Source organism: Schistocerca nitens, chromosome 9 (assembly GCF_023898315.1).
Source record: "Schistocerca nitens isolate TAMUIC-IGC-003100 chromosome 9, iqSchNite1.1, whole genome shotgun sequence".
In the NCBI taxonomy this organism is placed as follows: domain Eukaryota; kingdom Metazoa; phylum Arthropoda; class Insecta; order Orthoptera; family Acrididae; genus Schistocerca; species Schistocerca nitens.
The window spans coordinates 535,987,864-536,059,952 of record NC_064622.1 but is presented as its reverse complement, the minus strand read 5'-3'; positions in this window follow the sequence as shown (position 1 = coordinate 536,059,952).

The window sequence follows — 72,089 nt, the reverse complement described above, 5'->3', positions numbered from 1 at the left end:
CCTCTGCAGGTTTACTGTATCCATCGGACCTTCCCATTGACGACGAATCACAGAAATTGCACCGGAATTAAATATAAGAGACACAATGCCGACTTAAGTACAGGAAGATTGAGTCTTCCTACTGTCTATTTTTTGAGCGTTTCCTGCGTCACCAGTTTTACATTCCGATGCACCTCTGCAGGTTTACTGTATCCATCGGACCTTCCCATTGACGATGAAACACAGAAATTACATCGGAATTAAATATTAGAGACACAACGCCGACTTAAGTACAGGAAGACTGAGTCTTCCTACTCTCTACGTTTTGAGCGTTTCCTGTGTCATCAGTTCTACATTCCGATGCACCTCTGCAGGTTTACTGGATCCATTGAACCCCCCCTTTGACGATGAAACACGGAAATTGCATCGGAATTAAATATACAAGATACAATGCCGACTTAAGTACAGGAAGACTGAGTCTTTCTACTGTCTATGTTTTGAGCGTTTCCTGTGTCACCAGTTTTACATTCCGATGCACCTCTGCAGGTTCACTGTATCCACTGGACCTTCACAGTGACGATGAAACTCAGAAATTGCATCGGAATGACATAAGAGAGACACAATGTCGACTTAAGTACAGGAAGAGTGTGTCTTTCTATTGTCTATGCTTTGAGCGTTTCCTCTGTCACCAGTTTTCCATTCCGATGCACCTCTGCTGGTTTACTGTATCCATTGGACCTTCCCATTGACGATGAAACACAGAAAATGCATCGGAATTAAATGTAAGAGACACAATGCCGACTTAAGTACAGGAAGACTGAGTATTCCTACTGTCTATGATTTGATCGTTTCCTGTGTCACCAGATTTTCATTCCGATGCACCTCTGCACGTTTACTGTATCCACTGGACCTTCCCATTGACGATGAAACACAGAAATTGCATCGGAATTAAATATAAGAGACACAATGCCGACATAAGAACACGTATGCTGAGTCTTCCTACTGGCTATGTTTTGAGCATTTCCTGTGTCACCAGTTTTGCATTCCGATGCACTTCTGCAGGTTTACTGTATCCCTTGGATCTTCCAATTGACGTTGAAACACAGAAATTGCATCGGAATTAAATATAAGAGACACAATGTCGACTTAAGTACAGGAACATTGAGTCTTCCTACTGTCTATGCTTTGAGCGTTTCCTGCGTCACCAATTTTACATTCCGATTCACCTCTGGAGGTTTACTGTATCCATTGCACCTTCCCATTGACGATGAAACACAGAAATAGCATCGGAATTAAATATAAGAGACACAATGCCGACTTAAGGACAGGAAGGCTGAATCTTCCTACTGTCTATGTTTTGAGCGTTTCCTGTGTCACCAGTTTTACATTCCGATGCACCTCTGCAGGTTTACTGTATCCCTTGGATCTTCCCATTGACGATGAAACACAGAAATTTTATCGGAATTAAATATAAGAGACACAATGCCGACTTAAGTACAGGAACATTGAGTCTTCCTACTGTCAATGTTTTGAGCGTTTCCTGTGTCCCCAGTATTACATTCCGATGCACCTCTGCAGGTTTACTGTGTCCCTTGGACCTTCCCATTTGCGATGAAACACAGTAATTGCATCGGATTTAAATATAATAGACACAATGACGTCTTAAGTACAAGAAGACAGAGTCTTCCAACTGTCTATGTTTTGAGCGTTTCCTGTGTCATCAGTTTTACATTCCGATGCACCTCTGCAGGTATACTGTTTCCCTTCGACTTTCCCATTGACGATCAAACACAGAAATTGCATCGGAATTAAATATAAGAGACCCAATGCCGACGTAAGTACAGGAAGACTGAGTCTTCCTACTGTCTATGTTTTGAGCGTTCCCTGTGTCATCAGTTCTACATTCCGATGCACCTCTGCAGGTTTACTGTATCCATTGGACCCCCCCATTGACGATGAAACACAGAAATTGCATCGGAATTAAATATAAAAGACACAATGCCGACTTAAGTACAGGAAGACTGAGTCTTTCTACTGTCTATGTTTTGAGCGTTTCCTGTGTCACCAGTTTTACTTTCCGATGCACCTCTGCAGGTTTACTGTATCCATTGGACCTTCCCATTGACGATGAAACACAGAAAATGTATCGGAATTAAATGTATGAGACTCAATGCCGACTTAAGTACAGGAAGACTGAGTCTTCCTACTGTCTATGTTTTGAGCGTTTCCTGTGTCACCAGTTTTACATTCCGATCCACCTCTGCAGGTTTACTGTATCCATTGGACCTTCCCTTTGACGACGAAGCACAGAAATTGGATCGGAATTAAATGTAAGGTACACAACGCCGACTTAAGTACAAGAAAACTGAGTCTTCGAACGGTCTATGATTTGAGCGCTTCCTGTGTCACCATTTTTACATTCCAATGCACCGCTGCATGTTTACTACATACCTTGGTTCTTCCCATTGACGAAAAAACACAGAAATTGCATCGGAATTAAGTATAAGAGATACAGTGCCGACTTAGGTACAGGAAGTCTGAGTCTTCCTACTGTCTATGATTTGAGCGTTTCCTGCGTCACCAATTTTACATACCGATGCACCTCTTCAGGTTTACTGTATCCATTGGACCTTCCCATTGACGATGAAACACAGAAATAGCACGGAATTAAATATAAGAGACACAATGCCGACTTAAGAACAGGAAGGCTGGGTCTTCCTACTGTCTATGTTTTGAGCCTTTCCCGTGTCACCAGTTTTACATTCCGATGCACCACTGCAGGTTTACTGTATCCCTTGGATCTTCCCATTGACGATGAAACACAGAAAGTGTATCGGAATTAAATATAAGAGACACAATGCCGACTTAAGTACAGGAACATTGAGTCTTCCTACTGTCTATGTTTTGAGCGTTTCCTGCGTCACCAGTTTTACATTCCGATGCACCTCTGCAGGTTTACTGTATCCATCGGACCTTCCCATTGACGATGAAACACAGAAATTACATCGGAATTAAATATAAAAGACACAATGCCGACTTAGGTACAGGAATACTAAGTCTTTCTACTGTCTATGGTTTGAACGTTTCCTGTGTCACCAGTTTTACATTCCGATGCACCTATGCAGGTTTACTGTATCCACTGGACCTTCACAGTGACGATGAAACACAGAAATTGCATCGGAATGAAATATAAGAGACACAATGTCGACTTCAGTACAGGAAGAGTGTGTCTTTCAATTGCATATGCTTTGAGCGTTTCCTGTGTCACCAGTTTTACATTCCGATGCACCTCTGCAGGTTTACTGTATCCATTGGACCTTCCCATTGACGATGAAACACAGAAATTGCATCGGAATTAAATATAACAGACACAATGCCGACTTAGGTACAGGAAGGCTGAGTCTTCCTACTGTCTATGTTTTGAGCGTTTCCTGTGTTACCAGTTTTACTTTCCGATGCACCTCTGCAGGTTTACTGTATCCATTGGACCTTCCCATTGACGATGAAACACAGAAAATGTATCGGAATTGAATGTAAGAGACTCAATGCCGACTTAAGTACAGGAAGACTGAGAACAGGAAGGCTGGGTCTTCCTACTGTCTATGTTTTGAGCGTTTCCTGTGTCACCAGTTTTACATTCCGATCCACTTCTGCAGGTTTACTGTATCCATTGGACCTTCCCTTTGACGACGAAGCACAGAAATTGGATCGGAATTAAATGTAAGGTACACAACGCCGACTTAAGTACAAGAAAACTGAGTCTTCGTACGGTCTATGATTTGAGCGCTTCCTGTGTCACCATTTTTACATTCCAATGCACCGCTGCAGGTTTACTACATACCTTGGTTCTTCCCATTGACGGAAAAACACAGAAATTGCATCGGAATTAAGTATAAGAGATACAATGCCGACTTAGGTACAGGAAGTCTGAGTCTTCCTACTGTCTATGATTTGAGCGTTTCCTGCGTCACCAATTTTACATTCCGATGCACCTCTTCAGGTTTACTGTATCCATTGGACCTTCCCATTGACGATGAAACACAGAAATAGCACGGAATTAAATATAAGAGACACAATGCCGACTTAAGAACAGGAAGGCTGGGTCTTCCTACTGTCTATGTTTTGAGCGTTTCCCGTGTCACCAGTTTTACATTCCCATGCACCTCTGCAGGTTTACTGTATCCCTTGGACCTTCCCATTGACGATGAAACACAGAAAGTGTATCGGAATTAAATATAAGAGACACAATGCCGACTTAAGTACAGGAACATTGAGTCTTCCTACTGTCTATGTTTTGAGCGTTTCCTGCGTCACCAGTTTTACATTCCGATGCACCTCTGCAGGTTTACTGTATCCATCGGACCTTCCCATTGACGATGAAACACAGAAATTACATCGGAATTAAATATAAAAGACACAATGCCGACTTAGGTACAGGAATACTAAGTCTTTCTACTGTCTATGGTTTGAACGTTTCCTGTGTCACCAGTTTTACATTCCGATTCACCTATGCAGGTTTACTGTATCCACTGGACCTTCACAGTGACGATGAAACACAGAAATTGCATCGGAATGAAATATAAGAGACACAATGTCGACTTCAGTACAGGAAGAGTGTGTCTTTCAATTGCATATGCTTTGAGCGTTTCCTGTGTCACCAGTTTTACATACCGATGCACCTCTGCAGGTTTACTGTATCCATTGGACCTTCCCATTGACGATGAAACACAGAAATTGCATCGGAATTAAATATAACAGACACAATGCCGACTTAGGTACAGGAACATTGAGTCTTCCTACTGTCTATGTTTTGAGCGTTTCCTGCGTCACCAGTTTTACATTCCGATGCACCTCTGCAGGTTTACTGTATCCATCGGACCTTCCCATTGACGATGAAACACAGAAATTACATCGGAATTAAATATAAAAGACACAATGCCGACTTAGGTACAGGAATACTAAGTCTTTCTACTGTCTATGGTTTGAACGTTTCCTGTGTCACCAGTTTTACATTCCGATGCACCTATGCAGGTTTACTGTATCCATTGGACCTTCCCATTGACGATGAAACACAGAAAATGTATCGGAATTAAATGTAAGAGACTCAATGCCGACTTAAGTACAGGAAGACTGAGTCTTCCTACTGTCTATGTTTTGAGCATTTCCTGTGTCACCAGTTTTACATTCCGATCCACTTCTGCAGGTTTACTGTATCCATTGGACCTTCCCTTTGACGACGAAGCACAGAAATTGGATCGGAATTAAATGTAAGGTACACAACGCCGACTTAAGTACAAGAAAACTGAGTCTTCGTACGGTCTATGATTTGAGCGCTTCCTGTGTCACCATTTTTACATTCCAATGCACCGCTGCAGGTTTACTACACACCTTGGTTCTTCCCATTGACGGAAAAACACAGAAATTGCATCGGAATTAAGTATAAGAGATACAATGCCGACTTAGGTACAGGAAGTCTGAGTCTTCCTACTGTCTATGATTTGAGCGTTTCCTGCGTCACCAATTTTACATTCCGATGCACCTCTTCAGGTTTACTGTATCCATTGGACCTTCCCATTGACGAGGAAACACAGAAATAGCACGGAATTAAATATAAGAGACACAATGCCGACTTAAGAACAGGAAGGCTGGGTCTTCCTACTGTCTATGATTTGAGCGTTTCCCGTGTCACCAGTTTTACATTCCCATGCACCTCTGAAGGTTTACTGTATCCCTAGGATCTTCCCATTGACGATGAAACACAGAAAGTGTATCGGAATTAAATATAAGAGACACAATGCCGACTTAAGTACAGGAACATTGAGTCTTCCTACTGTCTATGTTTTGAGCGTTTCCTGCGTCACCAGTTTTACATTCCGATGCACCTCTGCAGGTTTACTGTATCCATCGGACCTTCCCATTGACGATGAAACACAGAAATTACATCGGAATTAAATATAAAAGACACAATGCCGACTTGGTACAGGAATACTAAGTCTTTCTACTGTCTATGGTTTGAACGTTTCCTGTGTCACCAGTTTTACATTCCGATGCACCTATGCAGGTTTACTGTATCCACTGGACCTTCACAGTGACGATGAAACACAGAAATTGCATCGGAATGAAATATAAGAGACACAATGTCGACTTCAGTACAGGAAGAGTGTGTCTTTCAATTGCATATGCTTTGAGCGTTTCCTGTGTCACCAGTTTTACATTCCGATGCACCTCTGTAGGTTTACTGTATCCATTGGACCTTCCCATTGACGATGAAACACAGAAATTGCATCGGAATTAAATATAACAGACACAATGCCGACTTAGGTACAGGAAGGCTGAGTCTTCCTACTGTCTATGTTTTGAGCGTTTCCTGTTTCACCAGTTTTACATTCCGATGCACCGCTGCAGGTTTACTGTATCCCTTGGATCTTCCCATTAACGATGAAACACAGAAATTGCATCGGAATTAAATATAAGAGACACAATGCCGACTTAAGTACAGGAACATTAAGTCTTCCTACTGTCTATGTTTTGAGCGTTTCCTGTGTCTCCAGTTTTACATTCCGATGCACCTATGCAGGTCTACAGTATCCCTTGGACCTTCATAGTGACGATGAAACACAGAAATTGCATCGGAATTAAATATAAGAGACACAATGCCGACTTAACTACAGGAAGACTGAATCTCCCTACTGTCTATGTTTTGAGCGTCTCCTGTGTCACCAGTCTTACATTCCGATGCACCTCTGCAGGTTTACTGTACCCCTTGGACCTTTTCCATTGACCATGAAACAAAGAAATACCATCGGAGTTAAATATAAGAAACACACTGCCGACTTAAGTACAGAAGGACTGAGTCTTCCTACTGTCTATGATTTGAGCGCTTCCTGTGTCACCATTTTTACATTCCAATGCACCGCTGCAGGTTTACTACATACCTTGGTTCTTCCCATTGACGGAAAAACACAGAAATTGCATCGGAATTAAGTATAAGAGATACAATGCCGACTTAGGTACAGGAAGTCTGAGTCCTCCTACTGTCAATGATTTGAGCGTTTCCTGCGTTACCAATTTTACATTCCGATGCACCTCTTCAGGTTTACTGTATCCATTGGACCTTCCCATTGACGATGAAACACAGAAATAGCACGGAATTAAATATAAGAGACACAATGCCGACTTAAGAACAGGAAGGCTGGGTCTTCCTACTGTCTATGTTTTGAGCGTTTCCCGTGTCACCAGTTTTACATTCCCATGCACCTCTGCAGGTTTACTGTATCCCTTGGATCTTCCCATTGACGATGAAACACAGAAAGTGCATCGGAATTAAATATAAGAGACACAATGCCGACTTAAGTACAGGAACATTGAGTCTTCCTACTGTCTATGTTTTGAGCGTTTCCTGTGTCATCAGTTTTACATTCCGATGCACCTCTGCAGGTATACTGTTTCCCTTCGACTTTCCCATTGACGATCAAACACAGAAATTGCATCGGAATTAAATATAAGAGACCCAATGCCGACGTAAGTACAGGAAGACTGAGTCTTCCTACTGTCTATGTTTTGAGCGTTCCCTGTGTCATCAGTTCTACATTCCGATGCACCTCTGCAGGTTTACTGTATCCATTGACCCCCCCATTGACGATGAAACACAGAAATTGCATCGGAATTAAATATAAAAGACACAATGCCGACTTAAGTACAGGAAGACTGAGTCTCTCTACTGTCTATGTTTTGAGCGTTTCCTGTGTCACCAGTTTTACTTTCCGATGCACCTCTGCAGGTTTACTACATACCTTGGTTCTTCCCATTGACGGAAAAACACAGAAATTGCATCGGAATTAAGTATAAGAGATACAGTGCCGACTTAGGTACAGGAAGTCTGAGTCTTCCTACTGTCTATGATTTGAGCGTTTCCTGCGTCACCAATTTTACATACCGATGCACCTCTTCAGGTTTACTGTATCCCTTGGATCTTCCCATTGACGATGAAACACAGAAATTGGATCGGAATTAAATGTAAGGTACACAACGCCGACTTAAGTACAAGAAAACTGAGTCTTCGTACGGTCTATGATTTGAGCGCTTCCTGTGTCACCATTTTTACATTCCAATGCACCGCTGCAGGTTTACTACATACCTTGGTTCTTCCCATTGACGGAAAAACACAGAAATTGCATCGGAATTAAGTATAAGAGATACAGTGCCGACTTAGGTACAGGAAGTCTGAGTCTTCCTACTGTCTATGATTTGAGCGTTTCCTGCGTCACCAATTTTACATACCGATGCACCTCTTCAGGTTTACTGTATCCATTGGACCTTCCCATTGACGATGAAACACAGAAATAGCACGGAATTAAATATAAGAGACACAATGCCGACTTAAGAACAGGAAGGCTGGGTCTTCCTACTGTCTATGTTTTGAGCGTTTCCCGTGTCACCAGTTTTACATTCCCATGCACCACTGCAGGTTTACTGTATCCCTTGGATCTTCCCATTGACGATGAAACACAGAAAGTGTATCGGAATTAAATATAAGAGACACAATGCCGACTTAAGTACAGGAACATTGAGTCTTCCTACTGTCTATGTTTTGAGCGTTTCCTGCGTCACCAGTTTTACATTCCGATGCACCTCTGCAGGTTTACTGTATCCATCGGACCTTCCCATTGACGATGAAACACAGAAATTACATCGGAATTAAATATAAAAGACACAATGCCGACTTAGGTGCAGGAATACTAAGTCTTTCTACTGTCTATGGTTTGAACGTTTCCTGTGTCACCAGTTTTACATTCCGATGCACCTATGCAGGTTTACTGTATCCATTGGACCTTCCCATTGACGATGAAACACAGAAAATGTATCGGAATTAAATGTAAGAGACTCAATGCCGACTTAAGTACAGGAAGACTGAGTCTTCCTACTGTCTATGTTTTGAGCGTTTCCTGTGTCACCAGTTTTACATTCCGATCCACTTCTGCAGGTTTACTGTATCCATTGGACCTTCCCTTTGACGACGAAGCACAGAAATTGGATCGGAATTAAATGTAAGGTACACAACGCCGACTTAAGTACAAGAAAACTGAGTCTTCGTACGGTCTATGATTTGAGCGCTTCCTGTGTCACCATTTTTACATTCCAATGCACCGCTGCAGGTTTACTACATACCTTGGTTCTTCCCATTGACGGAAAAACACAGAAATTGCATCGGAATTAAGTATAAGAGATACAATGCCGACTTAGGTACAGGAAGTCTGAGTCTTCCTACTGTCTATGATTTGAGCGTTTCCTGCGTCACCAATTTTACATTCCGATGCACCTCTTCAGGTTTACTGTATCCATTGGACCTTCCCATTGACGAGGAAACACAGAAATAGCACGGAATTAAATATAAGAGACACAATGCCGACTTAAGAACAGGAAGGCTGGGTCTTCCTACTGTCTATGATTTGAGCGTTTCCCGTGTCACCAGTTTTACATTCCCATGCACCTCTGCGGGTTTACTGTATCCCTTGGATCTTCCCATTGACGATGAAACACAGAAAGTGTATCGGAATTAAATATAAGAGACACAATGCCGACTTAAGTACAGGAACATTGAGTCTTCCTACTGTCTATGTTTTGAGCGTTTCCTGCGTCACCAGTTTTACATTCCGATGCACCTCTGCAGGTTTACTGTATCCATCGGACCTTCCCATTGACGATGAAACACAGAAATTACATCGGAATTAAATACAAAAGACACAATGCCGACTTGGTACAGGAATACTAAGTCTTTCTACTGTCTATGGTTTGAACGTTTCCTGTGTCACCAGTTTTACATTCCGATGCACCTATGCAGGTTTACTGTATCCACTGGACCTTCACAGTGACGATGAAACACAGAAATTGCATCGGAATGAAATATAAGAGACACAATGTCGACTTCAGTACAGGAAGAGTGTGTCTTTCAATTGCATATGCTTTGAGCGTTTCCTGTGTCACCAGTTTTACATTCCGTTGCACCTCTGCAGGTTTACTGTATCCATTGGACCTTCCCATTGACGATGAAACACAGAAATTGCATCGGAATTAAATATAACAGACACAATGCCGACTTAGGTACAGGAAGGCTGAGTCTTCCTACTGTCTATGTTTTGAGCGTTTCCTGTTTCACCAGTTTTACATTCCGATGCACCGCTGCCGGTTTACTGTATCCCTTGGATCTTCCCATTAAAGATGAAACACAGAAATTGCATCGGAATTAAATATAAGAGACACAATGCCGACTTAAGTACAGGAACATTAAGTCTTCCTACTGTCTATGTTTTGAGCGTTTCCTGTGTCTCCAGTTTTACATTCCGATGCACCTATGCAGGTCTACAGTATCCCTTGGACCTTCATAGTGACGATGAAACACAGAAATTGCATCGGAATTAAATATAAGAGACACAATGCCGACTTAACTACAGGAAGACTGAATCTCCCTACTGTCTATGTTTTGAGCGTCTCCTGTGTCACCAGTCTTACATTCCGATGCACCTCTGCAGGTTTACTGTATCCCTTGGACCTTTTCCATTGACCATGAAACAAAGAAATTCCATCGGAGTTAAATACAAGAAACACACTGCCGACTTAAGTACAGAAGGACTGAGTCTTCCTACTGTCTATGATTTGAGCGCTTCCTGTGTCACCATTTTTACATTCCAATGCACCGCTGCAGGTTTACTACATACCTTGGTTCTTCCCATTGACGGAAAAACACAGAAATTGCATCGGAATTAAGTATAAGAGATACAATGCCGACTTAGGTACAGGAAGTCTGAGTCTTCCTACTGTCTATGATTTGAGCGTTTCCTGCGTTACCAATTTTACATTCCGATGCACCTCTTCAGGTTTACTGTATCCATTGGACCTTCCCATTGACGATGAAACACAGAAATAGCACGGAATTAAATATAAGAGACACAATGCCGACTTAAGAACAGGAAGGCTGGGTCTTCCTACTGTCTATGTTTTGAGCGTTTCCCGTGTCACCAGTTTTACATTCCCATGCACCTCTGCAGGTTTACTGTATCCCTTGGATCTTCCCATTGACGATGAAACACAGAAAGTGTATCGGAATTAAATATAAGGGACACAACGCCGACTTAAGTACAGGAACATTGAGTCTTCCTACTGTCTATGTTTTGAGCGTTTCCTGTGTCATCAGTTTTACATTCCGATGCACCTCTGCAGGTATACTGTTTCCCTTCGGCTTTCCCATTGACGATCAAACACAGAAATTGCATCGGAAATAAATATAAGAGACCCAATGCCGACGTAAGTACAGGAAGACTGAGTCTTCCTACTGTCTATGTTTTGAGCGTTCCCTGTGTCATCAGTTCTACATTCCGATGCACCTCTGCAGGTTTACTGTATCCATTGGACCCCCCCATTGACGATGAAACACAGAAATTGCATCGGAATTAAATATAAAAGACACAATGCCGACTTAAGTGCAGGAAGACTGAGTCTTTCTACTGTCTATGTTTTGAGCGTTTCCTGTGTCACCAGTTTTACTTTCCGATGCACCTCTGCAGGTTTACTGTTCCATTGGTCCTTCCCATTGACGATGAAACACAGAAAATGTATCGGAATTAAATGTAAGAGACTCAATGCCGACCTAAGTACAGGAAGACTGAGTCTTCCTACTGTCTATGTTTTGAGCGTTTCCTGTGTCACCAGTTTTACATTCCGATCCACTTCTGCAGGTTTACTGTATCCATTGTACCTTCCCTTTGACGACGAAGCACAGAAATTTGGATCGGAATTAAATGTAAGGTACACAACGCCGACTTAAGTACAAGAAAACTGAGTCTTCGTACGGTCTATGATTTGAGCGCTTCCTGTGTCACCATTTTTACATTCCAATGCACCGCTGCAGGTTTACTACATACCTTGGTTCTTCCCATTGACGGAAAAACACAGAAATTGCATCGGAATTAAGTATAAGAGATACAATGCCGACTTAGGTACAGGAAGTCTGAGTCTTCCTACTGTCTATGATTTGAGCGTTTCCTGCGTCACCAATTTTACATTCCGATGCACCTCTTCAGGTTTACTGTATCCATTGGACCTTCCCATTGACGATGAAACACAGAAATAGCACGGAATTAAATATAAGAGACACAATGCCGACTTAAGAACAGGAAGGCTGGGTCTTCCTACTGTCTATGTTTTGAGCGTTTCCCGTGTCACCAGTTTTACATTCCCATGCTCCTCTGCAGGTTTACTGTATCCCTTGGATCTTCCCATTGACGAAGAAACACAGAAAGTGTATCGGAATTAAATATAAGAGACACAATGCCGACTTAAGTACAGGAACATTGAGTCTTCCTACTGTCTATGTTTTGAGCGTTTCCTGCGTCACCAGTTTTACATTCCGATGCACCTCTGCAGGTTTACTGTATCCATCGGACCTTCCCATTGACGATGAAACACAGAAATTACATCGGAATTAAATATAAAAGACACAATGCCGACTTAGGTACAGGAATACTAAGTCTTTCTACTGTCTATGGTTTGAACGTTTCCTGTGTCACCAGTTTTACATTCCGATGCACCTATGCAGGTTTACTGTATCCACTGGACCTTCACAGTGACGATGAAACACAGAAATTGCATCGGAATGAAATATAAGAGACACAATGTCGACTTCAGTACAGGAAGAGTGTGTCTTTCAATTGCATATGCTTTGAGCGTTTCCTGTGTCACCAGTTTTACATTCCGATGCACCTCTGCAGGTTTACTGTATCCATTGGACCTTCCCATTGACGATGAAACACAGAAATTGCATCGGAATTAAATATAACAGACACAATGCCGACTTAGGTACAGGAAGGCTGAGTCTTCCTACTGTCTATGTTTTGAGCGTTTCCTGTGTCACCAGTTTTACTTTCCGATGCACCTCTGCAGGTTTACTGTATCCATTGGACCTTCCCATTGACGATGAAACACAGAAAATGTATCGGAATTAAATGTAAGAGACTCAATGCCGACTTAAGTACAGGAAGACTGAGTCTTCCTACTGTCTATGTTTTGAGCGTTTCCTGTGTCACCAGTTTTACATTCCGATCCACTTCTGCAGGTTTACTGTATCCATTGGACCTTCCCTTTGACGACGAAGCACAGAAATTGGATCGGAATTAAATGTAAGGTACACAACGCCGACTTAAGTACAAGAAAACTGAGTCTTCGTACGGTCTATGATTTGAGCGCTTCCTGTGTCACCATTTTTACATTCCAATGCACCGCTGCAGGTTTACTACATACCTTGGTTCTTCCCATTGACGGAAAAACACAGAAATTGCATCGGAATTAAGTATAAGAGATACAATGCCGACTTAGGTACAGGAAGTCTGAGTCTTCCTACTGTCTATGATTTGAGCGTTTCCTGCGTCACCAATTTTACATTCCGATGTACCTCTTCAGGTTTACTGTATCCATTGGACCTTCCCATTGACGATGAAACACAGAAATAGCACGGAATTAAATATAAGAGACACAATGCCGACTTAAGAACAGGACGGCTGGGTCTTCCTACTCTCTATGTTTTGAGCGTTTCCCGTGTCACCAGTTTTACATTCCCATGCACCTCTGCAGGTATACTGTATCCCTTGGATCTTCCCAATGACGATGAAACACAGAAAGTGTATCGGAATTAAATATAAGAGACACAATGCCGACTTAAGTACAGGAACATTGAGTCTTCCTACTGTCTATGGTTTGAACGTTTCCTGTGTCACCAGTTTTACATTCCGATGCACCTATGCAGGTTTACTGTATCCACTGGACCTTCACAGTGACGATGAAACACAGAAATTGCATCGGAATGAAATATAAGAGACACAATGTCGACTTCAGTACAGGAAGAGTGTGTCTTTCAATTGCATATGCTTTGAGCGTTTCCTGTGTCACCAGTTTTACATTCCGATGCACCTCTGCAGGTTTACTGTATCCATTGGACCTTCCCATTGACGATGAAACACAGAAATTGCATCGGAATTAAATATAACAGACACAATGCCGACTTAGGTACAGGAAGGCTGAGTCTTCCTACTGTCTATGTTTTGAGCGTTTCCTGTGTCACCAGTTTTACTTTCCGATGCACCTCTGCAGGTTTACTGTATCCATTGGACCTTCCCATTGACGATGAAACACAGAAAATGTATCGGAATTAAATGTAAGAGACTCAATGCCGACTTAAGTACAGGAAGACTGAGTCTTCCTACTGTCTATGTTTTGAGCGTTTCCTGTGTCACCAGTTTTACATTCCGATCCACTTCTGCAGGTTTCCTGTATCCATTGGACCTTCCCTTTGACGACGAAGCACAGAAATTGGATCGGAATTAAATGTAAGGTACACAACGCCGACTTAAGTACAAGAAAACTGAGTCTTCGTACGGTCTATGATTTGAGCGCTTCCTGTGTCACCATTTTTACATTCCAATGCACCGCTGCAGGTTTACTACATACCTTGGTTCTTCCCATTGACGGAAAAACACAGAAATTGCATCGGAATTAAGTATAAGAGATACAATGCCGACTTAGGTACAGGAAGTCTGAGTCTTCCTACTGTCTATGATTTGAGCGTTTCCTGTGTCACCAATTTTACATTCCGATGCACCTCTTCAGGTTTACTGTATCCATTGGACCTTCCCATTGACGAGGAAACACAGAAATAGCACGGAATTAAATATAAGAGACACAATGCCGACTTAAGAACAGGAAGGCTGGGTCTTCCTACTGTCTATGATTTGAGCGTTTCCCGTGTCACCAGTTTTACATTCCCATGCACCTCTGCAGGTTTACTGTATCCCTTGAATCTTCCCATTGACGATGAAACACAGAAAGTGTATCGGAATTAAATATAAGAGACACAATGCCGACTTAAGTACAGGAACATTGAGTCTTCCTACTGTCTATGTTTTGAGCGTTTCCTGCGTCACCAGTTTTACATTCCGATGCACCTCTGCAGGTTTACTGTATCCATCGGACCTTCCCATTGACGATGAAACACAGAAATTACATCGGAATTAAATACAAAAGACACAATGCCGACTTGGTACAGGAATACTAAGTCTTTCTACTGTCTATGGTTTGAACGTTTCCTGTGTCACCAGTTTTACATTCCGATGCACCTATGCAGGTTTACTGTATCCACTGGACCTTCACAGTGACGATGAAACACAGAAATTGCATCGGAATGAAATATAAGAGACACAATGTCGACTTCAGTACAGGAAGAGTGTGTCTTTCAATTGCATATGCTTTGAGCGTTTCCTGTGTCACCAGTTTTACATTCCGATGCACCTCTGCAGGTTTACTGTATCCATTGGACCTTCCCATTGACGATGAAACACAGAAATTGCATCGGAATTAAATATAACAGACACAATGCCGACTTAGGTACAGGAAGGCTGAGTCTTCCTACTGTCTATGTTTTGAGCGTTTCCTGTTTCACCAGTTTTACATTCCGATGCACCGCTGCCGGTTTACTGTATCCCTTGGATCTTCCCATTAAAGATGAAACACAGAAATTGCATCGGAATTAAATATAAGAGACACAATGCCGACTTAAGTACAGGAACATTAAGTCTTCCTACTGTCTATGTTTTGAGCGTTTCCTGTGTCTCCAGTTTTACATTCCGATGCACCTATGCAGGTCTACAGTATCCCTTGGACCTTCATAGTGACGATGAAACACAGAAATTGCATCGGAATTAAATATAAGAGACACAATGCCGACTTAACTACAGGAAGACTGAATCTCCCTACTGTCTATGTTTTGAGCGTCTCCTGTGTCACCAGTCTTACATTCCGATGCACCTCTGCAGGTTTACTGTATCCCTTGGACCTTTTCCATTGACCATGAAACAAAGAAATTCCATCGGAGTTAAATACAAGAAACACACTGCCGACTTAAGTACAGAAGGACTGAGTCTTCCTACTGTCTATGATTTGAGCGCTTCCTGTGTCACCATTTTTACATTCCAATGCACCGCTGCAGGTTTACTACATACCTTGGTTCTTCCCATTGACGGAAAAACACAGAAATTGCATCGGAATTAAGTATAAGAGATACAATGCCGACTTAGGTACAGGAAGTCTGAGTCTTCCTACTGTCTATGATTTGAGCGTTTCCTGCGTTACCAATTTTACATTCCGATGCACCTCTTCAGGTTTACTGTATCCATTGGACCTTCCCATTGACGATGAAACACAGAAATAGCACGGAATTAAATATAAGAGACACAATGCCGACTTAAGAACAGGAAGGCTGGGTCTTCCTACTGTCTATGTTTTGAGCGTTTCCCGTGTCACCAGTTTTACATTCCCATGCACCTCTGCAGGTTTACTGTATCCCTTGGATCTTCCCATTGACGATGAAACACAGAAAGTGTATCGGAATTAAATATAAGAGACACAATGCCGACTTAAGTACAGGAACATTGAGTCTTCCTACTGTCTATGTTTTGAGCGTTTCCTGTGTCATCAGTTTTACATTCCGATGCACCTCTGCAGGTATACTGTTTCCCTTCGGCTTTCCCATTGACGATCAAACACAGAAATTGCATCGGAAATAAATATAAGAGACCCAATGCCGACGTAAGTACAGGAAGACTGAGTCTTCCTACTGTCTATGTTTTGAGCGTTCCCTGTGTCATCAGTTCTACATTCCGATGCACCTCTGCAGGTTTACTGTATCCATTGGACCCCCCCATTGACGATGAAACACAGAAATTGCATCGGAATTAAATATAAAAGACACAATGCCGACTTAAGTGCAGGAAGACTGAGTCTTTCTACTGTCTATGTTTTGAGCGTTTCCTGTGTCACCAGTTTTACTTTCCGATGCACCTCTGCAGGTTTACTGTTCCATTGGTCCTTCCCATTGACGATGAAACACAGAAAATGTATCGGAATTAAATGTAAGAGACTCAATGCCGACCTAAGTACAGGAAGACTGAGTCTTCCTACTGTCTATGTTTTGAGCGTTTCCTGTGTCACCAGTTTTACATTCCGATCCACTTATGCAGGTTTACTGTATCCATTGTACCTTCCCTTTGACGACGAAGCACAGAAATTGGATCGGAATTAAATGTAAGGTACACAACGCCGACTTAAGTACAAGAAAACTGAGTCTTCGTACGGTCTATGATTTGAGCGCTTCCTGTGTCACCATTTTTACATTCCAATGCACCGCTGCAGGTTTACTACATACCTTGGTTCTTCCCATTGACGGAAAAACACAGAAATTGCATCGGAATTAAGTATAAGAGATACAATGCCGACTTAGGTACAGGAAGTCTGAGTCTTCCTACTGTCTATGATTTGAGCGTTTCCTGCGTCACCAATTTTACATTCCGATGCACCTCTTCAGGTTTACTGTATCCATTGGACCTTCCCATTGACGATGAAACACAGAAATAGCACGGAATTAAATATAAGAGACACAATGCCGACTTAAGAACAGGAAGGCTGGGTCTTCCTACTGTCTATGTTTTGAGCGTTTCCCGTGTCACCAGTTTTACATTCCCATGCTCCTCTGCAGGTTTACTGTATCCCTTGGATCTTCCCATTGACGATGAAACACAGAAAGTGTATCGGAATTAAATATAAGAGACACAATGCCGACTTAAGTACAGGAACATTGAGTCTTCCTACTGTCTATGTTTTGAGCGTTTCCTGCGTCACCAGTTTTACATTCCGATGCACCTCTGCAGGTTTACTGTATCCATCGGACCTTCCCATTGACGATGAAACACAGAAATTACATCGGAATTAAATATAAAACACACAATGCCGACTTAGGTACAGGAATACTAAGTCTTTCTACTGTCTATGGTTTGAACGTTTCCTGTGTCACCAGTTTTACATTCCGATGCACCTATGCAGGTTTACTGTATCCACTGGACCTTCACAGTGACGATGAAACACAGAAATTGCATCGGAATGAAATATAAGAGACACAATGTCGACTTCAGTACAGGAAGAGTGTGTCTTTCAATTGCATATGCTTTGAGCGTTTCCTGTGTCACCAGTTTTACATTCCGATGCACCTCTGCAGGTTTACTGTATCCATTGGACCTTCCCATTGACGATGAAACACAGAAATTGCATCGGAATTAAATATAACAGACACAATGCCGACTTAGGTACAGGAAGGCTGAGTCTTCCTACTGTCTATGTTATGAGCGTTTCCTGTGTCACCAGTTTTACTTTCCGATGCACCTCTGCAGGTTTACTGTATCCATTGGACCTTCCCATTGACGATGAAACACAGAAAATGTATCGGAATTAAATGTAAGAGACTCAATGCCGACTTAAGTACAGGAAGACTGAGTCTTCCTACTGTCTATGTTTTGAGCGTTTCCTGTGTCACCAGTTTTACATTCCGATCCACTTCTGCAGGTTTACTGTATCCATTGGACCTTCCCTTTGACGACGAAGCACAGAAATTGGATCGGAATTAAATGTAAGGTACACAACGCCGACTTAAGTACAAGAAAACTGAGTCTTCGTACGGTCTATGATTTGAGCGCTTCCTGTGTCACCATTTTTCATTCCAATGCACCGCTGCAGGTTTACTACATACCTTGGTTCTTCCCATTGACGGAAAAACACAGAAATTGCATCGGAATTAAGTATAAGAGATACAATGCCGACTTAGGTACAGGAAGTCTGAGTCTTCCTACTGTCTATGATTTGAGCGTTTCCTGCGTCACCAATTTTACATTCCGATGTACCTCTTCAGGTTTACTGTATCCATTGGACCTTCCCATTGACGATGAAACACAGAAATAGCACGGAATTAAATATAAGAGACACAATGCCGACTTAAGAACAGGACAACTGGGTCTTCCTACTCTCTATGTTTTGAGCGTTTCCCGTGTCACCAGTTTTACATTCGCATGCACCTCTGCAGGTATACTGTATCCCTTGGATCTTCCCATTGACGATGAAACACAGAAAGTGTATCGGAATTAAATATAAGAGACACAATGCCGACTTAAGTACAGGAACATTGAGTCTTCCTACTGTCTATGGTTTGAACGTTTCCTGTGTCACCAGTTTTACATTCCGATGCACCTATGCAGGTTTACTGTATCCACTGGACCTTCACAGTGACGATGAAACACAGAAATTGCATCGGAATGAAATATAAGAGACACAATGTCGACTTCAGTACAGGAAGAGTGTGTCTTTCAATTGCATAATCTTTGAGCGTTTCCTGTGTCACCAGTTTTACATTCCGATGCACCTCTGCAGGTTTACTGTATCCATTGGACCTTCCCATTGACGATGAAACACAGAAATTGCATCGGAATTAAATATAACAGACACAATGCCGACTTAGGTACAGGAAGTCTGAGTCTTCCTACTGTCTATGTTTTGAGCGTTTCCTGTGTCACCAGTTTTACTTTCCGATGCACCTCTGCAGGTTTACTGTATCCATTGGACCTTCCCATTGACGATGAAACACAGAAAATGTATCGGAATTAAATGTAAGAGACTCAATGCCGACTTAAGTACAGGAAGACTGAGTCTTCCTACTGTCTATGTTTTGAGCGTTTCCTGTGTCACCAGTTTTACATTCCGATCCACTTCTGCAGGTTTCCTGTATCCATTGGAGCTTCCCTTTGACGACGAAGCACAGAAATTGGATCGGAATTAAATGTAAGGTACACAACGCCGACTTAAGTACAAGAAAACTGAGTCTTCGTACGGTCTATGATTTGAGCGCTTCCTGTGTCACCATTTTTATATTCCAATGCACCGCTGCAGGTTTACTACATACCTTGGTTCTTCCCATTGACGGAAAAACACAGAAATTGCATCGGAATTAAGTATAAGAGATACAATGCCGACTTAGGTACAGGAAGTCTGAGTCTTCCTACTGTCTATGATTTGAGCGTTTCCTGTGTCACCAATTTTACATTCCGATGCACCTCTTCAGGTTTACTGTATCCATTGGACCTTCCCATTGACGATGAAACACAGAAATAGCACGGAATTAAATATAAGAGACACAATGCCGACTTAAGAACAGGAAGGCTGGGTCTTCCTACTGTCTATGTTTTGAGCGTTTCCCGTGTCACCAGTTTTACATTCCCATGCACCTCTGCAGGTTTACTGTATCCCTTGGATCTTCCCATTGACGATGAAACACAGAAAGTGTATCGGAATTAAATATAAGAGACACAATGCCGACTTAAGTACAGGAACATTGAGTCTTCCTACTGTGTATGTTTTGAGCGTTTCCTGCGTCACCAGTTTTACATTCCAATGCACCTCTGCAGGTTTACTGTATCCATCGGACCTTCCCATTGACGATGAAACACAGAAATTACATCGGAATTAAATATAAAAGACACAATGCCGACTTGGTACAGGAATACTAAGTCTTTCTACTGTCTATGGTTTGAACGTTTCCTGTGTCACCAGTTTTACATTCCGATGCACCTATGCAGGTTTACTGTATCCACTGGACCTTCACAGTGACGATGAAACACAGAAATTGCATCGGAATGAAATATAAGAGACACAATGCCGACTTAGGTACAGGAAGGCTGAGTCTTCCTACTGTCTATGTTTTGAGCGTTTCCTGTTTCACCAGTTTTACATTCCGATGCACCGCTGCAGGTTTACTGTATCCCTTGGATCTTCCCATTAACGATGAAACACAGAAATTGCATCGGAATTAAATATAAGAGACACAATGCCGACTTAAGTACAGGAACATTGAGTCTTCCTACTGTCTATGTTTTGAGCGTTTCCTGTGTCTCCAGTTTTACATTCCGATGCACCTATGCAGGTCTACAGTATCCCTTGGACCTTCATAGTGACGATGAAACACAGAATTTGCATCGGAATTAAATATAAGAGACACAATGCCGACTTAACTACAGGAAGACTGAATCTCCCTACTGTCCATGTTTTGAGCGTCTCCTGTGTCACCAGTCTTACATTCCGATGCACCTCTGCAGGTTTACTGTATCCCTTGGACCTTTTCCATTGACCATGAAACAAAGAAATTCCATCGGAGTTAAATATAAGAAACACACTGCCGACTTAAGTACAGAAGGACTGAGTCTTCCTACTGTCTATGATTTGAGCGTTTCCTGTGTCACCAGTTTTACATTCCGATGCACCTATGCAGGTCTACAGTATCCCTTGGACCTTCATAGTGACGATGAAACACAGAAATTGCATCGGAATTAAATATAAGAGACACAATGCCGACTTAAGTACAGGAAGACTGAGTCTCCCTACTGTCTATGTTTTGAGCGTCTCCTGTGTCACCAGTTTTACATTGCGATGCACCTCTGCAGGTTTGCTGTATCCCTTGCACCTTCCCATTGACAAGGAAACACAGAAATTACATCGGAATAACAGACACAATGCCGATTTAAGTGCAGGAAGACTGAGTCTTACTACTGGCCATGTTTTGAGCGTTTCCTGTGTCACCAGTTTTACATTCCGATGCACCTCTGCATGTTTACTGTATCCCTTTGACCTTCCCATTGACGATGAATCACAGAAATTGCACCGGAATTAAATATAAGAGACACAATGCCGACTTAAGTACAGGAAGATTGAGTCTTCCTACTGTCTATTTTTTGAGCGTTTCCTGCGTCACCAGTTTTACATTCCGATGCACCTCTGCAGGTTTACTGTATCCATCGGACCTTCCCATTGACGATGAAACACAGAAATTACATCGGAATTAAATATAAGAGACACAACGCCGACTTAAGTACAGGAAGACTGAGTCTACCTACTCTCTACGTTTTGAGCGTTTCCTGTGTCATCAGTTCTACATTCCGATGCACCTCTGCAGGTTTACTGTATCCATTGAACCCCCCCATTGAAGATGAAACACAGAAATTGCATCGGAATTAAATATAAAAGATACAATGCCGACTTAAGTACAGGAAGACTGAGTCTTTCTACTGTCTATGTTTTGAGCGTTTCCTGTGTCACCAGTTTTACATTCCGATGCACCTCTGCAGGTTCACTGTATCCACTGGACCTTCACAGTGACGATTAAACACAGAAATTGCATCGGAATGAAATAAAAGGGACACAATGTCGACTTAAGTACAGGAAGAGTGTGTCTTTCTATTGTATATGTTTTGAGCGTTTCCTCTGTCACCAGTTTTACATTCCGATGCACCTCTGCAGGTTTACTGTAACCATTGGACCTTCCCATTGACGATGAAACACAGAAATTGCATCGGAATTAAATATAAGAGACACATTGTCGACTTAAGTACAGGAAGATTGAGTCCTCCTACTGTCTATGTTTTGAGTGTTTCCTGCGTCACCCAATTTTACATTCCGATGCACCTCTGCATGTTTACTGTATCCATTGGACCCTCCCATTGACGATGAAAGAAAGAAATAGCACCGGAATTAAATATAAGAGACACAATGCCGACTTAAGTACAGGTAGACTGAGTCTTCCTACTGTCAATGTTTGGGCGTTTCCTGTGTCAACAGTTTTACATTCCGATGCACCTCTGCAGGTTTACTGTATCCCTTGGATCTTCCCATTGACGATGAAACACAGAAATTGCATCGGAATTAAATATAAGAGACACAATGCCGACTTAAGTACAGGAAGACTGAGTCTTACTACTGTCTATGTTTTGAGCGTTACCTGTGTCTCCAGTTTTACATTCCGATGCACCTCTGCAGGTTTACTGTATCCCTTGGACCTTCACAGTGACGAAGAAACACAAAATTGCATCGGAATTAAATATAAGAGACACAATGCCGACTTAAGTACAGGAAGACTGAGTCTTACTACTGTCTATGTTTTGAGCGTTACCTGTGTCTCCAGTTTTACATTCCGATGCACCTCTGCAGGTTTACTGTATCCCTTGGACCTTCACAGTGACGACGAAGCACAGAAATTGGATCGGAATTAAATGTAAGAGACACAACGCCGACTTAAGTACAAGAAAACTGAGTCTCCGTACGGTCTATGATTTGAGCGCTTCCTGTGTCACCATTTTTACATTCCATTGCACCGCTGCAGGTTTACTACATACCTTGGTTCTTCCCATTGACGGAAAATCACAGAAATTGCATCGGAATTAAGTATAAGAGATACAATGCCGACTTAGGTACAGGAAGTCAGAGTCTTCCTACTGTCTATGATTTGAGCGTTTCCTGCGTCACCAATTTTACATTCCGATGCACCTCTTCAGGTTTACTGCAGCCATTGGACCTTCCCATTGACGATGAAACACAGAAATAGCACGGAATTAAATATAAGAGACACAATGCCGACTTAAGAACAGGAAGGCTGGGTCTTCCTACTGTCTATGTTTTGAGCGTTTCCCGTGTCACCAGTTTTACGTTCCCATGCACTTCTGCAGGTTTACTGTATCCCTTGGATCTTCCCATTGACGATGAAACACCGAAATTGTATCGGAATTAAATATAAGAGACACAATGCCAACTTAAGTACAGGAACATTGAGTCTTCCTACTGTCTATGTTTTGAGCGTTTCCTGCGTCACCAGTTTTACATTCCGATGCACCTCTGCAGGTTTGCTGTATCCATCGGACCTTCCCATTGACGATGAAACACAGAAATTACATCGGAATTAAATATAAAAGACACAATGCCGACTTAGGTACAGGAATACTAAGTCATTCTACTGTCTATGTTTTGAACGTTTCCTGTGTCACCAGTTTTACATTCCGATGCACCTATGCAGGTTTACTGTATCCACTGGACCTTCACAGTGACGATGAAACACAGAAATTGAATCGGAATGAAATATAAGAGACACAATGTCGACTTCAGTACAGGAAGAGTGTGTCTTTCAATTGCATATGCTTTGAGCGTTTCCTGTGTCACCAGTTTTACATTCCGATGCACCTCTGCAGGTTTACTGTATCCATTGGACCATCCCATTGACGATGAAACACAGAAATTGCATCGGAATTAAATATAACAGACACAATGCCGACTTAGGTACAGGAAGGCTGAGTCTTCCTACTGTCTATGTTTTGAGCGTTTCCTGTTTCACCAGTTTTACATTCCGATGCACCGCTGCAGGTTTACTGTATCCCTTGGATCTTCCCATTAACGATGAAACACAGAAATTGCATCGGAATTAAATATAAGAGACACAATGCCGACTTAAGTACAGGAACATTGAGTCTTCCTACTGTCTATGTTTTGAGCGTTTCCTGTGTCTCCAGTTTTACATTCCGATGCACCTATGCAGGTCTACAGTATCCCTTGGACCTTCATAGTGACGATGAAACACAGAATTTGCATCGGAATTAAATATAAGAGACACAATGCCGACTTAACTACAGGAAGACTGAATCTCCCTACTGTCCATGTTTTGAGCGTCTCCTGTGTCACCAGTCTTACATTCCGATGCACCTCTGCAGGTTTACTGTATCCCTTGGACCTTTTCCATTGACCATGAAACAAAGAAATTCCATCGGAGTTAAATATAAGAAACACACTGCCGACTTAAGTACAGAAGGACTGAGTCTTCCTACTGTCTATGATTTGAGCGTTTCCTGTGTCACCAGTTTTACATTCCGATGCACCTATGCAGGTCTACAGTATCCCTTGGACCTTCATAGTGACGATGAAACACAGAAATTGCATCGGAATTAAATATAAGAGACACAATGCCGACTTAAGTACAGGAAGACTGAGTCTCCCTACTGTCTATGTTTTGAGCGTCTCCTGTGTCACCAGTTTTACATTGCGATGCACCTCTGCAGGTTTGCTGTATCCCTTGCACCTTCCCATTGACAAGGAAACACAGAAATTACATCGGAATAACAGACACAATGCCGATTTAAGTGCAGGAAAACTGAGTCTTACTACTGGCCATGTTTTGAGCGTTTCCTGTGTCACCAGTTTTACATTCCGATGCACCTCTGCATGTTTACTGTATCCCTTTGACCTTCCCATTGACGATGAATCACAGAAATTGCACCGGAATTAAATATAAGAGACACAATGCCGACTTAAGTACAGGAAGATTGAGTCTTCCTACTGTCTATTTTTTGAGCGTTTCCTGCGTCACCAGTTTTACATTCCGATGCACCTCTGCAGGTTTACTGTATCCATCGGACCTTCCCATTGACGATGAAACACAGAAATTACATCGGAATTAAATATAAGAGACACAACGCCGACTTAAGTACAGGAAGACTGAGTCTACCTACTCTCTACGTTTTGAGCGTTTCCTGTGTCATCAGTTCTACATTCCGATGCACCTCTGCAGGTTTACTGTATCCATTGAACCCCCCCATTGAAGATGAAACACAGAAATTGCATCGGAATTAAATATAAAAGATACAATGCCGACTTAAGTACAGGAAGACTGAGTCTTTCTACTGTCTATGTTTTGAGCGTTTCCTGTGTCACCAGTTTTACATTCCGATGCACCTCTGCAGGTTCACTGTATCCACTGGACCTTCACAGTGACGATTAAACACAGAAATTGCATCGGAATGAAATAAAAGGGACACAATGTCGACTTAAGTACAGGAAGAGTGTGTCTTTCTATTGTATATGTTTTGAGCGTTTCCTCTGTCACCAGTTTTACATTCCGATGCACCTCTGCAGGTTTACTGTAACCATTGGACCTTCCCATTGACGATGAAACACAGAAATTGCATCGGAATTAAATATAAGAGACACATTGTCGACTTAAGTACAGGAAGATTGAGTCCTCCTACTGTCTATGTTTTGAGTGTTTCCTGCGTCACCCAATTTTACATTCCGATGCACCTCTGCATGTTTACTGTATCCATTGGACCCTCCCATTGACGATGAAAGAAAGAAATAGCACCGGAATTAAATATAAGAGACACAATGCCGACTTAAGTACAGGTAGACTGAGTCTTCCTACTGTCAATGTTTGGGCGTTTCCTGTGTCAACAGTTTTACATTCCGATGCACCTCTGCAGGTTTACTGTATCCCTTGGATCTTCCCATTGACGATGAAACACAGAAATTGCATCGGAATTAAATATAAGAGACACAATGCCGACTTAAGTACAGGAAGACTGAGTCTTACTACTGTCTATGTTTTGAGCGTTACCTGTGTCTCCAGTTTTACATTCCGATGCACCTCTGCAGGTTTACTGTATCCCTTGGACCTTCACAGTGACGAAGAAACACAAAATTGCATCGGAATTAAATATAAGAGACACAATGCCGACTTAAGTACAGGAAGACTGAGTCTTACTACTGTCTATGTTTTGAGCGTTACCTGTGTCTCCAGTTTTACATTCCGATGCACCTCTGCAGGTTTACTGTATCCCTTGGACCTTCACAGTGACGACGAAGCACAGAAATTGGATCGGAATTAAATGTAAGAGACACAACGCCGACTTAAGTACAAGAAAACTGAGTCTCCGTACGGTCTATGATTTGAGCGCTTCCTGTGTCACCATTTTTACATTCCATTGCACCGCTGCAGGTTTACTACATACCTTGGTTCTTCCCATTGACGGAAAATCACAGAAATTGCATCGGAATTAAGTATAAGAGATACAATGCCGACTTAGGTACAGGAAGTCAGAGTCTTCCTACTGTCTATGATTTGAGCGTTTCCTGCGTCACCAATTTTACATTCCGATGCACCTCTTCAGGTTTACTGCAGCCATTGGACCTTCCCATTGACGATGAAACACAGAAATAGCACGGAATTAAATATAAGAGACACAATGCCGACTTAAGAACAGGAAGGCTGGGTCTTCCTACTGTCTATGTTTTGAGCGTTTCCCGTGTCACCAGTTTTACGTTCCCATGCACTTCTGCAGGTTTACTGTATCCCTTGGATCTTCCCATTGACGATGAAACACCGAAATTGTATCGGAATTAAATATAAGAGACACAATGCCAACTTAAGTACAGGAACATTGAGTCTTCCTACTGTCTATGTTTTGAGCGTTTCCTGCGTCACCAGTTTTACATTCCGATGCACCTCTGCAGGTTTGCTGTATCCATCGGACCTTCCCATTGACGATGAAACACAGAAATTACATCGGAATTAAATATAAAAGACACAATGCCGACTTAGGTACAGGAATACTAAGTCATTCTACTGTCTATGTTTTGAACGTTTCCTGTGTCACCAGTTTTACATTCCGATGCACCTATGCAGGTTTACTGTATCCACTGGACCTTCACAGTGACGATGAAACACAGAAATTGAATCGGAATGAAATATAAGAGACACAATGTCGACTTCAGTACAGGAAGAGTGTGTCTTTCAATTGCATATGCTTTGAGCGTTTCCTGTGTCACCAGTTTTACATTCCGATGCACCTCTGCAGGTTTACTGTATCCATTGGACCATCCCATTGACGATGAAACACAGAAATTGCATCGGAATTAAATATAACAGACACAATGCCGACTTAGGTACAGGAAGGCTGAGTCTTCCTACTGTCTATGTTTTGAGCGTTTCCTGTTTCACCAGTTTTACATTCCGATGCACCGCTGCAGGTTTACTGTATCCCTTGGATCTTCCCATTAACGATGAAACACAGAAATTGCATCGGAATTAAATATAAGAGACACAATGCCGACTTAAGTACAGGAACATTGAGTCTTCCTACTGTCTATGTTTTGAGCGTTTCCTGTGTCACCAGTTTTACATTCCGATGCACCTCTGCATGTTTACTGTATCCCTTTGACCTTCCCATTGACGATGAATCACAGAAATTGCACCGGAATTAAATATAAGAGACACAATGCCGACTTAAGTACAGGAAGATTGAGTCTTCCTACTGTCTATTTTTTGAGCGTTTCCTGCGTCACCAGTTTTACATTCCGATGCACCTCTGCAGGTTTACTGTATCCATCGGACCTTCCCATTGACGATGAAACACAGAAATTACATCGGAATTAAATATAAGAGACACAACGCCGACTTAAGTACAGGAAGACTGAGTCTTCCTACTCTCTACGTTTTGAGCGTTTCCTGTGTCATCAGTTCTACATTCCGATGCACCTCTGCAGGTTTACTGTATCCTTTGAACCCCCCCATTGACGATGAAACACAGAAATTGCATCGGAATTAAATATAAAAGATACAATGCCGACTTAAGTACAGGAAGACTGAGTCTTTCTACTGTCTATGTTTTGAGCGTTTCCTGTGTCACCAGTTTTACATTCCGATGCACCTCTGCAGGTTCACTGTATCCACTGGACCTTCACAGTGCGATGAAACACAGAAATTGCATCGGAATTAAATATAAGAGACCCAATGCCGACTTAAGTACAGAAAGACTGAGTCTTCCTACTGTCTATGTTTTGAGCGTCTGCTGTGTCACCAGTCTTATATTCCGATGCACCTCTGCAGGGTTACTGTATCCCTTGGACCTTCCCATTGACGATGAAACACAGAAATTGCATCGGAATTAAATATAAGAGACACAATGCCGACTAAAGTACAGGAAGAATGTGTCTTTCTATTGTCTATGCTTTGAGCGTTTCCTGTGTCACCAGTTTTACATTCCGATGCACCTCTGCACGTTTACTGTATCCATTGGACCTTCCGATTGACGATGAAACACAGAAATTGCATCGGAATTAAATATAAAAGACACAATGCCGACTTAAGTACAGGAATACTGAGTCTTCCTACTGTCAATTTTTGAGCATTTCCTGTGTCACCAGTTTTACATTCCGATCCACTTCTGCAGGTTTACTGTATCCATTGGACCTTCCCTTTGACGACGAAGCACAGAAATTGCATCGGAATTAAATATAACAGACACAACGCCGACTTAAGTACAAGAAAACTGAGTCTTCTTACGGTCTATGATTTGAGCGCTTCCTGTGTTACCATTTTTACAGTCCAATGCACCTCTGCAGGTTTACTATATACCTTGGAACTTCCCATTGACGAAAAAACACAGAAATTGCATCAGAATTAAGTATAAGAGATACAATGCCGACTTAGGTACAGGAAGACTAAGTCTTCCTACTGTCTATGTTTTGATCGTTTCCTGTGTCACCAGTTTTTCATTCCGATGCACCTCTGCACGTTTACTGAATCCATTGTACCCTCCCATTGACGATGAAGCACAGAAATAACATCGGAATTAAATATAAGAGACTCAATGCCGACTTAAGAACAGGAAGGCTGGGTCTTCCTACTGTCTATGTTTTGAGCGTTTCCTGTGTCACCAGTTTTACATTCCGATGCACCTCTGCAGGTTTACTGTATCCCTTGCATCTTCCCATTGACGATGAAACACAGAAATTTTATCGGAAATAAATATGAGAGTCACAATGCCGACTTAAGTACAGGAACATTGAGTCTTCCTACTGTCTATGTTTGAGCGTTTCCTGCGTCACCAGTTTTACATTCCGATGCACCTCTGCAGGTTTACTGTATCCATCGGACCTTCCCATTGACGATGAAACACAGAAATTACATCGGAATTAAATATAAGAGACACAACGCCGACTTAAGTACAAGAAAACTGAGTGTTCTAACGGTCTACGTTTTTAGCGTTTCCAGTGTCACCAGTTTTACATTCCGATGCAGCATTGCAGGTTTACTGTGTCCCTTGGACCTTCCCATTTGCGATGAAACACAGAAATTGCATCGGAATTAAATATAAGGGTCACAATGACGTCTTAAGTACAGGAAGACAGAGTCTTCCTACTCTCTATGTTTTGAGCGTTTCCTGTGTCACCAGTTTTACATTCCCATGCACCTCTGCAGGTTTACTGGATCCCTTGGACCTTCAAAGTGACGATGAAACACAGAAATTGCATCGGAATTAAATATAAGAGACACAATGCCGACTTAAGTACAGGAAGACTGAGTCTTCCTACTGTCTATGTTTTGAGCGTTTCCTGTGTCACCAGTTTTACATTCCGATGCACCTCTGCAGGAATACTGTTTCCCTTCGACTTTCCCATTGACGATGAATCACAGAAATAGCATCGGAATTAAATATAAGAGACACGATGCCGACTTAAGTACAGGAAGACTGAGTCTTCCTACTGTCTATGTTTTGAGCGTTTCCTGTGTCACCAGTTTTTCATTCCGATGCACCTCTGCACGTTTACTGAATCCATTGTACCCTCCCATTGACGATGAAGCACAGAAATAACATCGGAATTAAATATAAGAGACTCAATGCCGACTTAAGAACAGGAAGGCTGGGTCTTCCTACTGTCTATGTTTTGAGCGTTTCCTGTGTCACCAGTTTTACATTCCGATGCACCTCTGCAGGTTTACTGTATCCCTTGGATCGTCCCATTGACGATGAAACACAGAAATTTTATCGGAAATAAATATGAGAGTCACAATGCCGACTTAAGTACAGGAACATTGAGTCTTCCTACTGTCTATGTTTGAGCGTTTCCTGCGTCACCAGTTTTACATTCCGATGCACCTCTGCAGGTTTACTGTATCCATCGGACCTTCCCATTGACGATGAAACACAGAAATTACATCGGAATTAAATATAAGAGACACAACGCCGACTTAAGTACAAGAAAACTGAGTGTTCTAACGGTCTACGTTTTTAGCGTTTCCAGTGTCACCAGTTTTACATTCCGATGCAGCATTGCAGGTTTACTGTGTCCCTTGGACCTTCCCATTTGCGATGAAACACAGAAATTGCATCGGAATTAAATATAAGGGTCACAATGACGTCTTAAGTACAGGACGACAGAGTCTTCCTACTCTCTATGTTTTGAGCGTTTCCTGTGTCACCAGTTTTACATTCCCATGCACCTCTGCAGGTTTACTGGATCCCTTGGACCTTCAAAGTGACGATGAAACACAGAAATTGCATCGGAATTAAATATAAGAGACACAATGCCGACTTAAGTACAGGAAGACTGAGTCTTCCTACTGTCTATGTTTTGAGCGTTTCCTGTGTCACCACTTTTACATTCCGATGCAACTCTGCAGGTTTACTGTATCCATTGGACCTTCACAGTGACGATGAAACACAGAAATTGCATCAGAATGAAATAAAAGAGACACAATGTCGACTTAAGTACAGGAAGAGGGTGTCTTTATATTGTCTATGCATTGAGTGTTTCCTGTGCCACCAGTTTTACATTCCGATGCACCTCTGCAGGTTTAATGTATCCATTGGACCCTCCCATTGATGATGAAACACAGAAATAGCATCGGAATTAAATATAAGAGACACAATGCCGACTTAAGTACAGAAACATTGAGTCTTCCTACTGTCTATGTTTTGAGCGTTTCCAGCGTCACCATTTTTACATTACGATGCACCTTTGCAGGCTTACTGTGTCCCTTGGACCTTCCCATATGCGATGAAACACAGAAATTGCACCGCAATTAAATATGAGAGACACAATGACGTCTTAAGTAGAGGAAGACTGAGTCTTCCTACTGTCTATGCTTTGAGCGTTTCCTGTGTCTCCAGTTTTACATTCCGATGCACCTCTGCAGGTTTACTGTATCCCTTGGACCTTCACAGTGACGAAGAAACACAGAAATTGCATCGGAATTAAATATAAGTGACACAATGCCGACTTAAGTACAGAAAGACTGAGTCTTCCTACTGTCTATGTTTTGAGCGTCTCCTGTGTCACCAGACTTACATTCCGATGCACCTCTGCAGGGTTACTGTATCCCTTGGACTTTCCCATTGACGATGAAACACAGAAATTGCATAGGAATTAAATATAAGAGACACAATGCCGACTTAAGTACAGAAGGACTGAGTCTTCCTACTGTCTACGATTTGAGCGTTTCCTGTGTCACCAGTTTTACATTCCGATGCACTTATGCAGGTCTACAGTATCCCTTGGACCTTCATAGTGACGATGAAACACAGAAATTGCATTGGAATTAAATATAAGAGACACAATGTCGACTTAAGTACAGAGAGACTGAGTCTTCCTACTCTCTATGTTTTGAGCGTTTCCTGTGTCACCAGTTTTACATTCCGATGCACCTCTGCAGGTTTGCTGTATCCCTTGCACCTTCCCATTGTCAATGAAACACAGAAATTACATCGGAATTAAATATTACAGACACAATGCCGATTTAAGTACAGGAAGACTGAGTCTTACTACCGTCTATGTTTTGAGCGTTTCCTGTGTCACCAGTTTTACATTCCGATGCACCTCTGCAGGTTTACTGTATCCACTGGACCTTCACAGTGACGATGAAACACAGAAATTGCATCGGAATGAAATATAAGGGACAGAATGTCGACTTCAGTACAGGAAGAGTGTGTCTTTCTACTGTAAATGTTTTGAGCGTTTCCTGTGACACCAGTTTTACATTCCGATGCACCTCTGCGGGTTTACTGTATCCATTGGACCTTCCCATTGACGATGAAACACAGAATTTGCATCGGAATTAAATATAAGAGACACAATGCCGACTTAGGTAGAGGAATACTGAGTCTTCCTACTGTCTATGTTTTGAGCGGTTCCTGTGTCACCAGTTTTCCATTTTGATGCACCTCTGCAGGTTTGCTGTATCCTTTGGACCTTCACTGTGACGATGAAACACAGAAATTGCATCTAAATTAAATATAAGAGACACAATGCCGACTTCAGTACAAGAAAACTGAGTCTTCTTAGGGTCTATGTTTTGACCGCTTCCTGTGTCACCAGTTTTACATTCCGAAGCACCTCTGCAGGTTTACTATATACCTTGGACCTTCCCATTGACGAAAAAACACAGAAATTGCATCGAAATTAATTAAAAGAGATACAATGCCGACTTAGGTGCAGGAAGACTGAGTATTCCTACTGTCTATGTTTTGATCGTTTCCTGTGTCACCAGTCTTTCATTCCGATGCACCTCTGCACGTTTACTGTATCCATTGGATCTTCCCATTGACGATGAAACACATAATTTGCATCGGAATTAAATATAAGAGACACAATGCCGACATAACAACAGGAATGGTGAGTCTTCCTACTGTCTATGCTTTGAGCGTTTCCTGTGTCACCAGTTTTACATTCCGATGCACCTCTGCAGGTTTACTGTATCCCTTGAATCTTCCCATGGACGATGAAACACAGAAATTTTATCGGATTTAAATATAAGAGACACAATGCCGACTTAAGTACAGGAACATTGAGTCTTCCTACTGTCTATGTTTTGAGCGTTTCCTGCGTCACCAGTTTTACATTCCGATGCTCCTCTGCAGGTTTACTGTATCCATCGGACCTTCCCATTGACGATGAAACACAGAAATTACATCGGAATTAAATATAAGAGACACAACGCCGACTTAAGTACAAGAAAACTGAGTCTTCTAACGGTCTACGTTTTGAGCGTTTCCAGTGTCACCAGTTTTACATTCCGATGCACCTTTGCAGGTTTACTGTGTCCCTTGGACCTTCCCATTTGCGATGAAACACAGAAATTTCATCGGAATTAAATATAAGGGTCACAATGACGTCTTAAGTACAGGAAGACAGAGTCTTACAACTGTCTATGTTTAGAGCGTTTTCTGTGTCTTCAGTTTTACATTCCCATGCACCTCTGCAGGTTTTCCTGTATCACTTGGACCTTCAAAGTGACGATGAAACACAGTAATTGCATCGGAATTAAATATAAGAGACACAATGCCGACTTAAGGACAGGAAGGCTGAGTCTTCCTACTGTCTGTGATTTGAGCGTTTCCTCTGCCACCAGTTTTACATTCCGATGCACCTCTGCAGGTTTACTGTATCGCTTGAATCTTCTCATTGACGATGAAACACAGAAATTTTATCGGAATTAAATATAAGAGACACAATGCCGACTTAAGTACAGGAACATTGAGTCTTCCTACTGTCTATGTTTTGAGCTTTTCCAGCGTCACCAGTTTTACATTCCGATTCACCTCTGCAGGTTTACTGTTACCCGTGGACCTTCCCATTGGCGATGAAACACAGAAATTGCACCGCAATTAAATATAAGAGACACAATGACGTTTTAAGTACAGGAAGACTGAGTCTTCCTACTGTCTATGTTTTGAGCGGCTCCTGTGTCACCAGTCTTACATTCCGATGCACCTCTACAGGGTTACTGTATCCCTTGGACCTTCCCATTGACGATGAAACACAGAAATTTTATCGGAATTAAATATAAGAGACACAATTCCGACTTAAGTACAGGAACATTGAGTCTTCCGACTGTCTATGTTTTGAGCGTTTCCAGGGTCACCAGTTTTACATTCCGATGCACCTCTGCAGGTTTACTGTATCCATCGGACCTTTCCTTTGACGATGAAACACAGAAATTACGTCGGAATTAAATATAAGAGACACAACGCCGACTTAAGTACAGGAAGACTGAGTCTTCCTCCTCTCTACGTTTTGAGCGTTTCCTGTGTCATCAGTGCTACATTCCGATGCACCTCTGCAGGTTTACTGTATCCATTGAACCCCCCCATTGACGATGAAACACAGAAATTGCATCGGAATTAAATATAAAAGACACAATGCCGACTTAAGTACAGGAAGACTGAGCCTTTCTACTGTCTATGTTTTGAGCGTTTCCTGTGTCACCAGTTTTACATTCTGATGCACCTCTGCAGGTTTACTGCATCCACTGAACCTTCACATTGGCGATGAAACACAGAAATTGCATCGGAATGAAATATAAAAGACACAATGTCGACTTAAGTACAGGAAGAGTGTGTCTTTCTATTGTATATGTTTTGAGCGTTTCCTGTGTCACCAGTTTTACATTCCGATGCACCTCTCCAGGTTTACTGTATCCATTGGACCTTCCCATGGACGATGAAACACAGAAATTGCATCGGAATTAAATATAAGAGACACAATGCCGACTTAGGTACAGGAAGACTGAGTCTTCCTAATGTCTATGTTTTGAGCGTTTCCTGTGTCAACAGTTTTCCATTCCGATGCACCTCTGCAGGTTTACTGTATCCATTGGATCTTCACAGTGACGATGAAACACAGAAATTGCACCGCAATTAAATATGAGAGACACAATGACGTCTTAAGTAGAGGAAGACAGAGTCTTCCTACTGTCTATGTTTTGAGCGTTACCTGTGTCTCCATTTTTACATTCCGATGCACCTCTGCAGGTTTACTGCATCCCTTGGACCTTCACAGTGACGAAGAAACACAGAAATTGCATCGGAATTAAATATGAGAGACACAATGCCGACTTAAGTACAGGAAGACTGAGTCTTCCTACTGTCTATGTTTTGAGCGGCTCCTGTGTCACCAGTCTTACATTCCGATGCACCTCTAAAGGGTTACTGTATCCCTTGGACCTTCCCATTGACGATGAAACACAGAAATTTTATCGGAATTAAATATAAGAGACACAATGCCGACTTAAGTACAGGAACATTGAGTCTTCCTACTGTCTATGTTTTGAGCGTTTCCAGGGTCACCAGTTTTACATTCCGATGCACCTCTGCAGGTTTACTGTATCCCTTTGACCTTCCCATTGACGATGAATCACAGAAATTGCACCGGAATTAAATATAAGAGACACAATGCCGACTTAAGTACAGGAAGTATGAGTCTTCTTACTGTCTATTTTTTGAGCGTTTCCTGCGTCACCAGTTTTACATTCCGATGCACCTTTGCAGGTTTACTGTATCCATCGGACCTTCCCATTGACGATGAAACACAGAAATTACATCGGAATTAAATATAAGAGACACAACGCCGACTTAAGTACAGGAAGACTGAGTCTTCCTCCTCTCTACGTTTAGAGCGTTCCCTGTGTCATCAGTGCTACATTCCGATGCACCTCTGCAGGTTTACTGTATCCATTGGACCTTCCCATGGACGATGAAACACAGAAATTGCATCGGAATTAAATATAAGAGACACAATGCCGACTTAGGTACAGGAAGACTGAGTCTTCCTAATGTCTATGTTTTGAGCGTTTCCTGTGTCAACAGTTTTCCATTCCGATGCACCTCTGCAGGTTTACTGTATCCATTGGATCTTCACAGTGACGATGAAACACAGAAATTGCACCGCAATTAAATATGAGAGACACAATGACGTCTTAAGTAGAGGAAGACAGAGTCTTCCTACTGTCTATGTTTTGAGCGTTACCTGTGTCTCCAGTTTTACATTCCGATGCACCTCTGCAGGTTTACTGCATCCCTTGGACCTTCACAGTGACGATGAAACACAGAAATTGCACCGCAATTAAATATGAGAGTCACAATGACGTCTTAAGTAGAGGAAGACAGAGTCTTCCTACTGTCTATGTTTAGAGCGTTTCCTGTGTCATCAGTGCTACATTCCGATGCACCTCTGCAGGTTTACTGTATCCATTGGACCTTCCCATGGACGATGAAACACAGAAATTGCATCGGAATTAAATATAAGAGACACAATGCCGACTTAGGTACAGGAAGACTGAGTCTTCCTAATGTCTATGTTTTGAGCGTTTCCTGTGTCAACAGTTTTCCATTCCGATGCACCTCTGCAGGTTTACTGTATCCATTGGACCTTCCCATGGACGATGAAACACAGAAATTGCATCGGAATTAAATATAAGAGACACAATGCCGACTTAGGTACAGGAAGAATGTGTCTTTCTATTGTCTATGCTTTGAGCGTTTCCTGTGTCTCCAGTTTTACATTCCGATGCACCTCTGCACGGTTACTGTATCCATTGGACCTTCCGATTCACGATGAAACACAGAAATAGCATCGGAATTAAATATAAGAGACACAATGCCGACTTAAGTACAGGAACATTGAGTCTTCCTACTGTCTATGTTTTGAGCGTTTCCAGCGTCACCAGTTTTACATTCCGATGCACCTCTGCAGGCTTACTGTGTCCCTTGGACCTTCCCATTGGCGATGAAACACATAAATTGCACCGCAATTAAATATGAGAGACACAATGACGTCTTATGTAGAGGAAGACTGAGTCTTCCTACTGTCTATGTTTTGGGCGTTTCCTGTGTCTCCAGTTTTACATTCCGATGCACCTCTGCATGTTTACTGTATCCCTTGGACCTTCACAGTGACGAAGAAACACAGAAATTGCATCGGAATTAAATATAAGAGACACAATGCCGACTTAAGTACAGAAGGACTGAGTCTTCCTACTCTCTATGTTTTGAGCGTTTCCTGTGTCACCAGTTTTACATTCCGATGCACCTCTGCAGGTTTGCTGTATCCCTTGCACCTTCCCATTGACAATGAAACACAGAAATTACATCGGAATTAAATATAACAGACACAATGCCGATTTCAGTACAGGAAGACTGAGTCTTACTACTGTCTATGTTTTGAGCGTTTCCTGTGTCACCAGTTTTACATTCCGATGCACCTCTGCAGGTTTACTGTATCCATCGGACCTTCCCATTGACGATGAAACACAGAAATTACATCGGAATTAAATATAAGAGACACAACGCCGACTTAAGTACAGGAAGACTGAGTCTTCCTCCTCTCTACGTTTTGAGCGTTTCCTGTGTCATCAGTTCTACATTCCGATGCACCTCTGCAGGTTTACTGTATCCATTGAACCCCCCCATTGACGATGAAACACAGAAATTGCATCGGAATTAAATATAAAAGACACAATGCCGACTTAAGTACAGGAAGACTGAGCCTTTCTACTGTCTATGTTTTGAGCGTTTCCTGTGTCACCAGTTTTACATTCCGATGCACCTCTGCAGGTTTACTGTATCCACTGGACCTTCACAGTGGCGATGAAACACAGAAATTGCATCGGAATGAAATATAAAAGACACAATGTCGACTTAAGTACAGGAAGAGTGTGTCTTTCTATTGTATATGTTTTGAGCGTTTCCTGTGTCACCAGTTTTACATTCCGATGCACCTCTGCAGGTTTACTGTATCCATTGGACCTTCCCATGGACGATGAAACACAGAAATTGCATCGGAATTAAATATAAGAGGCACAATGCCGACTTAGGTACAGGAAGACTGAGTCTTCCTAATGTCTATGTTTTGAGTGTTTCCTGTGTCAACAGTTTTCCATTCCGATGCACCTCTGCAGGTTTACTGTATCCATTGGATCTTCACAGTGACGATGAAACACAGAAATTGCACCGCAATTAAATATGAGAGACACAATGACGTCTTAAGTAGAGGAAGACAGAGTCTTCCTACTGTCTACGTTTTGAGCGTTACCTGTGTCTCCTGTTTTACATTCCGATGCACCTCTGCAGGTTTACTGCATCCCTTGGACCTTCACATTGACGAAGAAACACAGACATTGCATCGGAATTAAATATGAGAGACACAATGCCGACTTAAGTACAGATAGACTGAGTCTTCCTACTGTCTATGTTTTGAGCGTCTCCTGTGTCACCAGTCTTACATTCCGATGCACCTCTGCAGGGTTACTGTATCCCTTGGACCTTCCCATTGACGATGAAACACAGAAATTGCATTGGAATTAAATATAAGAGACACAATGCCGACTGAGGTACAGGAAGAATGTGTCTTTCTATTGTCTATGCTTTGAGCGTTTCCTGTGTCACCAGTTTTACATTCCGATGCACCTCTGCAGGTTTACTGTATCCATTGGACCTTCCCATTGACGATGAAACACAGAAATTGCATGGGAATTAAATATAAGAGACACAATGTCGACTTAAGTACAGGAAGATTGAGTCCTCCTACTGTCTATGCTTTGAGCGTTTCCTGCGTCACCAATTTTACATTCCGATGCACCTCTGCAGGTTTAATGTATGAATTGGACCCTCCCATTGATGATGAAACACAGAAATAGCATCGGAATTAAATATAAGAGACACAATGCCGACTTAAGTACAGGAACATTGAGTCTTCCTACTGTCTATGTTTTGAGCGTTTCCAGCGTCACCAGTTTTACATTACGATGCACCTCTGCAGGCTTACTGTGTCCCTTGGACCTTCCAATATGCGATGAAACACAGAAATTGCACCGCAATTAAATATGAGAGACACAATGACGTCTTAAGTAGAGGAAGACTGAGTCTTCCTACTGTCTATGCTTTGAGCGTTTCCTGTGTCTCCAGTTTTACATTCCGATGCACCTCTGCAGGTTTACTGTATCCCTTGGACCTTCACAGTGACGAAGAAACACAGAAATTGTATCGGAATTAAATATAAGTGACACAATGCCGACTTAAGTACAGAAAGACTGAGTCTTCCTACTGTCTATGTTTTGAGCGTCTCCTGTGTCACCAGTCTTACATTCCGATGCACCTCTGCAGGGTTACTGTATCCCTTGGACCTTCCCATTGACGATGAAACACAGAAATTGCATTGGAATTAAATATAAGGGACACAATGCCGACTGAAGTACAGGAAGAATGTGTCTTTCTATTGTCTATGCTTTGAGCGTTTCCTGTGTCTCCAGTTTTACATTCCGATGCACCTCTGCACGGTTACTGTATCCATTGGACCTTCCGATTCACGATGAAACACAGAAATAGCATCGGAATTAAATATAAGAGACACAATGCCGACTTAAGTACAGGAACTTTGAGTCTTCCTACTGTCTATGTTTTGAGCGTTTCCAGCGTCACCAGTTTTACATTCCGATGCACCTCTGCAGGCTTACTGTGTCCCTTGGACCTTCCCATTGGCGATGAAACACATAAATTGCACCGCAATTAAATATGAGAGACACAATGACGTCTTATGTAGAGGAAGACTGAGTCTTCCTACTGTCTATGTTTTGGGCGTTTCCTGTGTCTCCAGTTTTACATTCCGATGCACCTCTGCATGTTTACTGTATCCCTTGGACCTTCACAGTGACGAAGAAACACAGAAATTGCATCGGAATTAAATATAAGAGACACAATGCCGACTTAAGTACAGAAGGACTGAGTCTTCCTACTCTCTATGTTTTGAGCGTTTCCTGTATCACCAGTTTTACATTCCGATGCACCTCTGCAGGTTTACTGCATCCACTGGACCTTCACAGTGGCGATGAAACACAGAAATTGCATCGGAATGAAATATAAAAGACACAAAGTACAGGAAGAGTGTGTCTTTCTATTGTATATGTTTTGAGCGTTTCCTGTGTCACCAGTTTTACATTCCGATGCACCTCTGCAGGTTTACTGTATCCATTGGACCTTCCCATGGACGATGAAACACAGAAATTGCATCGGAATTAAATATAAGAGACACAATGCCGACTTAGGTACAGGAAGACTGAGTCTTCCTAATGTCTTTGTTTGGAGCGTTTCCTGTGTCAACAGTTTTCCATTCCGATGCACCTCTGCAGGTTTACTGTATCCATTGGATCTTCACAGTGACGATGAAACACAGAAATTGCACCGCAATTAAATATGAGAGACACAATGACGTCTTAAGTAGAGGAAGACAGAGTCTTCCTACTGTCTATGTTTTGAGCGTTACCTGTGTCTCCAGTTTTACATTCCGATGCACCTCTGCAGGTTTACTGCATCCCTTGGACCTTCACAGTGACGAAGAAACACAGAAATTGCATCGGAATTAAATATGAGAGACACAATGCCGACTTAAGTACAGAAAGACTGAGTCTTCCTACTGTCTATGTTTTGAGCGTCTCCTGTGTCACCAGTCTTACATTCCGATGCACCTCTGCAGGGTTACTGTATCCCTTGGACCTTCCCATTGACGATGAAACACAGAAATTGCATTGGAATTAAATATAAGGGTCACAATGCCGACTGAAGTACAGGAAGAATGTGTCTTTCTATTGTCTATGCTTTGAGCGTTTCCTGTGTCACCAGTTTTACATTCCGATGCACCTCTGCACGGTTACTGTATCCATTGGACCTTCCGATTCACGATGAAACACAGAAATAGCATCGGAATTAAATATAAGAGACACAATGCCGACTTAAGTACAGGAACATTGAGTCTTCCTACTGTCTATGTTTTGAGCGTTTCCAGCGTCACCAGTTTTACATTCCGATGCACCTCTGCAGGCTTACTGTGTCCCTTGGACCTTCCCATTGGCGATGAAACACATAAATTGCACCGCAATTAAATATGAGAGACACAATGACGTCTTATGTAGAGGAAGACTGAGTCTTCCTACTGTCTATGTTTTGGGCGTTTCCTGTGTCTCCAGTTTTACATTCCGATGCACCTCTGCATGTTTACTGTATCCCTTGGACCTTCACAGTGACGAAGAAACACAGAAATTGCATCGGAATTAAATATAAGAGACACAATGCCGACTTAAGTACAGAAGGACTGAGTCTTCCTACTCTCTATGTTTTGAGCGTTTCCTGTGTCACCAGTTTTACATTCCGATGCACCTCTGCAGGTTTGCTGTATCCCTTGCACCTTCCCATTGACAATGAAACACAGAAATTACATCGGAATTAAATATAACAGACACAATGCCGATTTCAGTACAGGAAGACTGAGTCTTACTACTGTCTATGTTTTGAGCGTTTCCTGTGTCACCAGTTTTACATTCCGATGCACCTCTGCAGGTTTACTGTATCCATCGGACCTTCCCATTGACGATGAAACACAGAAATTACATCGGAATTAAATATAAGAGACACAACGCCGACTTAAGTACAGGAAGACTGAGTCTTCCTCCTCTCTACGTTTTGAGCGTTTCCTGTGTCATCAGTTCTACATTCCGATGCACCTCTGCAGGTTTACTGTATCCATTGAACCCCCCCATTGACGATGAAACACAGAAATTGCATCGGAATTAAATATAAAAGACACAATGCCGACTTAAGTACAGGAAGACTGAGCCTTTCTACTGTCTATGTTTTGAGCGTTTCCTGTGTCACCAGTTTTACATTCCGATGCACCTCTGCAGGTTTACTGTATCCACTGGACCTTCACAGTGGCGATGAAACACAGAAATTGCATCGGAATGAAATATAAAAGACACAATGTCGACTTAAGTACAGGAAGAGTGTGTCTTTCTATTGTATATGTTTTGAGCGTTTCCTGTGTCACCAGTTTTACATTCCGATGCACCTCTGCAGGTTTACTGTATCCATTGGACCTTCCCATGGACGATGAAACACAGAAATTGCATCGGAATTAAATATAAGAGGCACAATGCCGACTTAGGTACAGGAAGACTGAGTCTTCCTAATGTCTATGTTTTGAGTGTTTCCTGTGTCAACAGTTTTCCATTCCGATGCACCTCTGCAGGTTTACTGTATCCATTGGATCTTCACAGTGACGATGAAACACAGAAATTGCACCGCAATTAAATATGAGAGACACAATGACGTCTTAAGTAGAGGAAGACAGAGTCTTCCTACTGTCTACGTTTTGAGCGTTACCTGTGTCTCCTGTTTTACATTCCGATGCACCTCTGCAGGTTTACTGCATGCCTTGGACCTTCACATTGACGAAGAAACACAGACATTGCATCGGAATTAAATATGAGAGACACAATGCCGACTTAAGTACAGAAAGACTGAGTCTTCCTACTGTCTATGTTTTGAGCGTCTCCTGTGTCACCAGTCTTACATTCCGATGCACCCCTGCAGGGTTACTGTATCCCTTGGACCTTCCCATTGACGATGAAACACAGAAATTGCATTGGAATTAAATATAAGAGACACAATGCCGACTGAGGTACAGGAAGAATGTGTCTTTCTATTGTCTATGCTTTGAGCGTTTCCTGTGTCACCAGTTTTACATTCCGATGCACCTCTGCAGGTTTACTGTATCCATTGGACCTTCCCATTGACGATGAAACACAGAAATTGCATGGGAATTAAATATAAGAGACACAATGTCGACTTAAGTACAGGAAGATTGAGTCCTCCTACTGTCTATGCTTTGAGCGTTTCCTGCGTCACCAATTTTACATTCCGATGCACCTCTGCAGGTTTAATGTATGAATTGGACCCTCCCATTGATGATGAAACACAGAAATAGCATCGGAATTAAATATAAGAGACACAATGCCGACTTAAGTACAGGAACATTGAGTCTTCCTACTGTCTATGTTTTGAGCGTTTCCAGCGTCACCAGTTTTACATTACGATGCACCTCTGCAGGCTTACTGTGTCCCTTGGACCTTCCAATATGCGATGAAACACAGAAATTGCACCGCAATTAAATATGAGAGACACAATGACGTCTTAAGTAGAGGAAGACTGAGTCTTCCTACTGTCTATGCTTTGAGCGTTTCCTGTGTCTCCAGTTTTACATTCCGATGCACCTCTGCAGGTTTACTGTATCCCTTGGACCTTCACAGTGACGAAGAAACACAGAAATTGTATCGGAATTAAATATAAGACACACAATGCCGACTTAAGTACAGAAAGACTGAGTCTTCCTACTGTCTATGTTTTGAGCGTCTCCTGTGTCACCAGTCTTACAATCCGATGCACCTCTGCAGGGTTACTGTATCCCTTGGACCTTCCCATTGACGATGAAACACAGAAATTGCATTGGAATTAAATATAAGGGACACAATGCCGACTGAAGTACAGGAAGAATGTGTCTTTCTATTGTCTATGCTTTGAGCGTTTCCTGTGTCTCCAGTTTTACATTCCGATGCACCTCTGCACGGTTCCTGTATCCATTGGACCTTCCGATTCACGATGAAACACAGAAATAGCATCGGAATTAAATATAAGAGACACAATGCCGACTTAAGTACAGGAACATTGAGTCTTCCTACTGTCTATGTTTTGAGCGTTTCCAGCGTCACCAGTTTTACATTCCGATGCACCTCTGCAGGCTTACTGTGTCCCTTGGACCTTCCCATTGGCGATGAAACACATAAATTGCACCGCAATTAAATATGAGAGACACAATGACGTCTTATGTAGAGGAAGACTGAGTCTTCCTACTGTCTATGTTTTGGGCGTTTCCTGTGTCTCCAGTTTTACATTCCGATGCACCTCTGCATGTTTACTGTATCCCTTGGACCTTCACAGTGACGAAGAAACACAGAAATTGCATCGGAATTAAATATAAGAGACACAATGCCGACTTAAGTACAGAAGGACTGAGTCTTCCTACTCTCTATGTTTTGAGCGTTTCCTGTGTCACCAGTTTTACATTCCGATGCACCTCTGCAGGTTTGCTGTATCCCTTGCACCTTCCCATTGACAATGAAACACAGAAATTACATCGGAATTAAATATAACAGACACAATGCCGATTTCAGTACAGGAAGACTGAGTCTTACTACTGTCTATGTTTTGAGCGTTTCCTGTGTCACCAGTTTTACATTCCGATGCACCTCTGCAGGTTTACTGTATCCATCGGACCTTCCCATTGACGATGAAACACAGAAATTACATCGGAATTAAATATAAGAGACACAACGCCGACTTAAGTACAGGAAGACTGAGTCTTCCTCCTCTCTACGTTTTGAGCGTTTCCTGTGTCATCAGTTCTACATTCCGATGCACCTCTGCAGGTTTACTGTATCCATTGAACCCCCCCATTGACGATGAAACACAGAAATTGCATCGGAATTAAATATAAAAGACACAATGCCGACTTAAGTACAGGAAGACTGAGCCTTTCTACTGTCTATGTTTTGAGCGTTTCCTGTGTCACCAGTTTTACATTCCGATGCACCTCAGCAGGTTTACTGTATCCACTGGACCTTCACAGTGGCGATGAAACACAGAAATTGCATCGGAATGAAATATAAAAGACACAATGTCGACTTAAGTACAGGAAGAGTGTGTCTTTCTATTGTATATGTTTTGAGCGTTTCCTGTGTCACCAGTTTTACATTCCGATGCACCTCTGCAGGTTTACTGTATCCATTGGACCTTCCCATGGACGATGAAACACAGGAATTGCATCGGAATTAAATATAAGAGGCACAATGCCGACTTAGGTACAGGAAGACTGAGTCTTCCTAATGTCTATGTTTTGAGTGTTTCCTGTGTCAACAGTTTTCCATTCCGATGCACCTCTGCAGGTTTACTGTATCCATTGGATCTTCACAGTGACGATGAAACACAGAAATTGCACCGCAATTAAATATGAGAGACACAATGACGTCTTAAGTAGAGGAAGACAGAGTCTTCCTACTGTCTACGTTTTGAGCGTTACCTGTGTCTCCTGTTTTACATTCCGATGCACCTCTGCAGGTTTACTGCATCCCTTGGACCTTCACATTGACGAAGAAACACAGACATTGCATCGGAATTAAATATGAGAGACACAATGCCGACTTAAGTACAGAAAGACTGAGTCTTCCTACTGTCTATGTTTTGAGCGTCTCCTGTGTCACCAGTCTTACATTCCGATGCACCTCTGCAGGGTTACTGTATCCCTTGGACCTTCCCATTGACGATGAAACACAGAAATTGCATTGGAATTAAATATAAGAGACACAATGCCGACTGAGGTACAGGAAGAATGTGTCTTTCTATTGTCTATGCTTTGAGCGTTTCCTGTGTCACCAGTTTTACATTCCGATGCACCTCTGCAGGTTTACTGTATCCATTGGACCTTCCCATTGACGATTAAACACAGAAATTGCATGGGAATTAAATATAAGAGACACAATGTCGACTTAAGTACAAGAAAACTGAGTCTTCTAACGGTCTACGTTTTGAGCGTTTCCAGTGTCACCAGTTTTACATTCCGATGCACCTTTGCAGGTTTACTGTGTCCCTTGGACCTTCCCATTTGCGATGAAACACAGAAATTGCATCGGAATTAAATATAAGGGTCACAATGACGTCTTAAGTACAGGAAGACAGAGTCTTCCAACTGTCTATGTTTAGAGCGTTTTCTGTGTCTCCAGTTTTACATTCCCATGCACCTCTGCAGGTTTTCCTGTATCACTTGGACCTTCAAAGTGACGATGAAACACAGAAATTGCATCGGAATTAAATATAAGAGACACAATGCCGACTTAAGGACAGGAAGGCTGAGTCTTCCTACTGTCTGTGATTTGAGCGTTTCCTCTGCCACCAGTTTTACATTCCGATGCACCTCTGCAGGTTTACTGTATCGCTTGAATCTTCTCATTGACGATGAAACACAGAAATTTTATCGGAATTAAATATAAGAGACACAATGCCGACTTAAGTACAGGAACATTGAGTCTTCCTACTGTCTATGTTTTGAGCGTTTCCAGCGTCACCAGTTTTAGATTCCGATTCACCTCTGCAGGTTTACTGTTACCCGTGGACCTTCCCATTGGCGATGAAACACAGAAATTGCACCGCAATTAAATATAAGAGACACAATGACGTTTTAAGTACAGGAAGACTGAGTCTTCCTACTGTCTATGTTTTGAGCGGCTCCTGTGTCACCAGTCTTACATTCCGATGCACCTCTAAAGGGTTACTGTATCCCTTGGACCTTCCCATTGACGATGAAACACAGAAATTTTATCGGAATTAAATATAAGAGACACAATGCCGACTTAAGTACAGGAACATTGAGTCTTCCTACTGTCTATGTTTTGAGCGTTTCCAGGGTCACCAGTTTTACATTCCGATGCACCTCTGCAGGTTTACTGTATCCCTTTGACCTTCCCATTGACGATGAATCACAGAAATTGCACCGGAATTAAATATAAGAGACACAATGCCGACTTAAGTACAGGAAGTATGAGTCTTCCTACTGTCTATGTTTTGAGCGTTTCCTGCGTCACCAGTTTTACTTTCCGATGCTCCTCTGCAGGTTTACTGTATCCATCGGACCTTCCCATTGACGATGAAACACAGAAATTACATCGGAATTAAATATAAGAGACACAACGCCGACTTAAGTACAAGAAAACTGAGTCTTCTAACGGTCTACGTTTTGAGCGTTTCCAGTGTCACCAGTTTTACATTCCGATGCACCTTTGCAGGTTTACTGTGTCCCTTGGACCTTCCCATTTGCGATGAAACACAGAAATTGCATCGGAATTAAATATAAGGGTCACAATGACGTCTTAAGTACAGGAAGACAGAGTCTTCCAACTGTCTATGTTTAGAGCGTTTTCTGTGTCTCCAGTTTTACATTCCCATGCACCTCTGCAGGTTTTCCTGTATCACTTGGACCTTCAAAGTGACGATGAAACACAGAAATTGCATCGGAATTAAATATAAGAGACACAATGCCGACTTAAGGACAGGAAGGCTGAGTCTTCCTACTGTCTGTGATTTGAGCGTTTCCTCTGCCACCAGTTTTACATTCCGATGCACCTCTGCAGGTTTACTGTATCGCTTGAATCTTCTCATTGACGATGAAACACAGAAATTTTATCGGAATTAAATATAAGAGACACAATGCCGACTTAAGTACAGGAACATTGAGTCTTCCTACTGTCTATGTTTTGAGCGTTTCCAGCGTCACCAGTTTTAGATTCCGATTCACCTCTGCAGGTTTACTGTTACCCGTGGACCTTCCCATTGGCGATGAAACACAGAAATTGCACCGCTATTAAATATAAGAGACACAATGACGTTTTAAGTACAGGAAGACTGAGTCTTCCTACTGTCTATGTTTTGAGCGGCTCCTGTGTCACCAGTCTTACATTCCGATGCACCTCTAAAGGGTTACTGTATCCCTTGGACCTTCCCATTGACGATGAAACACAGAAATTTTATCGGAATTAAATATAAGAGACACAATGCCGACTTAAGTACAGGAACATTGAGTCTTCCTACTGTCTATGTTTTGAGCGTTTCCAGGGTCACCAGTTTTACATTCCGATGCACCTCTGCAGGTTTACTGTATCCCTTTGACCTTCCCATTGACGATGAATCACAGAAATTGCACCGGAATTAAATATAAGAGACACAATGCCGACTTAAGTACAGGAAGTATGAGTCTTCCTACTGTCTATGTTTTGAGCGTTTCCTGCGTCACCAGTTTTACATTCCGATGCTCCTCTGCAGGTTTACTGTATCCATCGGACCTTCCCATTGACGATGAAACACAGAAATTACATCGGAATTAAATATAAGAGACACAACGCCGACTTAAGTACAAGAAAACTGAGTCTTCTAACGGTCTACTTTTGAGCGTTTCCAGTGTCACCAGTTTTACATTCCGATGCACCTTTGCAGGTTTACTGTGTCCCTTGGACCTTCCCATTTGCGATGAAACACAGAAATTGCATCGGAATTAAATATAAGGGTCACAATGACGTCTTAAGTACAGGAAGACAGAGTCTTCCAACTGTCTATGTTTAGAGCGTTTTCTGTGTCTCCAGTTTTACATTCCCATGCACCTCTGCAGGTTTTCCTGTATCACTTGGACCTTCAAAGTGACGATGAAACACAGAAATTGCATCGGAATTAAATATAAGAGACACAATGCCGACTTAAGGACAGGAAGGCTGAGTCTTCCTACTGTCTGTGATTTGAGCGTTTCCTCTGCCACCAGTTTTACATTCCGATGCACCTCTGCAGGTTTACTGTATCGCTTGAATCTTCTCATTGACGATGAAACACAGAAATTTTATCGGAATTAAATATAAGAGACACAATGCCGACTTAAGTACAGGAACATTGAGTCTTCCTACTGTCTATGTTTTGAGCGTTTCCAGCGTCACCAGTTTTAGATTCCGATTCACCTCTGCAGGTTTACTGTTACCCGTGGACCTTCCCATTGGCGATGAAACACAGAAATTGCACCGCTATTAAATATAAGAGACACAATGACGTTTTAAGTAGAGGAAGACAGAGTCTTCCTACTGTCTATGTTTTGAGCGTTACCTGTGTCTCCAGTTTTACATTCCGATGCACCTCTGCAGGTTTACTGCATCCCTTGGACCTTCACAGTGACGAAGAAACACAGAAATTGCATCGGAATTAAATATGAGAGACACAATGCCGACTTAAGTACAGAAAGACTGAGTCTTCCTACTGTCTATGTTTTGAGCGTCTCCTGTGTCACCAGTCTTACATTCCGATGCACCTCTGCAGGGTTACTGTATCCCTTGGACCTTCCCATTGACGATGAAACACAGAAATTGCATTGGAATTAAATATAAGGGACACAATGCCGACTGAAGTACAGGAAGAATGTGTCTTTCTATTGTCTATGCTTTGAGCGTTTCCTGTGTCACCAGTTTTACATTCCGATGCACCTCTGCACGGTTACTGTATCCATTGGACCTTCCGATTCACGATGAAACACAGAAATAGCATCGGAATTAAATATAAGAGACACAATGCCGACTTAAGTACAGGAACATTGAGTCTTCCTACTGTCTATGTTTTGAGCGTTTCCAGCGTCACCAGTTTTACATTCCGATGCACCTCTGCAGGCTTACTGTGTCCCTTGGACCTTCCCATTGGCGATGAAACACATAAATTGCACCGCAATTAAATATGAGAGACACAATGACGTCTTATGTAGAGGAAGACTGAGTCTTCCTACTGTCTATGTTTTGGGCGTTTCCTGTGTCTCCAGTTTTACATTCCGATGCACCTCTGCATGTTTACTGTATCCCTTGGACCTTCACAGTGACGAAGAAACACAGAAATTGCATCGGAATTAAATATAAGAGACACAATGCCGACTTAAGTACAGAAGGACTGAGTCTTCCTACTCTCTATGTTTTGAGCGTTTCCTGTGTCACCAGTTTTACATTCCGATGCACCTCTGCTGGTTTGCTGTATCCCTTGCACCTTCCCATTGACAATGAAACACAGAAATTACATCGGAATTAAATATAACAGACACAATGCCGATTTCAGTACAGGAAGACTGAGTCTTACTACTGTCTATGTTTTGAGCGTTTCCTGTGTCACCAGTTTTACATTCCGATGCACCTCTCCAGGTTTACTGTATCCATCGGACCTTCCCATTGACGATGAAACACAGAAATTACATCGGAATTAAATATAAGAGACACAACGCCGACTTAAGTACAGGAAGACTGAGTCTTCCTCCTCTCTACGTTTTGAGCGTTTCCTGTGTCATCAGTTCTACATTCCGATGCACCTCTGCAGGTTTACTGTATCCATTGAACCCCCCCATTGACGATGAAACACAGAAATTGCATCGGAATTAAATATAAAAGACACAATGCCGACTTAAGTTCAGGAAGACTGAGCCTTTCTACTGTCTATGTTTTGAGCGTTTCCTGTGTCACCAGATTTACATTCCGATGCACCTCTGCAGGTTTACTGTATCCACTGGACCTTCACAGTGGCGATGAAACACAGAAATTGCATCGGAATGAAATATAAAAGACACAATGTCGACTTAAGTACAGGAAGAGTGTGTCTTTCTATTGTATATGTTTTGAGCGTTTCCTGTGTCACCAGTTTTACATTCCGATGCACCTCTGCAGGTTTACTGTATCCATTGGACCTTCCCATGGACGATGAAACACAGAAATTGCATCGGAATTAAATATAAGAGGCACAATGCCGACTTAGGTACAGGAAGACTGAGTCTTCCTAATGTCTATGTTTTGAGTGTTTCCTGTGTCAACAGTTTTCCATTCCGATGCACCTCTGCAGGTTTACTGTATCCATTGGATCTTCACAGTGACGATGAAACACAGAAATTGCCCCGCAATTAAATATGAGAGACACAATGACGTCTTAAGTAGAGGAAGACAGAGTCTTCCTACTGTCTACGTTTTGAGCGTTACCTGTGTCTCCAGTTTTACATTCCGATGCACCTCTGCAGGTTTACTGCATCCCTTGGACCTTCACATTGACGAAGAAACACAGACATTGCATCGGAATTAAATATAAGAGACACAATGCCGACTTAAGTACAGAAAGACTGAGTCTTCCTACTGTCTATGTTTTGAGCGTCTCCTGTGTCACCAGTCTTACATTACGATGCACCTCTGCAGGGTTGCTGTATCCCTTGGACCTTCCCATTGACGATGAAACACAGAAATTGCATCGGAATTAAATATAAGAGACACAATGCCGACTGAAGTACGGGAATAATGTGTATTTCTATTGTCTATGCTTTGAGCGTTTCCTGTGTCACCATTTTTAAATTCCGATGCACCTCTGCACGGTTACTGTATCCATTGGACCTTCCGATTCACGATGAAACACAGAAATAGCATCGGAATTAAATATAAGAGACACAATGCCGACTTAAGTACAGGAACATTGAGTCTTCCTACTGTCTATGTTTTGAGCGTTTCCAGCGTCACCAGTTTTACATTCCGATGCACCTCTGCAGGCTTACTGTGTCCCTTGGACCTTCCCATTGGCGATGAAACACATAAATTGCACCGCAATTAAATATGAGAGACACAATGACGTCTTATGTAGAGGAAGACTGAGTCTTCCTACTGTCTATGTTTTGAGCGTTTCCTGTGTCTCCAGTTTTACGTTCCGATGCACCTCTGCAGGTTTACTGTATCCCTTGGACCTTCACAGTGACGAAGAAACACAGAAATTGCATCGGAATTAAATATAAGAGACACAATGCCGACTTAAGTACAGAAGGACTGAGTCTTCCTACTCTCTATGTTTTGAGCGTTTCCTGTGTCACCAGTTTTACATTCCGATGCACCTCTGCAGGTTTGCTGTATCCCTTGCACCTTCCCATTGACAATGAAACGCAGAGATTACATCGGAATTAAATATAACAGACACAATGCCGATTTAAGTACAGGAAGACTGAGTCTTACTACTGTCTATGTTTTGAGCGTTTCCTGTGTCATCAGTTCTACATTCCGATGCACCTCTGCAGGTTTACTGTACCCATTGAACCCCCCCCATTCACGATGAAACACAGAAATTGCATCGGAATTAAATATAAAAGACACAATGCCGACTTAAGTACAGGAAGACTGAGTCTTTCTACTGTCTATGTTTTGAGAGTTTCCTGTGTCACCAGTTTTACATTCCGATGCACCTCTGCAGGTTTACTGTATCCACTGGACCTTCACAGTGACGATGAAACACAGAAATTGCATCGGAATGAAATATAAGAGACAGAATGTCGACTTCAGTACAGGAAGAGTGTGTCTTTCTGCTGTATATGTTTTGAGCGTTTCCTGTGACACCAGTTTTACATTCCGATGAACCTCTGCAGGTTTACTGTATCCATTGGACCTTCCCATTGAGGATGAAACGCAGAATTTGCATCGGAATTAAATATAAGAGACACAATGCCGACTTAGGTAGAGGAATACGGAGTCTTCCTACTGTCTATGTTTTGAGCGTTTCCTGTGTCATCAGTTTTCCATTTTGATGCACCTCTGCAGGTTTACTCTATCCTTTGGACCTTCACTGTGACGATGAAACACAGAAATTGCATCTAAATTAAATATAAGAGACACAATGCCGACTTCAGTACAAGAAAACTGAGTCTTCTTAGGGTCTATGTTTTGACCGCTTCCTGTGTCACCAGTTTTACATTCCGATGTTCCTATGCAGGTCTACAGTATCTCTTGGACCTTCATAGTGACGATGAAACACAGAAATTGAATCGGAATTAAATATAAGAGACACAATGTCGAGTTAAGTACAGGAAGACTGAGTCTTCCTATTCTCTATGTTTTGAGCGTTCCCTGTGTCACCAGTTATACATTCCGATGCACCTCTGCAGGTTTACTGTATCCCTTGGATCTTCCCATGGACGACGAAACACAGATTTTTATCGGATTTAAATATAAGAGACACAATGCCGACTTAAGTACAGGAACATTGAGTCTTCCTACTGTGTATGTTTTGAGCGTTTCCTGCGTTACCAGTTTTACATTCCGATGCACATCTGCAGGTTTACTGTATCCATCGGACCTTCCCATTGACGATGAAACACAGAAATTACATCGGAATTAAATATAAGAGACACAACGCCGACTTAAGTACAAGAAAACTGAGTCTTCTAACGGTCTACGTTTTGAGCGTTTCCAGTGTCACCAGTTTTACATTCCGATTCACCTTTGCAGGTTTACTGTGTCCCTTGGACCTTCCCATTTGCGATGAAACACAGAAATTGCATCGGAATTAAATATAAGGGTCTCAATGACGTCTTAAGTACATGAAGACAGAGTCTTCCAACTGTCTATGTTTAGAGCGTTTTCTGTGTCTCCAGTTTTACATTCCCATGCACCTCTGCAGGTTTTCCTGTATCCCTTGGACCTTCAAAGTGACGATGAAACACAGAAATTGCATCGCAATTAAATATAAGAGACACAATGCCGACTTAAGTACAGGAAGACTGAGTCTTCCTACTGTCTATGTTTTGAGCGTTTCCTGTGTCACCAGTTTTACATTCCGATGCACCTCTGCAGGTATACTGTTTCCCTTCGACTTTCCCATTGACGATGAAACACAGAAATTGCATCGGAATTAAATATAAGATACACAATGCCGACTTAAGTACAGGAAGACTGGATCTTCCTACTGTCAATGTTTGAGCGTTTCCTGTGTCAACAGTTTTAAATTCCGATGCACCTCTGCAGGGTTACTGTATCCCTTGGACCTTCACAGTGACGATGAAACACAGAAATTTTATCGGAATTAAATATAAGAGACACAATGCCGACTTAAGTACAGGAACATTGAGTCTTCCTACTGTCTATTTTTTGAGCGTTTCCTGCGTCACCAGTTTTACATTCCGATGCACCTCTGCAGGTTTACTGTATCCATCGGACCTTCCCATTGACGATGAAACACAGAAATTACATCGGAATTAAATATAAGAGACACAACGCCGACTTAAGTACAGGAAGACTGAGTCTTCCTCCTCTCTACGTTTTGAGAGTTTCCTGTGTCATCAGTTCTACATTCCGATGCACCTCTGCAGGTTTACTGTATCCATTGAACACCCCCTCCCCCCCCATTGACGATGAAGCACAGAAATTGCATCGGAATTAAATATAAAAGACACAATGCCGACTTAAATACAGGAAGACTGAGTCTTTCTACTGTCTATGTTTTGAGCGTTTCCTGTGTCACCAGTTTTACATTCCCATCCACCACCGCAGGTTTTCCTGCATCCCTTGGACCTTCAAAGTGACGATGCAACACAGAAATTCCATCGGAATTAAATATAAGAAACACAATGCCGACTTAAGTACAGGAAGACTGAGTCTTCCTACTGTCAATGTTTGAGCGTTTCCTGTGTCATCAGTTTTACATTCCGATGCACCTCTGCAGGTTTACTGTATCCATTGGACCTTCCGATTGACGATGAAACAAAGAAAATGCATCGGAATTAAATATAAGAGACACAATGCCGACTTAAGTACAGGAAGACTGAGTCTTCCAACTGTCAATGTTTGAGCGTTTCCTGTGTCAACAGTTTTACATTCCGATGCACCTCTGTAGGTTTACTGTATCCATTGGACCTTCACAGTGACGAAGAAACACAGAAATTGCATCGGAATTAAATATAAGAGACACAATGCCGACTTAATCACAGGAAGACTGAGTCTTCCTTCTGTCTATGTTTTGAGCGTTTCCTGTGTCACCAGTTTTACATTCCGATGCACCTCTGCAGGGTTACTGTATCCCTTGGACCTTCCCATTGACGATGAAACACAGAAATTTTATCGGAATTAAATATAAGAGACACAATGCCGACTTAAGTACAGGAACATTGAGTCTTCCTACTGTCTATTTTTTGAGCGTTTCCTGCGTCACCAGTTTTACATTCCGATGCACCTCTGCAGGTATACTGTATCCATCGGACCTTCCCATTGACGATGAAACACAGAAATTACATCGGAATTAAATATAAGAGACACAACGCCGACTTAAGTACAGGAAGACTGAGTCTTCCTCCTCTCTACGTTTTGAGCGTTTCCTGTGTCATCAGTTCTACATTCCGATGCACCTCTGCAGGTTTACTGTATCCATTGAACCCCCCCTCCCCCGCCATTGACGATGAAGCACAGAAATTGCATCGGAATTAAATATAAAAGACACAATGCCGACTTAAATACAGGAAGACTGAGTCTTTCTACTGTCTATGTTTTGAGCGTTTCCTGTGTCACCAGTTTTACATTCCCATCCACCACCGCAGGTTTTCCTGCATCCCTTGACCTTCAAAGTGACGATGCAACACAGAAATTCCATCGGAATTAAATATAAGAAACACAATGCCGACTTAAGTACAGGAAGACTGAGTCTTCCTACTGTCAATGTTTGAGCGTTTCCTGTGTCATCAGTTTTACATTCCGATGCACCTCTGCAGGTTTACTGTATCCATTGGACCTTCCGATTGACGATGAAACAAAGAAAATGCATCGGAATTAAATATAAGAGACACAATGCCGACTTAAGTACAGGAAGACTGAGTCTTCCAACTGTCAATGTTTGAGCGTTTCCTGTGTCAACAGTTTTACATTCCGATGCACCTCTGCAGGTTTACTGTATCCATTGGACCTTCACATTGACGATGAAACACAGAAAATGCATCGGAATTAAATATAAGAGACACAATGCCGACTTAAGTACAGGAAGACTGAGTCTTCCTTCTGTCTATGTTTTGAGCGTTTCCTGTGTCACCAGTTTTACATTCCGATCCACCTCTGCAGGTTACTGTATCCATTGGACCTTCCCTTTGACGACGAAGCACAGAAATTGCATCGGAATTAAATATAAGAGACACAACGCCGACTTAAGTACAGGAAGACTGAGTCTTTTAACTGTCAATGTTTGAGCGTTTCCTGTGTCAACAGTTTTACATTCCGATGCACCTCTGCAGGTTTACTGTATCCATTGGACCTTCACAGTGACGAAGAAACACAGAAATTGCATCGGAATTAAATATAAGAGACACAATGCCGACTTAAGTACAGGAAGACTGAGTCTTCCTTCTGTCTATGTTTTGAGCGTTTCCTGTGTCACCAGTTTTACATTCCGATGCACCTCTGCAGGGTTACTGTATCCCTTGGACCTTCCCATTGACGATGAAACACAGAAATTTTATCGGAATTAAATATAAGAGACACAATGCCGACTTAAGTACAGGAACATTGAGTCTTCCTACTGTCTATTTTTTGAGCGTTTCCTGCGTCACCAGTTTTACATTCCGATGCACCTCTGCAGGTTTACTGTATCCATCGGACCTTCCCATTGACGATGAAACACAGAAATTACATCGGAATTAAATATAAGAGACACAACGCCGACTTAAGTACAGGAAGACTGAGTCTTCCTCCTCTCTACGTTTTGAGCGTTTCCTGTGTCATCAGTTCTACATTCCGATGCACTTCTGCAGGTTTACTGTATCCATTGAACCCCCCTCCCCCCCCCCCCCCATTGACGATGAAGCACAGAAATTGCATCGGAATTAAATATAAAAGACACAATGCCGACTTAAATACAGGAAGACTGAGTCTTTCTACTGTCTATGTTTTGAGCGTTTCCTGTGTCACCAGTTTTACATTCCCATCCACCACCGCAGGTTTTCCTGCATCCCTTGGACCTTCAAAGTGACGATGCAACACAGAAATTCCATCGGAATTAAATTTAAGAAACACAATGCCGACTTAAGTACAGGAAGACTGAGTCTTCCTACTGTCAATGTTTGAGCGTTTCCTGTGTCATCAGCTTTACATTCCGATGCACCTCTGCAGGTTTACTGTATCCATTGGACCTTCCGATTGACGATGAAACAAAGAAAATGCATCGGAGTTAAATATAAGAGACACAATGCCGACTTAAGTACAGGAAGACTGAGTCTTCCAACTGTCAATGTTTGAGCGTTTCCTGTGTCAACAGTTTTACATTCCGATGCACCTCTGCAGGTTTACTGTATCCATTGGACCTTCACATTGACGATGAAACACAGAAAATGCATCGGAATTAAATATAAGAGACACAATGCCGACTTAAGTACAGGAAGACTGAGTCTTCCTTCTGTCAATGTTTGAGCGTTTCCTGTGTCACCAGTTTTACATTCCGATCCACCTCTGCAGGTTACTGTATCCCTTGGACCTTCCCATTGACGATGAAACACAGAAATTTTATCGGAATTCAATATAAGAGACACAATGCCGACTTAAGTACAGGAACATTGAGTCTTCCTACTGTCTATGTTTTCAGCGTTTCCTATGTCATCAGTTTTACATTTTGATGCACCTCTGCAGGTTTACTCTATCCCTTGGACCTTCCCATTGACGACGAAACACAGAAATTGCACCCCATTTAAATATAAGAGACACAATGACGTCTTAAGTAGAGGAACCTTGAGTCTTCCTACTGTCTATGTTTTGAGCGTTTAATGTGTCTCCAGTTTTACATTCTGATGCACCTCTGCAGGTTTACTGTATCCCTTGGACCTTCACAGTGACGAAGAAACACAGAAATTGCATCGGAATTAAATATAAGAGACACAATGCCGACTTAAGTACAGGAAGACTGAGTCTTCCTACTGTCTATGTTTTGAGCGTCTCCTGTGTCACCAGTTTTACATTCCGATGCACCTCTGCAGGCTTACTGTATCCCTTGGACCTTCCCATTGACGATGTAACACAGAAATTGCATCGGAATTAAATATAAGAGACACAATGCCGACTTAAGTACAGAAAGACTGAGTCTTCCTACTGTCTATGCTTTGAGCGTTTCCTGTGTCACCAGTTTTACATTCCGATGTTCCTATGCAGGTCTACAGTATCTCTTGGACCTTCATAGTGACGATGAAACACAGAAATTGAATCGGAATTAAATATAAGAGACACAATGTCGAGTTAAGTACAGGAAGACTGAGTCTTCCTATTCTCTATGTTTTGAGCGTTTCCTGTGTCACCAGTTATACATTCCCATGCACCTCTGCAGGTTTGCTGTATCACTTGCACCTTCCCATTGACAATGAAACACAGAAATTTCATCGGAATTAAATATAACAGACACAATGCCGACTTAAGTACAGGAAGACTGAGTCTTCCTACTGTCTATGTTTTCAGCGTTTCCTGTGTCACCAGTTTTACATTCCGATGCACCTCTGCAGGTTTACTGTATCCATTGGACCTTCACAGTGACGATGAAACACAGAAATTGCATCGGAATTAAATATAAGAGACACAATGCCGACTTAAGTACAGGAACATTGAGTCTTCCTACTGTCTATAGTTTGAGCGTTTCCTGCGTCACCAGTTTTACATTCCGATGCACCTCTGCAGGTTTACTGTATTCATTGGACCTTCCCATTGACGATGAATCACAGAAATTGCATCGGAATTAAATATAAGAGACACAATGCCGACTTAAGTACAGGAAGATTGAGTATTCCTACTGTCTATTTTTTGAGCGTTTCCTGCGTCACCAGTTTTACATTCCGATGCACCTCTGCAGGTATACTGTATCCATCGGACATACCCATTGACGATGAAACACTGAAATTACATCGGAATTAAATATAAGAGACACAACGCCGACTTAAGTACAAGAAAACTGAGTCTTCTTACGGTCTATGTTTTGAGCGTTTCCAGTGTCACCAGTTTTACATTCCGATGCACCTCTGCAGGTTTGCTGTATCCCTTGCACCTTCCCATTGACAATAAAACACAGAAATTACATCGGAATTACATATAACAGACACAATGCCGATTTAAGTACAGGAAGACTGAGTCTTACTACTGTCTATGTTTTAAGCGTTTCCTGTGTCACCAGTTTTACATTCCGATGCACCTCTGCAGGTTTACTGTATCTCTTTAACCTTCCCATTGACGATGAATCCCAGAAATTGCACCGGAATTAAATATAAGAGACACAATTCCGAATTAAGTACAGGAAGATTGTGTCTTCCTACTGTCTATTTTTTGAGCGTTTTCTGCGTCACCAGTTTTACATTCCGATGCACCTCTGCAGGTTTACTGTATCCATCGGACCTTCCCATTGACGATGAAACACAGAAGTTACATCGGAATTAAATATAAGAGACACAACGCCGACTTAAGGACAGGAAGACTGAGTCTTCCTACTCTCTACGTTTTGAGCGTTTCCTGTGTCATAAGTTCTACATTCCGATGCACCTCTGCAGGTTTACTGTATCCATTGAACCCCCCCATTGACGATGAAACACAGAAATTGCATCGGAATTAAATATAAAAGACACAATGCCGACTTAAGTACAGGAAGACTGAGTCTTTCTACTGTCTATCTTTTGAGCGTTTCCTAGTCACCAGTTTTACATTCCGATGCACCTCTGCAGGTTTACTGTATCCACTGGACCTTCACAGTGACGATGAAACACAGAAATTGCATCGGAATGAAATATAAGGGACACAATGTCGACTTCAGTAAAGGAAGAGTGTGTCTTTCTATTGCATATGCTTTGAGCGTTTCCTGTGTCACCAGTTTTACATTCCGATGCACCTCTGCAGGTTTACTGTATCCATTGGACCTTCCCATTGACGATGGTACACAGAAATTGCAGCGGAATTAAATATAACAGACACAATGCCGACTTAGGTACAGGAAGGCTGAGTCTTCCTACTGTCTATGTTTTGAGCGTTTCCTGTGTCACCAGTTTTACATTCCGATGCACCTCTGCAGGTTTACTGTATCCTTTGGACCTTCACTGTGACGATGAAACACAGAAATTGCATCTAAATTAAATATAAGAGACACAATGCCGACTTCAGTACAAGAAAACTGAGTCTTCTTAGGGTCTATGTTTTCACCGCTTCCTGTGTCACCAGTTTTACATTCCAAAGCACCTCTGCAGGTTTACTATATACCTTGGACCTTCCCATTGACGAAAAAACACAGAAATTGCATCGAAATTAACTATAAGAGATACAATGCCGACTTAAGTACAGGAACATTGAGTCTTCCTACTGTCTATGTTTTGAGCGTTTCTTGCGTCACCAGTTTTACATTCCGATGCACCTCTGCAGGTTTACTGTATCCATCGGACCTTCCCATTGACGATGAAACACAGAAATTACATCGGAATTAAATATGAGAGACACAACGCCGACTTAAGTACAAGCAAACTGAGTCTTCTAACGGTCTACGTTTTGAGCGTTTCCAGTGTCACCAGTTTTACATTCCGATGCACCTTTGCAGGTTTACTGTGTCCCTTGGACCTTCCCATTTGCGATGAAACACAGAAATTGCAGCGGAATTAAATATAAGGGTCACAATGACGTCTTAAGTACAGGAAGACAGAGTCTTCCAACTGTCTATGTTTAGAGCGTTTTCTGTGTCTCCAGTTTTACATTGTCATGCACCTCTGCAGGTTTTCCTGTATCCCTTGGGCCTTCAAAGTGACGATGAAACACAGAAATTGCATCGGAATTAAATATAAGAGACACAATGCCGACATAAGTACAGGAAGACTGAGTCTTCCCACTGTCTATGTTTTGAGCGTTTCCTGTGTCACCAGTGTTACATTCCGATGCACCTCTGCAGGTATACTGTTTCCCTTCGACTTTCCCATTGACGATGAAACACAGAAATTGCATCGGAATTAAATATAAGATACACAATGCCGGTTAAGTACAGGAAGACTGGGTCTTCCTACTGTCAATGTTTGAGCGTTTCCTGTGTCAACAGTTTTAAATTCCGATGCACCTCTGCAGGTTTACTGTATCCCTTGGACCTTCACAGTGACGATGAAACACAGAAATTGCATCTAAATTAAATATAAGAGACACAATGCCGACTTAAGGACATGAAGGCTGAGTCTTCCTACTGTCTATGATTTGAGCGTTTCCTCTGCCACCAGTTTTACATTCCGATGCACCTCTGCAGGTTTACTGTATCGCTTGAATCTTCCCATTGACGATGAAACACAGAATTTTTATCGGAATTAAATATAAGAGACACAATGCCGACTTAAGTACAGGAACATTGAGTCTTCCTACTGTCTATGTTTTGAGCGTTTCCAGCGTCACCAGTTTTACATTCCGATGCACCTCTGCAGGTTTACTGTGTCCCGTGGACCTTCCCATTGGCGATGAAACACAGAAATTGCACCGCAATTAAATATAAGAGACACAATGACGTTTTAAGTAGAGGAAGACTGAGTCTTCCTACTGTCTATGTTTTGAGCGTTTCCTGTGTCTCCAGTTTTACATTCCGATGCACCTCTGCAGGTTTACTGTATCCCTTGGACCTTCACAGTGACGAAGAAACACAGAAATTGCATCGGAATTAAATATAAGAGACACAATGCCGACTTAAGTACAGGAAGACTGAGTCTTCCTACTGTCTATGTTTTGAGCGTCTCCTGTGTCACCAGTCTTACATTCCGATGCACCTCTGCAGGGTTACTGTATCCCTTGGACCTTCCCATTGACGATGAAACACAGAAATTGCATCGGAATTAAATATAAGAGACACAATGCCGACTTAAGTACAGAAGGACTGAGTCTTCCTACGGTCTATGTTTTGAGCGTTTCCTGTGTCACCAGTTTTACATTCTTTAAGGAACCATTTGCACTCGAGCACAGACAATATTTAATTTAGTTACCTTAGATTATATGTATCGATTTTTTAAGACAAGAGAATGCAAAATAAAGCAATTAACACCGCTCTCTTGTCACACCCTGTACGCATCAACACTCTCATGTCATTCGTTGTCCTAGAAAGACTTAATATTTTGTGCGGCTCCACAGTTAGCCATATTGACATTTATTAGCAGAAAAGAGGCGCAGCATTAATAAGTCGCTTGCATTTGTGAATGATCTGCCATTATTTATCTAGAATTTTACGTAAGTGTAATTTATATCGCAATGTGTATGTTGAAATGAATATATGTTTATTTAATCTTATGCTTTTCTTTGTTTTAGTAGTTTTAGTCACTCCATTTTCATGATTGATGCTGAGGTCAGATATCAGACTCTGTCTACAAAAAAAAAAATACATAATGAGCCCTGGCTACGTTCCGTACATCTTCGGACGTGCGAAGCTCGATAAATTCACGTCCTTAAATTTTAATCCTCAATTACTTATCCAAAAACTAACAATTATTATTATTATTATTATTATTATTATATTTTATTATTATTATATTTTTTTATTTGTTACACTGGCGACTATGTGCCAGGACTCATTATTGTATCTGTACTACAACTAATTGTTCTTTTTCATGTACATCCTGACCGGCAACAACCTATGTGATGAGAATATTGAAGAAAACGAATAAAATCTGGAGACCATTTGGACTGGAAATGCAATCTTCGCATCAAGACATGTACGGTAAGACGCAGCACTCGCGCATCCACAATTGATTCCAAGCACATTTTTCATTCAAAATTATTTTTCTCAGCATTAAATTCCATATTCAGTTTCCATTCAGTAATTTTTTCCAAATTCCGCGAAATCTCATTATTCAGACGACTACATTCCGATCCAACAATACGCAAGTTACATTGCACAATATGGCCGACATTTTACAAGATTCAAGCAACATGGCTAGTCACCATTAACACGTATGCTACTTACGATCTTTAAAGTCATCTCTCAATCATTCTCAGTCATTTAAAAACACACATAGGCAGTACATTTTCACACTACGCGTTTAAACAATTTTTTTCTTGCACACAATTTATTCACGATATGGTAAAAACTCGACACCAATACACAATGGAACAACAATCAAGTAATGCAAACATGGATACACAGACACATTCAGACACAGAAATTAATACAGACACGCAAACACATCAAAATAATCCACTACAGACACAAATAAACGCCTAGAGGAGCAATTCAGAACCAAACCTGAGAGACCACGTCACGTCTAATGACGCGGCGGCGGCAAGCTCATTTTGCAATCAAAATTTTGCCGCTATACTGAATTCAATTTTGGAAGGCATATCCAATATTAAGCAAGATAATGACGAAAAATTCACACAATTGATGACAGACAATGCAGCCTTCAGAAGTGAGATAAAATCAGACTTCGCCACACTGACTCAAAAGGTAGATGAAATTAATACACGTCTTTCCAAACAGGTCGACGATCTTACGGAAAAATTCGAAAATTTAGAGTTACGACAAAGCGACAATGCCAATCACATCCATGACTTGACAAAAACCTGTGAAACTATTAATTGCAAATTAGAATCAAACACGCACGCATGTGACGAAATTAATTTAAAGGTGAATACAATAGAAACAAACGTAGCTGACATTCACAAACAGATTCACACAACAATACAGATAGAGGCTGAACCCCATTTGTCTCGCATTAATTCACAATTTAAAGAATGGACGGCACACAAAGACGACATTTTTGAAGAATGTATACAAAACAAATTGCCACATATTGTGCACGATTCTGTAGTGGAATACATGAACAACAATAGACAAGTAATCGATGACGATATGCAAACAAAGACAACTCAATGCCAAGCACAACAGAATAGTACACCCACTACACATTTTTACACACACAGAAGAAAATCTCGATTCGGAAATGAACACATGTACACACACGAATTTCAACATCCAAATACACAATACACTGACACACATTGCAACAGACACCCATCACCTGAAATACAATACAATTATTCTGATGAAGAACCATGTACACACAGGGAAGAATTCAATGATTACACGGAAAGAAACAGACGAACACGTAACAAAGAAGAAGAAAGTCTATTCAAGCACCGTAAATTCCAACCTTTTATACCAGGCAAAAACACTGTACACCCTGTCATCTTCTTAAACGCTTTTAGGAACGCATTCCCACGTTCGTGGAGCGACCACAAACGCATTGCGTACGTTGTGGATTACATTCAAGGGGACGCTGCTGTCTGGGCTTACCATGAAAGCGACAGATGTGTAACATACGAGCAGTTTGAACGCGCCTTCTTGAATAAGTTTTGGTCACCCACTGTGCAGGAACGTATCCGCAAACAAGTCACTGAACCCGAACACTTCAATCCTAAAAACGGCAACCTGCGCAGATATTTCGAGAAGTACCTAAACATGACACACTTCCTTAATGAACCAGTGAAACCAAAAGATGTGATCCGATCACTGAAAGCAAGACTTCCTTTTAATATTAAAGAGAAATTACTGTACTTACCGGATGACGATCCTGAATATTTTTTGGAAAAGTTAGATGCTGTTGATTTACTGTATGAAGAACAAAAACCAACACACAACTGACGCAGTAGGAATCAACATGTCTATATTGCTACATTACCACACACGCAGCAAAATTCACAACACACAGTAAACATGCAAAACAATCACCAAAACTCACAGCTGCATACAAACAACAACTGTAACTATATACAGGGTGATAACCCGTACAAAAAACGAAGAAACAATTTTAATTCAAGAAGGAATAACGGAAACAACAACGGACACATAGCCAAACAGAAATACTGGCAAGGAAACAACACAGATTACACAAGAAATGGAACACCTACACCGCACTTTAACCAGAACGACAACCAGTATTATGTGAGAGAGTGGCAAACACAGCAACCGCCACCACAAAATCATATTCAGATGCCACAAGGGAATTTTGCACAAACAAGCAACACAAACCAACAAGTGACTTCAAAAAAATGGTTCAAATGGCTCTGAGCACTATGGGACTCAACTGCTGTGGTTATCAGTCCCCTAGAACTTAGAACTACTTAAACCTAACTAACCTAAGGACATCACACACATCCATGCCCGAGGCAGGATTCGAACCTGCGACCGTAGCAGTCGCACGGTTCCGGACTGCGCGCTTAGAACCGCGAGACCACCGCGGCCGGCAAGTGACTTCAGCCAACCGAAAACAGACAGGCGATTGGCAAAGACAATATCCTAATGTAAATATTATTGAGGTAGCTAATGAAACTACAACTACACTTGCCAATGACCAGACAAACCAGGTCATACTGAGCCCCAGGTCGTGACTGAGGAACATTTGGGGGGCAACTTCAATTTATAAGCTATGTTTGAATACACACTTGCTAGTGAAACTGTGAAACAAGAAAAATTAACATTTACACAACAAGAGTTGCCTACACTATTCTTAAGATATAATGAAAGTGGAAACTTAGCAGATGATCTGATAAATGACAACACACAATGTCACAATGTAAAGAAAAGATTTGTATTGTCTTCCACCTCAGGCATTGTAGGAGGTATACCTACTAACATAATTATTGATACAGGAGCTGCTGTCAGTGTGATTTCTCACAATTTTTATACTATGATGAAGAAAACTTCTAAGATACCAGAGTTCCCAGTTCAAAACTGTTTAATATTAACTGCATTATGGTAATAAGTCAAGTAGAGTTAATAAGCAGGTATTTGTGACTGTTAGTATGGGAAATGGAATCGTACAATGGCCTTTCCTAGTTGTCCAAAACCTTGCTGCCAATTGTATATTGGGTATTGATTTTCTTTGCGAGAAGGACTGTACTATAGACTTCTCCAAAGGCATTTGTTATTTTAAGTATGAAGGCAGAGACATAGTTTTGAACTTGGACACTCGACTAGTAGACCATAACAAGCACTGTTCTGGCTACAAGCTACAGATTATACGTGAGACTGACATAGATTCCACACAACAACCTGTATCACACAGTGAGGTAGTGAATGATGTACTTACACAAATTAATTCTAAGTTATCAGAATGTGATGCTATTAATGAAGAGGAGAGATCCCAGCTTAAACATATTTTACTTAAGAATAAGGATGTTTTCACTAGTAAGCCAGGTAGGATCAACACACATGTGTATACGATTGAAGTCAAGCCTCACCAAATCTATTACCACAAGTCATACAATGTACCTCTAGCTCTGCGACCTGCGGTTTGAGAAGATTCACAAATGATTACATGCCATACTGTGGAAAACCTAAAGCCATTCTATCAGATAACGCCAAGTATTATGCAGGATTCACCTGGAGAAAATTTCTAAAGGACAATAACATTAAGAGCATCTTTATTTCAAAGTTTCATGCATCAGCCAACCCTTGTGAGAGAATTTTTAGAGAATTAAATAGATTCATGAGAACTTATACCTCAACACAGCACACAAACTGGATACATTACCTAGCACTTTTTGAGGAAATACACAACAATTTAAATATATACAACACACCCTATACTCCCAGAGAAATCATGTTTGACACAAAGGAAACTAATGAATGGAGCAACCCACTACCAAAATTTTCTGACACCAAACCAACACACGAGGAAAAGGTAAGGGAAGTACTCATTGCAATTACTGAACAAGCTGACATTAGAAATAAGAACTATGGTGCTAATCTGAAAAGAAGGCAAAACTTTACAATAGGCATGCAAGTTTTACTTAAGACCCACTACAAATCGTCATTACCTCTAAAACGTAATGTTAAGTGGCGTCCATTATATGAAGGTCCTTACACAATCATTGATATACCACTCCCTGGAGCATATCTGTTACAAAACCACAAGAATAAGAGAATTTTAGGTTTGTACCCTCACAAAGGTTTGAAAACTTTTAGCCCTTAGCAGAGTATGCTGATACAAAAACAAGGTAAGTCACATCTGGTACTTCAAGCTGGAAGAAGAAGAAGATATAAGCTATAATCTTAAGTATCTACATTTTACAGCACCAGCAGTAACAGCAGCAGCAGCAGCAGCAGCAAGAAGATAAGACACAGGAAGAACTAACAATTTTCATGCAAAGCACAGTTACTGATTATTAATACCCTGCAGACAAGCTGACAGACTAAATGACCGGAGACAATTGCTGCCCTGAACCTGATATATAAATTGGCATGACAGACACTTGATTTTCTATTCACACTCACACCACAATCCACATGAACACAACATGCACAAAAACACTCTACAGGAAATGACAAATGAGATTAATTGAGCAAGGCTATATACTTTATTTTATTTGTAAATGATACTTTGTGCATGTGCTAATTTGGAATTGATTGTGGATGTGACGTGTCGTGTCTTATTGTAATCATGACTTTTCAGGACAGATCATCTCAAGGATGTTTTCTAACCTATTATGAAAGTTTATGTTGCAGGAAACATTTAATGAGGAAGAACACTTATTGTGTAGTACTGATGTAAAGGAAAATATACTTAAAAGGAAAACTTTATTAAAAAGGGGAAGAGACCTATAAAAGAAAATGGATTTTCTGAATGTATCACAATACACTGAACCTATAAGATAATTTTTGTGTCTGACCCATATGTATTTGTAAATATCTAGTTTAATGCAATTGAAAAATGTAAAATATGTATATGTATTACCAAACAATGTAATGTAAATGTATAAGTACATGTTTCACAGAATTTTTTTTTTATCTATGTAAATATGTAACAGAAAACTGTATTCAATGTGAAGTGATATTTGTTATGTTTTGTGCTCTCTGTTGTGAACGAACATTTTGTTTTGCAACGAACAATGTATGAAAAAGTTGTGTGCAAATTTAAAAAAAAAAAAAAAAAAAGGTCCACTGCACTCATGATGGGACACTATAGGTGAAGTGAGTTGCAAAACCACGGTACACTTTTCGACGAAACGACGACACAATATCCAGGAGACGACATACACCTTTCGGAAGACGAAATTGGAGGTTATTGAGTAGATGTAACACGGACTGGATAGTATGGAACCACTGACACCATGTATTCCTACCAAGTCGAAACAACATTTTAACTACGTCTTCCAAAGCACGCTTCATTGCGAGATTCTTGATCTCCAACTTATTTCTTCAAGAACTTTCGTCTCAAAGAAAACAAAACGTGTGACATGTGACATTTATTGTAAAGTGCAAAGACTTTAGCACAGTATAAACCTTTAGCGACAAGTGACATTCTAAAGAGAATGTGTTCACATATCTCTGAATATGCACAAAACCATTAATAAATTTTATTTATTGAATGAACATGTGTAATAACATTTTGAAGTGAAAGAGAACAATGGAGTATATGCCCTACAATTTTTTACAAAGTAACAGTACAAGAGAATACGAACTGTGAAATTTGTTACAGTCTCTCTACAAGTGTTATATAACATCGACAAATCGTTTCGGATTAGCGGTGATAGCTTTGAGCCAGTATAGTGGACTGTGATACCTGAGGTCCCGGGTTCAATACCGCTAGGAACATAATATTTTTATTTTTTCTTTTCACTTTCATTGATCTTGTATGAAAATATTATTTATGTATTTGTGTGGATGAATGACATTTTATCATATCTTAAGTATGTTGAATCTGTGAAACAAGATACGTAATAACTTATGATTCATGACATGACAAATAAAGAAAATACGTCAACAAATTGCTCAGCTGCAGGTGGTACACCTTTGCTCTCGCAATTTGGGGGGGGGCAGTTTAAGGAACCATTTGCACTCGAGCACAGACAATATTTAATTTAGTTACCTTAGATTATATGTATCGATTTTTTAAGACAAGAGAATGCAAAATAAAGCAATTAACACCGCTCTCTTGTCACACCCTGTACGCATCAACACTCTCATGTCATTCGTTGTCCTAGAAGGACTTAATATTTTGTGCGGCTCCACAGTTAGCCATATTGACATTTATTAGCAGAAAAGAGGCGCAGCATTAATAAGTCGCTCTCATTTGTGAATGATCTGCCATTATTTATCTAGAATTTTACGTAAGTGTAATTTATATCGTAATGTGTATGTTGAAATGAATATATGCTTATTTAATCTTATGCTTTTCTTTGTTTTAGTAGTTTTAGTCACTCCATTTCCATGATTGATGCTGAGGTCAGATATCAGACTCTGTCTACAAAAAAAAATACATAATGAGCCCTGGCTACGTTCCGTACATCTTCGGACGTGCGAAGCTCGATCAATTCACGGCGTAAATTTTAATCCTCAATTACTTATCCAAAAACTAACAATTATTATTATTATTATTATTATTATTATTATTATTACTATTATTATTATTATATTTTTTTATTATTATATTTTATTATTTGTTACAATTCCGATGCACCTCTGCAGGTTTACTGTATCCCTTTGACCTTCCCATTGACGATGAATCACAGAAATTGCACCGGAATTAAATATAAGAAACACAATACCGACTTAAGTACAGGAAGAATGAGTCTTCCTACTGTCTATTTTTTGAGCGTTTCCTGCGTCACCAGTTTTACATTCCGCTGCACCTCTGCAGGATTACTGTATCCATCGGACCTTCCCATTGACGATGAAACACAGAAATTACATCGGAATTAAATATAAGAGACACAACGACGACTTAAGTACAGGAAGACTGAGTCTTCCACCTCTCTACGTTTTGAGACACAATGACGACTTAAGTACAGGAAGACTGAGTCTTTCTACTGTCTATGATTTGAGCGTTTCCTGTGTCACCAGTTTTACATTCCGATGCACCTCTGCAGGTTAACTGTATCCACTGGACCTTCCCATTGACGATGAAACACAAAAAATGCATCGGAATTAAATATAAGTGACACAATGCCGACTTAAGTACAGGAAGACTGAGTCTTCCTACTGTCAACGTTTGAGCGTTTCCTGTGTCAACAGTTTTACTTTCCGATGCACCTCTGCAGGTTTACTGTATCCATCGGACCTTCCCATTGACGATGAAACACAGAAATTACATCGGAATTAAATATAAGAGACACAACGCCGACATAAGTACATGAAAACTGAGTCTTCTTGCGGTCTACGTTTTCAGCGTTTCCAGTGTCACCAGTTTTACATTCCGATGCACCTATGCAGGTTTACTGTGTCCCTTGGACCTTCCCATTTGCGATGAAACACAGAAATTGCATCGGAATTAAATATAAGTGACACAATGCCGACTTAAGTACAGGAAGACTGAGTCTTCCTACTGTCAACGTTTGAGCGTTTCCTGTGTCACCAGTTTTACATTCCCATGCACCTCCGCAGGTTTTCCTGCATCCCTTGGACCTTCAAAGTGACGATGCAACACAGAAATTGCATCGGAATTAAATATAAGAGACACAAGGCCGAATTAAGTACAGGAAGACTGAGTCTTCCTACTGTCAATGTTTGAGCGTTTCCTGTGTCAACAGTTTTACATTCCGATGCACCTCTGCAAGTTTACTGTATCCATTGGACCTTCCGCATGACGATGAAACAAAGAAAATGCATCGGAATTAAATATAAGAGACACAATGCCGACTTAAGTACAGGAAGACTGAGTCTTCCTACTGTCAATGTTTGAGCGTTTCCTGTGTCAACAGTTTTACATTCCGATGCACCTCTGCAGGTTTACTGTATCCATTGGACCTTCACATTGACGATGAAACACAGAAAATGCATCGGAATTAAATATAAGAGACACAATGCCGACTTAAGTACAGGAAGACTGAGTCTTCCTACTGTCTATGTTTTGAGCGTTTCCTGTGTCACCAGTTTTACATTCCGATCCACCTCTGCAGGTTTACTGTATCCATTGGACCTTCCGTTTGACGACGAAACACAGAAATTGCATCGGAATTAAATATAAGAGACACAACGCCGACTTAAGTACAAGAAAACTGAGTCTTCTTACGGTCTATGATTTGAGCGTTTCCTGTGTCACCATTTTTACATTCCAATGCACCTCTGCAGGTTTACTATATACCTTGGACCTTCCCATTGACGAAAAAACACAGAAATTGCATCGGAATTAAATATAAGAGATACAATGCCGACTTAGGTACAGGAAGACTAAGTCTTCCTACTGTCTATGTTTTCAGCGTTTCCTATGTCATCAGTTTTAGATTTTGATGCACCTCTGCAGGTTTACTCTATCCCTTGGACCTTCCCATTGACGACGAAACACAGAAATTGCACCCCATTTAAATATAAGAGACACAATGACGTCTTAAGTAGAGGAAGCTTGAGTCTTCCTACTGTCTATGTTATGAGCGTTTCCTGTGTCTCCAGTTTTACATTCCGATGCACCTCTGCAGGTTTACTGTATCCCTTGGACCTTCACAGTGACGAAGAAACACAGAAATTGCATCGGAATTAAATATAACAGACACAATGCCGACTTAAGTACAGGAAGACTGAGTCTTCCTACTGTCTATGTTTTGAGCGTCTCCTGTGTCACCAGTTTTACATTCCGATGCACATCTGCAGGCTTACTGTATCCATTGGACTTTCCCTTTGACGATGAATCACAGAAATTGCATCGGAATTAAATATAAGAGACACAATGCCGACTTAAGTACAGGAAGATTGAGTCGTATTACTGTCTATTTTTTGAGCGTTTCCCGCGTCACCAGTTTTACATTCCGATGCAACTCTGCAGGTTTACTGTATCCATCGGTCCTTCCCATTGACGATGAAACACAGAAATTACATCGGAATTAAATATAAGAGACACAACGCCGACTTAAGTACAAGAAAACTGAGTCTTCTTACGCTCTATGCTTTGAGCGTTTCCAGTTTCACCAGTGTTACATTCCGATGCACCTCTGCAGGTTTACTGTGTCCCTTGGACCTTCCCATTGGCGATGAAACAGAGAAATTGCACCGCAATTAAATATAAGAGACACAATGCAGACTTAAGTACAGGAAGATTGAGTCGTCCTACTGTCTATTTTTTGAGCGTTTCCTGCGTCACCAGTTTTACATTCCGATGCACCTCTGCAGGTATACTGTATCCATCGGTCCTTCCCATTGACGATGAAACACAGAAATTACATCGGAATTAAATATAAGAGACACAACGCCGACTTAAGTACAAGAAAACTGAGTCTTCTTACGGTCTACGTTTTGAGCGTTTCCAGTGTCACCAGTTTTACATTCCGATGCACCTCTGCAGGTTTGCTGTATCCCTTGCACCTTCCCATTGACAATGAAACACAGAAATTACATCGGAATTAAATATAACAGACACAATGCCGATTTAGGTACAGGAAGACTGAGTCTTACTACTGTCTATGTTTTGAGCGTTTCCTGCGTGACCAGTTTTACATTCCGATGCACCTCTGCAGGTTTACTGTATCCCTTTGACCTTCCCATTGACGATGAATCACAGAAATTGCACCGGAATTAAATATAAGAGACACAATGCCGACTTAAGTACAGGAAGATTGAGTCTTCCTACTGTCTATTTTTGAGCGTTTTCTGCGTCACCAGTTTTAAATTCCGTTGCACCTCTGCAGTTTTACTGTATCCATCGGACCTTCCCATTGACGATGAAACACAGAAATTACATCGGAATTAAATATAAGAGACACAACGCCGACTTAAGTACAGGAAGACTGAGTCTTCCTACTCTCTACGTTTTGAGCGTTTCCTGTGTCATAAGTACTACATTCCGATGCACTTCTGCAGGTTTACTGTATCCATTGAACCCCC